Source organism: Silurus meridionalis, chromosome 12 (assembly GCF_014805685.1).
Source record: "Silurus meridionalis isolate SWU-2019-XX chromosome 12, ASM1480568v1, whole genome shotgun sequence".
NCBI classification, from domain to species: Eukaryota; Metazoa; Chordata; class Actinopteri; order Siluriformes; family Siluridae; genus Silurus; species Silurus meridionalis.
The window spans coordinates 26,607,935-26,678,442 of NC_060895.1; the positions used below are offsets into that span (position 1 = coordinate 26,607,935).

Here is a 70,508-nt window from a genome sequence, read left to right on the forward strand (position 1 = left end):
TTGAGAGCATCCTGAGCAGCTGCATCACTGCCTGGTTTGGGAATTGCACCGTCTCGGATCGCAAGACCCTACAGAGGATAGTGAGGACAGCTGAGAAGATCATCGGAGTCTCTCTCCCCTCTATCATGGACATTTACACCACACGCTGCATCCGCAAAGCACACAGCATTGTGGACGATCACACACACCCTCACACATACTTCACCCTCCTACCATCAGGAAAACGGTTCCGAGGCATTCGGGCCGTACAACAAGACTGTGTAACAGTTTCTTTCCACAAGCCATCAGGCTTCTCAACACAAAGAACTGAACAGAACTCACACACACTCACTTACACACGCGCACACACACACACACTCACTGTGTGTTACTGTTACTGAACTGTACAACCTGGACTAAACACAATCATCACTCATCTCGATCCACTCCACCACCATTTATATATTTATTATTATTTATACTCGCACCTTATATTCAGTACAATTTTTACATGCTGTTTTTGCACCTTTTATACTACAGTATAATGTTTACATGCTGTCTTTGCACCTCCTTGCTGCTTTTTTTTTTTGCACTACATTGCTCTGTTCTGTTTATACTTTCTCCTGGGTATAGTTTTTACATTCACCTCACACAGTACTGTATATGTAAGTATACAGTAGGTTTACTAGTCGGCGCTATACTTGTTTTTTGTCTTTTGTCTTGTCTTGTCTGTCTGTACTGTTCTTTTGTTTGCACTGTTTGCACCAGGCTGCACTCGATGCACTTTATGTTGTTTTGTTGTTTAGTGTAGCACCAGGGTTCCGGAGGAACGTTGTTTCATTTTTACTGTGTACTGTGTACCACTGTGTATAGTAAAAATGACAATAAAAGCCACTTAACCACTTGAAATATATAGCTGAGTATCATCAGCATAACAATGGAAGCTAATTCCATGCCTTCTAATAATATTTCCTAACGGAAGCATGTATATTGTGAAGAGCAGTGGTCCTAGAACTGAACCTTGCGGCACGCCATAATTTACTTGCATTAGCCTGGATAGCTCTCCATTTAAATTTAAATCTATGAAATGGACTACGAAAAGACATCCAATTACTCCTCCAATCCTTTAGTTCTACAAAGCCTTAAAATCTGGAAACAATTTAGAAAACATTTCGGTTTCCAGGCGGCATCAGGTCTGTCTCCTATATACAAAAAACCCTCCTTTCTACCCTCTATTTCGGACGGATCCTTTGCACTGTGGTTTAGAAGGGGCATTGTAAACATTATTGATTTTTTTCAGGAGAATACATTTGTCACATTTTCCTACCTGTCAGAAAAATTCAACCTCCCTAAAACTATTTTATTCTCCAAATTTGTGATTTTGTAAGGAACACATCCTCTCATTTCCCGCACCCACCTCCTAAACAAGAGATTGATCAAGTTTTAGAAACAAAACTTTGTAAGGGTGCTGTCTCTAATATTTATAAAACTATTTTTTCATTCATTGTCCAGTCAGGCTCTTCATCACTTTCTAAAATAAAGAGTAACTGGGAAATAGGACCTCAATTATAATTTCACGGATGAGGAATGGTCCAAGGCCCTTGGTCGTGTGCATACCTCCTCTATATCTCCCCGTCATTCATTAATACAGTTTAAATTGTTGCATAGAGTGTATTGTACAAAGACCAAACTATCTAAGATTAACCCTGGTTTGGATCCAACTTGTGATCTGTGTCGGCAGGCTCCGGCTACTCTTTATCATAATTTTTGGCTTTGCCCGGCCTTGACCTCTTTCTGGACATAAATTTTTAAATCAATCTCTGAATACTTATTTTAGATATTAAACCGTGTCCCCTAATGGCATTATTTGGACTCAACCCCACATATCCCTCCTTGTCATCCTTACAGTCAAACATGCTCGCCTTTTGTTTTATAGTAGCAAAGAGACTTATATTACTGAATTGGAAGAATCCTCACCCACCCAGTTCTTCTCATTAGATACATGATCTGTCGCAATTTATTCAAATAGAAAAGATCAGATTTACATTACTTGGTGTTACGGAAAAGTTTTACACCACCTGGCAACCATTCTTATTGTATTTAAGAGAAAGAGGAATGGGAAAAAAATAAAATCCTGTTCTCTTTGTTTAGCCTTTTTGAGCTCTTCCCCTTGCCCCTGACTTCTTGGTAGATGTAGAAAGGAAAAAGGAGAACGTATATCTTTGAGAGTGTTAATGTACTTAGGTGCAAATCTTTTATTTTTATTTTTTTTTATTTTTTTTTTCTTTCTCCTGTTCATGATGCTCACATTCATGATTGTGATTGTATGTATACCTTAGGAAGAGAGAGACAAATTTTTTTGTTGTTGGACTAAATTAACCACTGTTCCATTGTCTCTCTCGCCTAAGTGTCTTTCTGTTTGAGTGCATCAATAAAAAAAGATTTGGACTAAAAACTTAATTCTCTCCACTGCACTGGTGGGAGCGTCCACACAGATAAACACTAAAACCTTTGGATTAAAAGAAAGAAGCGAGGTAGGGGACAGGGGAAGAAGCAGGCAAAGAAAGACGTCCATGTTCGTCAAAATTTATTAAAGATTTGTTCTGTGCATCCAGGCAGTGGGCCGAGGGCACAGACGTGTGTGATAAAGAGAAAAGTGAAAAAATCCACACACACAATAATAAAACTCGAACCAGAGTTGCAACCCCCGGCTCCGCCGCCAGATGGTGCCACCGCGCCGTCTGTCAGCGAGAGCCACAGAGGCCCGCTCTCTGCTCGCGTGGAGAGTTGGCGCGCATGCGCAGTTCGTCATTGGGTGTATTCCATACAGCGGGGATATCGCCTGCAATTTGCCGTGAGACCACCGCTTTTCAGCGGCGTGATTTGGTCGACAGCAGAGGGCGAATCTGCTCAGGTTTTGGAGGACGAAATAACCTCCTTACTGAGCAAAGGGGTAATTCGATCGGTGCTGCGAGAGGACAAACACCTCAGAAAGTACAAGTTCAAGATGCTCACTTTGAAAGCTTTGTACAGTGTTATTCGTCCCAGAGACTGGTTTACGTCAGTGGATCTGAAGGACGCGCCAATCATGGTGTTTTTATATTTCGCTGAACAATCAAACACGACACGTAATTTGTCTGGCTTTTTTGGGTGGTAAATGCCATGATGGGGTATATACCATTTTTCTCCGTCTGTTCCATCATCATTCACAATTTCTACATCACCTCTTTTAATGATGTCATCCATGTAAGCAATGTAGTCTGACTTATATTTCTCCTCCTTACAGAATTTTCTGCTCAAATGCTTGAGTCTGACAATGGCAAGCTCTCTGTTGTCAGGTAAGAATGGTCTTTGTTTAAATGGAAGGGGCATTTCGTAATGTCCTTGAGAATTTTTCTTTATGCCTTCCCTGAGTTTGTCTAAGAACATAATGTCTTCTTGTGAGACTGCTTTGTTATCCATGGCAACATCCTTAAAATCTGATTCAAGAACATGAATTGCCTCTAAAGGTGTTAAAGTTGGCAGCTCTTTTGTCGTCATTCTGTGACAAAGACTGATTGTGGAATCACGGAATCCTGTGGTAGAGTAGCCTATAATACTCCATCCTAGGTCAGTTAGAATGGCGTAAGGCTCATCATCTTTACCCAGTATGACTTTCCTGGGAGCTAGTACTCTAGGACAGTTATAGCCAATAAGCAGGCCTACTTCACAACTGAGAAGAGGTGGTAGTTTGTTTGTGATTGGCTTTAGATGATTCCAGTTCTTTGCTGTTTCGTTTGTTGGTATGTGATCACGATTTATAGGAATACACTCTTTTGTATACGTAGGAGGAAGATCGATATGCACTGAAGAATTGTACCCTCTCACACGAAGATCGGATACCCTCTTGCTTTTTATGACAATGTTGTCTCCTAGCATGGTGGTAAGCTTGAGTTTTACTGGGTGAGTATCTACTTGTAGTTCATTACTCACTGCTTCATCAATAAAACTGGTGTCACTTTGAGTGTCTAATAAAGCATAAACAAGCTGCTCTTTAGATGGATTGTTACAGGATGACACCCATACCGGTACAATCATTGTAGTGACTGACTGACCTTCACTCGTGACATTAAGGGACATGGCATTAGTAGCTTCTCTTTCCTGTGCATTTACATCTCTCACCATGGGCAGTGGTCTTTCTCTGTTTGCATTAGTCTCATAATTGTAATCATGAAGACATGTGGGATGCCGCAATTTACATACATCACATGTATGGCGACGACGACACTCCTTTGCACAATGTCCTGGTTTTATACAGCTGTAACACAGTTTGTTGTCTTTGACATAGACCCTTCTGTCTTTCAAAGGGAATCTCCATGAATTTTGGGCATTTGCAAAGTCGATGACTATCATCCTGACACAACATGCATGAAGTTCTTGACTGTCCTTTAGCTGCTAAGGTTTTGTCATTATTTACAGAGGACTGGGTATGGAAGACAACTGCTTTATTTCTTCTCGTTTCTTTTGATATTCCCTTTTCCGAAGGCAGCTCACATGAATGAAGAGCATGTAGAGAAGTGATGGGATTACACACAATTTCTGCCTCAGTAGACATAAACTCAGTAAAGTCTTTAAAGCTTGGAAAATCTTTACCTTCCATGAGAGACACTGTAATCTGACGGTTCCACCTGGAAGCTATCCAGTCAGGAAGTTTTTGTACCAACTTTTGGTTTTCCTCACAGTCGTTTAATATTTCCAGGCCTTTGACATGAGGTACAGCTTGAAAACAGGCATTTAGGAAATCTGAAAATGTCCTTAATCCTTCTGCATCTTTCGACTGTATTTTAGGCCATTTTGAAAGCCTCTCCCTGAAAGCTCTTTGAATTACGAAGGGCTGGCCGAATCTTTGATTTAGTTTGTTCCACGCTTCCTTGTAAGCCGCCTCATCACTTCGATAGCAAGTGCCCTCAAGATATTTGTGTGCTGGTCCACTCACATATTTTTTTAAATAATAGAGTTTATCAGCTGTGGAGATGCCTTTTTTATCTATGAGTGACATAAATGAGGATTTCCATTCCACAAACTGGATTGGGTCTCCATTAAACACTGTAGGCTCAGGTATGGGAAGTCTATTGATTGCTATGCTGTCCTGAACTGCTTGTGCGAGCTGAGTCACTTCACTGAGATGTGCTGATTGAACAACATTCTTTTGTTGATGTGTCACAGAAGAAATTAAGTTCTCTTTCAAACATTCGCTCGGTATCCCACTATGGGGAATCGCCTCGAGCGTGACCAATCCTGGAAGCATCAATCACACCACGTCTGTCGGCTGACAGACCAATCACGACAGTGATGTGGGAGTCCCGCCTCCCTATATACACCGCTGCTGGCGGTCCCTGCCTCATTCTCATTCTCTTCCCCATGAAGATCCTTTTAGGAAGCTATCCTCAGCAGATCCTCTGGGGGCGGTCGTTTAACTGCTCACAGACAGGCCTTTAAGGTACGTCTCCGAGCGCAGCTGCTTCTTGGGGAGAATATCCACTGTCAAAGCGGATATTCCCTTCTGCTATTTTTTCTTTTCACATCGCGTCAAGCGAGTATTTATTTTGTTCGAGACCCGTTTCTCGAGAAGCACGTTGTGGTGATCTCGTTGGTTTTTCCTTTTTTTCCGGTGATTGCACCTCCGTTATGGCGGCTGCGAGCTCATCCGGGTGCACGGCGGGGAAAGTCCAATCCCGACCGTGTGCATGCGGGTTCACGCTCGAAAAAGACTCTCATCCCCTGTGCATCGTGTGCTTAGGAGTTCGGCACGCTCAAACCGTGCTCGCTAACCCCGAGTGCTTCCCGCACTGCGCTCTTTTTCCCGTCAAGGGTTCGAGAGCGCCGTCTGCGAGTCGCAGCCGCGAATAAGGGAGACCCGTGTCTCTCTCCGCTGCCCGCGGAGAGGGACGAGGCTGCTTCGCAAGCACAGTGCAGCTGGGGAGAGTTTATGGACGAGGTTTCTCCTGTCCTTCCTTCTCTCTTCGAATCACACTTTTTGCTGGATAACAAGGGTGTGGAAGAGGAAGATGATGAGGTCGCTCATTTTTTGGAAGAGGATTTGGAGGACGATGAGGAGGATGCTATCCTCCCTCCTGATCTTCTCTCCAGGCCTGGAAGTGCTACGGGCCCTTCCCCCATGCCAGGTGAGCTGGACCTCGTGGAGGTGTGTTGGAGAGCGGCCAAAAAACTTTCCATCGAATGGCCGTCTCAGCAGGTGCATCCCGACGCTGAGAGGGATTTATATGACGGGAAGAGGCTGCCATCGCGCACTTCCCCAGTTAAGCAGCTGATTCCTGCTGTACCAGCGTGTGTCACAGAAATGCGTCGTTTTTGGGACAAACCTTTCTCGCATAGAGTGCCCGTTAAGGGTTTCTCTAGACTGGAGGTGCACGATATGGAGGCTTTGGGGATGTACAACCCCCCCCGTAGAGCTGTCGGTGGCTAGCCACCTCCACCCACATCGACGAGCTGCTCTATCCTTCTCCTCCCCTTCTCTGCCAGGACGTACAGAAAGGCTGTCCGCCTCCCTTTTTCAGAAGATCTACCGCTCCTCGGCCCTGGCAGTTAGAGCTCTGAATGCCACCTCAATGCTCACGGCTTACCAGGCAGAGCTCATGGAAGAGATGGGGAGGCAGATTGATGCTGGGTCACCAGATTCTACCTTGTGGGAAGAAATCTGCCATTGCAGATCTCAACCTGCGTTCCTCTAGGGGAGTGGTCCAGAGCTGCGGCCGCAGCATGGGCCTCGCTGTGGTAGGTGAAAGGGCCCTGTGGTTGGGTTTGATGGGCTTATCGGAGAGGGAGAAGGTGGAGTTCCTTGATGCCCGACAGAGCCAAAAGCCCTTTTCGGGCTGCGGTGGCGAATATGCGCCAGCAATGCGACCTTCGCAAGAAGGATGGTGAAGCGTTTGAGGCATGCCTCCCAAGAAAGCCTCCTGCTCGCCCTCCCCAACCCGCACGTTCATATTTCGCCCCTGCATCCAGAGAGAGACAGCCTGGTTTCAGGGCTCCTAGGCAACCCCCACCCCAGCAGTCAATGCGCGGGGAGGCTCGCCAGAAACAGCCCCAGCCCAGGAAAAAGACCTCTTTTGCAGAGGCAGCTGCTAGGCATCGCCCAGCGGACCCTCAGGGAGGGAAGAAAAGGCAGGCGACCTAGCCTGTGGTCTGATTTTGGGTCAAAAGAGAGGTGGCAGCACTCTCAGAGTTTCTGTAGCACCCCTCGACTCATATCAGGAGTCTTGTCCTCCCCCTCCAGCGAAAAGGCGTTGGGGAGCGTTTCAAAGACTGTGTTCGATTTAACAAAATTTCTCCGGTTGGAGTGTTGGCACCAGTTCCCCAGTGCCCGGAAAGTTACTTTTCCTCTCCGCCCGGGTTATGCAAGAGAGAGCAGAATGTTCCATGTTCGTCCAAATTTATTAAAGATTTGTTCTGTGCATCCAGGCAGTGGGCCGAGGGCACAGACGTGTGTGACAAAAAGAAAAGTAAAAAAATCCACACACACAATAAAAAAAACTCGAACCAGAGTTGCAACTCCCGGCTCCGCTGCCAGATGGTGCCACCGCGCCGTCTGTCAGCGAGAGCCGCAGAGGCCCGCTCTCTGCTCGCGCGGAGAGTTGGCGCGCATGCGCAGTTCGTCATTGGGTGTATTCCACAATACAGCGGGGATATCGCCTGCAATTTGCTGTGAGACCACCGCTTTTCAGCGGCGTAAAGCCTCTTGCGCAGGGATCTCCTCTCGCAAGCGCGCGGAGAGATTTTTCACCCGGCACCGGACAGAGTAGCTCTCTGGGCCTGGCTCGTGAGAGGATGAATCTCAGCGTCGCTGGTTTGCCTCCGAGGGTGATTGAGACGATTCAGAATGAGAGAGCAGCTTCGACGCGCTCTGCATATGATAGGAAGTGGAGTGTGTTTGAACTATGGTGTGCTCAGAGACATATCATCCCTTTTCACTGTTCTGTGGCAGATGTGTTGTGCTTTTTGCAAGAACTTTTGGATAAGGGCAGGGCTTTTTCAACCGTTAAGGTTTATCTCGCCGCTGTTTCTGCATGCCACGTAGGGATTGACGGTAATACTATCGTTCATTACCCGCCGTGTGCAGGATTATGAAGGAGCGCGCCTGAGCACGCTTCTCAAAGCCGCTGGTTCCGCCATGGGATCTGTCAGTGGTCCTGAGCGCGCTCTCTCAGTCTCCTTTTGAGCCGATTTTGAGGGAGTATTGATTTGAAGCTCCTGTCGCTGAAGGTCGCTTTGTTATTGGCTCTTTCTACCATGAGCGGGTTAGTGAACTTCATGCTTTGTCAGTTCATAACTTCTGTATGCGGTTTGCTTGGATTTCTCATGAGTGGCTCTCAAGACTAATCCGGCATTTATCCCGAAGGTGAGCGAGTCAGCTTTCGCCTGCAGGCAGGTGGATTTGGTGGCTTTTCATCCGCCTCCTTTTTCCTCAGCGGAGGAGGAGCGGCTTCACTGTCTGTGTCCTGTCCGTGCGTTACGTCACTATGTTGACAGGACGAAGGGTTTGAGACGGAGTAATCAGCTGTTTGTTTCATGGGTCGATTCCCGTAAGGGAAGTCCCGTTTCCCGACAGCGCCTGTCCCATTGGCTCGTGGAGGCTATTATAATGTATTAACCTCTCAACCCTCCGGAAGGACTGAGGGCTCATAGTACCCGAGGCTTGGCCACTTCGTGGGCGCTTTTTAAGGGTGTTTCGATTCAGGACATCTGTGTGGCAGCATGCTGGGCTTCGCCGCACACTTTTGTCCGTTTTTATAGGCTGGATGTCACGGAGCCTTCGCTGGCTCATTCCGTCCTGAGTGTGTAATATATATTTGTCTATATAGATGTGTTTTTGGTCATGTATACGTGTATGCGTAAGGGAATGACAACGGGTGATGGAAACATCGTGGTTCGGATGTTTGTCTTTTCTCTCGCTTTTCCACTCTCTTCAGTGAGAGGGATTGTCCCCAGAGATTGGGATTTTTTATCACATCACTGAGTTGGTTGACACCTGCTTCGGACAGCATATCTGCAATACGGGAGTTGTCTATATCCCATAGTGAGATACCGAGCGAATGTTTGAAAGAGAACTTTAGGTTACTTACGTATGTGAGAATGAGGCAGGGACCACCAGCAGCGGTGTATATAGGGAGGCGGGACTCCCGCATCACTGTCGTGATTGGTCTGTCAGCCGACAGACGTGGTGTGATTGATGCTTCCAGGATTGGTCACGCCCGAGGCGATTCCCCATAGTGAGATACCGAGCGAATGTTATCAGAGAACCGGGGTTACATAAGTAACCTAAAGTTTCTCTGACTTTCATGTTCACTCAGAATCGACTGACTATTCATTCAACTATTCATGTTTAACTTCATCATATGAATTTACTTTGGCACGAGCAACCTCTAAATCCTTTTCCATTCGTAATTGTTCTATCTCAAACTTATGAGTTTCTACCTCTTTCCTAAGTTGATCTTCCAGACATCTTATTTTTTCCTTTTGTTGTCTTTCAATTTGCATTATTTTATATTCAGCCTCCTTAGCAACCAGCTCTGCTACAGCATCTGCTCGTTTGTCTGTTGAACAAGATGATCCAGAGTGGCTGCTGATGTCTTCTGAAGCAGTCGAGCCGTATATAGAGCGAGCGTAACTATGTGCTAAAAGTTCACGAAGACGCCAATCTTTCCAACACAACGTTAATGATATCCTTTGTAACAGCCTCACATGCATCAATTTTACGTCTTAATTCAGCAGCAGGTGTAATATGCTCCCTTATTTCACTGGAGATTTTCATGATGCAGTTCCTTTTATTCTCCAGAGAGTCTGCCGTTTCTGCTAACTGTTTTTCTGAAATGTCTGATTTTAAGTCACGTCTTGCTTTGCGGGCTTCTAATTTCCATTCTTCATACATAGTGATTAATCTTTTCTCTTTCTTACAGCATTCCTCCTTTCTATAAGCAAGCATTTTTTCTGTGGGAACATGATGACGTTCTGAACGTCGAGGGAGCTCTGTACTGTCTTGCACTTGACTTTGCCGTTCAGATTCATTTTTATCTTTACCTCCGTCTACAGCCTGTTCTCCTTTACCTTCCATTTCTCTTTGAGATGGGCCTTTAGACTGTTGTTTTTCTGTGTCCGTTTCCATAATAAGCTCACTTTTTCATGCCTCTTGAACTCTGTTGACCGTCACGCCGATTCCGAGTGCTGTGTTCCATTTACCGTCGTCTCTCGAGAAGCACGTGCAGCGGCCGCGTAAACAGCGAGGGTGAAGCTCTTACTGTAGCGGACCCCAACCTAATAACGACTAAACTTTACTGATAGTCTCAAAGACGTTTTATGAAACCTTGGCAACTTCAGTAGATCACCGTAAGAGCTTATGCCCTTTAGGGGGTGCTAATCAAAATATACAACTATACCTGTAACAAAGCTGATGAACCGTGCGATTATGCATACATACAGCCGTAATCCGTGACCGTAATGCCTTGCGCGCTGCCGCTCTTCAAAATATGTACAAAGTCCCGTATATGTACAAAAAGGTAAAAAATATAATATAACGTCAAAACTCAGAACCTGCCAAAATATTATTTAACAAATTAAATCAAACAAAGAAAACATTCAGATATGTCTGCTACAGCAACCATTCATAGTGCTTCTCTTAATGTTAGTCAGAGATTAGGATTCAGTTTTAAATCATTTGAAGTGCTCGTTCTTAAAATTGTACTTTCAGACATGCATAGAAAACTCGCTCTGGTCACCGTTTACAGACCCCCAGGGCCCTATGCTGATTTTCTTCAAGAGTTTGCTTGTTTTCTTTATCAGAACTCTTGATCAATTTTGATAAAGTTCTGCTTGTAGGAGATTTTAATATTCATGTAGATGATATAAACGATGCTCTAGGATTATCATTTGTCGACTTATTAAACTCTTTTGGGGTTAAACAAAACGTCAACGGACCAACTCATCGCTTTAACCACACACTAGACTTAATAATATCCCACGGAGCAGACATCACTGATATAGATATCTTACCTCAGAGTGATGACATCACAGACCATAATCTTATACTGTACACACTACCGGTAGAGCAGATTAGCCGTGTTTCACCACGCTATCGACTTGATAGGACTATTGTTCCGACCACTAAGGACAGATTCATAAATAACCTGCCTGATTTATCTCAGTTTCTCACTAAACCCATAACTGCTAATTATGGGTTATTGCGTATAAAGACAGTATGCTCAGCTACAGACAGGCGCTAAATGCTGCTAGATCTGATCACCTGAGCAAACTCAGAAAATAACAAAAACAATCCCAGGTTCCTTTTCAGTACAGTAGCTAAACTAACTACAAATCAGGGATCTGAAAAATGTGTTCCATCACAGTTCAGTAGTGAGGACATTATGATTTTCTTCACTAAAAAAAATAGATAACATTAGAAAAACAATTGTGGCAGTTCAACCTCTGAGACCATCTCCTGACATTATCTCGCCCACAACTCCACAACTCCACTGTTTTACATGTGCAGGACAGGAAGAGCTGTATGATGTTATTATCAAAGCTAAATCAACAACATGTCAGTTAGATCCCATTCCAACTAATCTACTAAAGAAAGTGTTATATACAGCTGGTGAACCTCTTCTGAATATTATTAACTCCTCACTATCGTTAGGTCACGTCCCTAAATCCCTCAAGTTAGCAGTTATTAAGCCCCTCATTAAAAAACCTAATCTGGATCCAAACACACTGTCGAATTACAGACCCATTTCAAATCTCCCATTTATGTCTAAGATTTTAGAAAAGATTGTCGCTGCCCAGTTCTGTTCCCACTTGCAAGAGAACAATATCTTTGAAGGGTTTCAGTCAGGTTTTAGGCCCCATCACAGCACAGAAACGGCCCTAGTTAAAATCACTAATGACCTGTTTTTAGCTTCAGACCAAGGCTTCATCTCGCTGTTAGTTTTACTAGATCTTAGTGCTGCGTTCGACACTATAGATCATGATCTTCTCCTAGATCACTTACAGAATTACATCGGCATTCAGGGACAGGCATTAAGCTGGTTTAAATCCTACCTGTCCGATCGTTACCATTTCGTAGATTTAAATGGAGAGCTATCCGGGCTAATGCTAGTGAACTATGGCGTGCCACAGGGTTCAGTTCTAGGACCCCTGCTCTTCACAATATACATGCTTCTGTTAGGAAATATTATTAGAAGGCATGTAATTAGCTTCCATTGTTATGCTGATGATACTCAGCTATATATCTCATCTAAACCAGGCGATACAGCTCAATTAACTCGGATAACTGAGTGTGTCAAGGAAATAAGAGATCGGATGACCCATAACTTTCTACTTTTAAATTTTGATAAGACAGAGATTTTGCTCATTAGCCCAAAAACTAGTATACAGAAGCTCCAGCATCTCAACCTGCATTTAGACGGATGTTCTGTAATCACTAGTTCAACAGTAAAAGACCTGGGAGTTATTTTAGACAGCAACTTGTCTTTTAAAAATCATATCAACCAAGTTACAAAAACAGCCTTCTTTCACCTTAGAAATATTTCTAAGTTAAGAAACATGTTATCTATATCCGATGCATAGAAGCTCGTCCATGCGTTCATGACCTCCAGAATAGACTACTGTAATGCATTACTAGGTGGATGTCCTGCATCATTAATAAACAAGCTTCAGTTAGTTCAGAATGCAGCAGCAAGAGTTCTTACTAGGTCAAGAAAATATGATCACATAACCCCAATCTTATCGTCCCTACATTGGCTTCCTGTTAAGTTTAGAATAGACTACAAACTACTGCTACTCACTTATAAAGCACTAAATGGTTTATCTCCATGTATCTCTTCAGTCTTTTAACACGCTACAATCCGTCACGCTCCCTGAGATCTCAAAACTCTGGGCTTCTAGTAGTTTCTAGAATAGCAAAGTCCACTAAAGGTGGTAGATCATTCTTACATTTAGCTCCTAAACTCTGGAATAGTCTTCCTGACAGTGTTCGGGGTTCAGACAAGAAGTAGAAGTAGATGCCGAACTCGCAAACATCCTGAACCATCTAGAGACGTACCAGTGCCAATTGGATCTCACTGCATGTGTGGAGTTTTGACATTGGACCTCCTGGAGTGTTTAAAGGCTCTGGCATGGAGAAGCTGTTGCTGGATCTGTGATGATCACAAATGTTGAGCTCAGTAGCTCCCACTTTTATACCAAAGACTGTAGAAAGAACATTTACTTATAATCTTATACTCCAGTACTCATGTTAGTTCTCACTCTCCGGTGTTCTGTATTGTTGAAAGATTTATGATCAAACTCTTGATGTCACCCAAATGAGGATGGGTTCCCCTTTTGAGTCTGGTTCCTCTCAAGGTTTCTTCCTCATAACATCTAAGGGAGTTTTTCCTTGCCACAGTCGCCACGGCTTGCTCATCAGGGATAAATGCACACCATTTACCTTCACTGTTGATTTCTGTAAAGCTGCTTCGAGACAATGTCTGTTGTGAAAAGTGCTATAGAAATAAACTTGACTTGACTTGACTTAAAGTCTGGGTTGTCCTTAAATACTGGCAGGAGCGGGAAAAACGGCAAGATGGACGCGGAACCAGAAGTGCTCACCGCGGAACCGGGAGTGCGCACAGTGTGCCCGGGAGATCCTGACAAAACCAGCTTAATGCCTGTCCCTGAATGCCGATGTAATTCTGTAAGCGATCCAGGAGAAGATCATGATCTATTGTCAGGAATCCACCTGCCACGCTCCCTTTGGCGGCTGTCATGCTGCCGCTATCTCTGCCGCTCCCGGCTTTAATTACACACACCTGGGACTCGTTAATCACTTATCCCCAGCACCTACATATACCCTGCACTCACACTCACTCACTCACTGTCCGTTATTGTATGTATACGCATGTGTAAACCTATGCGTTTCTTCCCATCGGACTCTGCACTCTCTCTACGGCTGTGCTATCTCCCAAGCGCACCCCAGATTACTCCTTTTTCTCGTGCATTCGTTCCGGCACTGTGTGGACCTCGCCCCTCCAGGGCATACCACGGATGTTTCTCACTGGGTTTTTTAGGACTGCCGTGTGTGTATATGTGTATATGTGTGTCGCTCCCTTCATTAAACCAAAGCGAACTGTACTCCGTCTTCCGCCTCCGTTCATTCACCGCATGACATCTATAGTGTCGAACGCAGCACTAAGATCTAGTAAAACTAACAGCGAGATGAAGCCTTGGTCTGAAGCTAAAAACAGGTCATTAGTGATTTTAAATAGAACAGTTTCTGTGCTATGATGGAGCCTGAAACCTGACTGAAACTCTTCAAAGATATTGTTCTCTTGTAAGTGGGAACAGAACTGCGCAGAGAAAATCTTTTCTAAAATTTTAGACATAAATGGGAGATTTGAAATTAGTCTGTAATTCGATAGCGTGTTTGAATCTAAATGAGGTTTCTTAATGAGGGGCTTAATAACTGCTAACTTGAGGGATTTAGGGACGTGACCTAAAGATAGTGAGGAGTTAATAATATTGAGAAGAGGCTCACCAGCTGTATATAACACTTCCTTCAGTAGTTTAGATGGAATGGTATCTAACTGACATGTTGTTGATTTAGCTTTGGTAATAAGATCAACCAGCTCTTCCTGTCCTGTACATGTAAAACATTGTAGCTGTGGAGTTTTAGGTGAGATAATGTCAGGAGATTGCACTAGGTGAGATAATGTCAGGTTTAGCGCCTGTCTGTAGTCTGTTTTTTTATCTATTTTCTCTCCAGATTATGGGCTGTTCTCTTGAGGGCATGCGTGTGACTAATAAATGAAGGTGCAGGTGTTTTTTCTCTCACCTTTTTTAACCGGATGGGGCAACGGTGTCTGATGTGCTAGTGAGGATAAGGTCTATGTTGTTCGTGATTTCATCAAGATTATTAGCACATAGGTTTAGTGAGAAGGGGGTTTATACAGGGATCTCCAGCTGCCTTGTGGGGAAGAGCCCGGTGGCAGCAGATCCGACCACCTCGACTCCTTTACAACGGAGTTCTGATGTGTGACCTTCACACTAAACAAGTGTTCTTGATTCATGCAGTAGCATGGCTGTGTAGCGTCTGGGTAGGATCATTTAGACGTCAAACCCCCACACCAAAAAGACAAAAAAACACAGTAGGTAGTCCATAATGATCTATGGAGTCACCTTCCGATCTACAGGTTACTCCATAGATCGATAAGATAAGATAAGATAAGATAAGATAAGATAAGATAAGATAAGATAAACCTTTATTTGTCCCACAGTGGGGAAATTTCTATGTTACAGCAGCAAGACAAAGAAATAAAAATAGATGCAAATATATAAAAAAGAATATACAAAAAAATAAAAACAGAGAAATAAAAACAAATAATAATAATAATAATTACAAACAAAGAAATGAAAATAAATGCAAATATATGAAAAAGAGAATATACACATACTATAATAACAGTATATACACAGTACAATGTATAAATACAAATTGGGGGAGAAAAAAAAAGTACGCATTTCAGGTAATATTTCAAGGTGGTATTGCACGTAATTGCGGGTAATATTGCGCATAATATTGTACCTGATTTATGTAATATTGCACACAGATAATGTTATTGCACAGCTTAAAAAGTAATAACAGTGTTGTATTTTGGTGACTGGTTTTACTGGGAACAGCTTTGGTTGTAAAGTCTAATAGCAGCAGGGAGAAAAGACCTTCTGTAACGCTCCTTCAGACACTTAGGATGTATTAGTCTGTCACTAAAAGAGCTGCTCAGCGATGTAATGGTTACATACAGGGGGTGAGAGGCGTTCTGCAGTAATGATAGTTTTGTTACCATCCTCCTTTCTCCCACCTCCTGTACAGTGTCCAGGGGAATCCCCAGGACTGAGCTGGCCTTCCTGATCAGCTTGTCTAGTCTCTTCCTGTCTGCAGTAGATATGCTGCTGCCCCAGCAGACCACTCCATAGAATATGGCTGAGGCCATCACAGAGTCAAAAAAGGTCTTCAGTAGCTCTCCTTGCACTCCAAAAGACCTTAGTCTCCTCAGCAGAAAGAGTCTGCTCTGCCCTTTCTTGTAAATTGCCTCAGTGTTGTTTGTCCAGTCCAGTTTGTTGTTTAGGTAAACACCCAGGTATTTGTAAGAGTCCACTCTCACAATGTCCCTTCCCTGAATCTTCACTGGTGATAGAGTTTGTTTGTGCCTACGGAAATCCACCACCAGTTCTTTCGTTTTCCCCGCATTTATCTGGAGGCAGCTCTGCTGGCACCAGTCCACAAAGTTAAGTCCTCTGTACTCTCTGTGATCATCATTCGTAATCAGACCGACGATGGCAGAGTCATCAGAGAACTTCTGTAGGTGACAGGTTGCTGAGCTGAACATGAAGTCTGCAGTGTAGACGGTGAAGAGAAACGGGGCTAGAACCGTTCCCTGCGGGGCTCCAGTGTTGCAGACAATCATGTCAGACTCACAGTCACGAGTCCTTACATACTGTGGTCGGTCTGTGAGGTAGTCCAGTATCCAGGCAGACAGATGATAGTCCACTCCCATGTACACCATCTTATCCCTCAGGAGCGCAGGTTGGATGGTGTTAAAAGCACTAGAGAAGTCAAAAAACATGACTCTCACAGTGCTCCCAGCCTTTTCCAGGTGTGAAATAGCCCGATTTAGGAGAAAGATGACTCCCTTATGGACTACCTACTGTGCTGTGTGTTTCCATGTTTCAGGCTCCGCTTCGCTGGAAGCACTCAGTTAAGTGTATCTTACATTTACATTTACATTTACATTTGCGGCATTTAGCAGACGCCCTTATCCAGAGTGACGTACAAAAGTGCTTTGAGTCACTAGCAATGAATAAATCTACACTGGACACAATATTACAAACTTAATATAAATATAACTTTTGAATTCTACAAGGCAAACTTGGAAAGTGCTAATTTAAGTGTTTCAGGAAGAAGTAGGTCTTCAGTCGTTGCTTGAGGTAGTCAGAGACGAGAGGAAATTCATTCCACCACCTCGGTGCCAGAACAGAGAAGAGCCTTGAAGTATACTTACCTCTCATTCTGAGAGAAGGTGGTACCAGTCGAGCAGTGCTGGAGGATCTCAGACAGCGTGGTGCAGTGCAAGATGTGATGAGGTCACTGAGGTGAGATGGTGCTGGACCATTTTCATCTTTGTACAGTATGTGAACATCAGTGTTTTGAATCTGATACTTGCAGCTGCTGGAAGCCAGTGAAGGAGCAGCATTGGGGTGGTGTGGGAGAACTTGGGCAGATTGAGCACAAGTCATGAAGCTGCATTTTGGATAATTTGCAGTGGACAAATAGCATTTAGGGAAAGACCTACCAGCAGAGAGCTGCAGTAGTCCAGTCTCGAAATCACAAGAGACTGAACAAGCACCTGGGCAGCCTGTGAGGACAGAAATGGTCAAATCCTTCTGATGTTGTAGAGAAGAAATTGACAGGAACGAGCCACATTAGCCACATGTGGGAAGAAGGACAGTTCATTGTCCATAGTTACCCCGAGGTTACGAGCAGTGGCTGAAGGGGAGCAGAGAGTTTTTTATAAGTGTAAGTTTGTCCCTGAACAAGACGGTGGAGACTGTGGTGAAGGAAAAACCTCCCTGAGCTGCAGAAGGAAGAAACCTTGAGAGGAACCAGACTCAAGAGGGAACCTCATCCTCATCTGGGTGCCACCGAATGTCCATTTATTACAGATAAACGATGTTGAGGTGCAGTGATGGAGATCAGAGCAAACTGTAGTCCTGAGTCACTGTAGCAGACTGTTGATATTAACTACAGTCCAAATCCTCAAAGCTCCTGTTCTTACTCTGGAATTTCATGCACCCACTTAAGGCGTTGATGAGAAACCGTCCCAAGCTGCACAGAGTCGCCTCCAATCGAAGAGAACACTATCCAGAGGCAGACCAGGACGAAGTGGGAAGAGGGGCAGGAACAGTGATCACTGGAACCTCAGGAGCATATTTAACTTGACAGAGAGAGAGAGAGAGAGAGAGAGAGAGAGAGAGAGAGAGAAGAGGGTGACAGGAAGAGAAGGATATGGATTGTTATGTGTCTTTATTGTTGTATGAAAGTTAATGTCACTGTGCAGTTTGGACTCTGGTAAGACTCACTGTAGCAGCAGAACTAAAAGGGAGAAGCAGAAGGAAACACAGACATGAGGATCTCTGGGATAAAAGACGACCCACCACACCACCATCAACAAACCTGAGTGAACGTGTGAGAGTGAGGAGACGACAACATCCAAATATCCCAGTTCACCAAACACGCCATATCCATGATCCCTCCAGATCTGCTCCTTTACCTCACAAACACCTACTGACTAAAGACTCCACTAAATAAATATGTGTTCAGCCTCGACTTGAACACTGAGACTGTGATGACCAGCAGTTCTGTTCTGCTGGGGTTGAGGTCATCACCGAGCTCAGCTACACTGTCCTCCTATCTTGCAGTTTGAAGTCCACCAGTGACTCTTATACATGCAGGCTGAGTATCACTGCTGCCCCCTGCCTGCTCTTCCACAGCACTGACCCCAGCACTGGTCTCTGGAACAGCCTCAGCAGCAGCAGCTTAAGCAGTAGCCACGCCCCCTGCATTTACTGCATTCGTCTCACAGCACGCCCCGCACTGGAGTGAGACCGGGTGGGCAGCCGCCCAGCCGCCCAGCCTACATGCTGCTCTTATGTGTCCTCCCAGCATAAACCAGAGAGAGAGAGAGAGAGAGAGAGAGAGAGATTAACTGAGACACACATTAAAGAGACTGAGACACACATTAAACTGCCACAGTACTGCATGTTACTGAAGATAAAAATTTAATGTAAAAAAAAAAGAATATCCTACCAGCTGTAGACATCTATCTATCTATCTATCTATCTATCTATCTATCTATCTATCTATCTATCTATCTATCTATCTATCTATCTATCTATCTATCTGTCTATCTATCTATCTTATTATTATTATTATTATTATTAGTGTGTGTGCGCGTGTGTGCGTGCGGGGGGGGGGGCGGTCCTGCAGCTTCTGCGGTCACAGGGTGTAACTCCAACTCATGTACTGATCTGAGTTCAGTTCATTTTACTCTGAGCTCCTCCTGCTGTGTGTGTGTGTGTGTGTGTGTGTGTGTGTGTGTGTGTGTGTGTGTGTGTGTGTGTGTGAAGAAAGTGCTTTAAAATCTGTTCATTTTGCTTTACGGCTTTATGTCTGGCTAAATCCCAAATAAGCCTTTATTCTATACATATGTGCACTTCCACTCCCTATCTAGTGCACTTTTAGTCTCTATCTAGTGCACTTTTATTCCCTATCTAGTGCACTCTTAGTCTCTATCTAGTGCACTCTTAGTCTCTATCTAGTGCACTTTTAGTCTCTATCCTCTATCTAGTGCACTTTTAGTCTCTATCTAGTGCACTTTTAGTCTCTATCCTCTATCTAGTGCACTCTTAGTCTCTATCTAGTGCACTCTTAGTCTCTATCCTCTATCTAGTGCACTCTCAGTCTCTATCTAGTGCACTCTTAGTCTCTATCTAGTGCACTCTTAGTCTCTATCTAGTGCACTCTTAGTCTCTATCCTCTATCTAGTGCACTTTTAGTCTCTATCTAGTGCACTCTCAGTCTCTATCTAGTGCACTCTTAGTCTCTATCTAGTGCACTCTTAGTCTCTATCCTCTATCTAGTGCACTTTTGGTCTCTATCTAGTGCACTCTCAGTCTCTATCTAGTGCACTCTTAGTCTCTATCTAGTGCACTCTCAGTCTCTATCTAGTGCACTTTTAGTCTCTATCTAGTGCACTCTCAGTCTCTATCTAGTGCACTTTTAGTCTCTATCTAGTGCACTCTTAGTCTCTATCTAGTGCACTTTTAGTCTCTAACTAGTACACTCTCAGTCTCTATCTAGTGCACTTTTAGTCTCTATCTAGTGCACTCTTAGTCTCTATCCTCTATCTAGTGCACTTTTAGTCTCTATCTAGTGCACTCTCAGTCTCTATCTAGTGCACTCTTAGTCTCTATCTAGTGCACTCTCAGTCTCTATCTAGTGCACTTTTAGTCTCTATCTAGTGCACTTTTAGTCTCTATCTAGTGCACTCTTAGTCTCTATCTAGTGCACTTTTAGTCTCTAACTAGTGCACTCTCAGTCTCTATCTAGTGCACTTTTTTCCCTATCTAGTGCACTTTTAGTCTCTATCTAGTGCACTTTGTTTCCTGTAGGGGCGGTTTAGTCACCGCCACAAAGAAATGCATTTTTCTATCACAATCATATGAACCTTTTCGAGGTTAAATCTTAACTGCATCTGTCCTTCTTATAAACGTGCACTACATAGGTTACGGTATCTGTTGTAGTTGATGCTCTGTATAGTGCACTAGGTTGAAGACAGGCTGTAATTTGGGACGCGGCCCGGCGTTTTGCATTGCAGTGTGAAAATGGCGGAGCGCGCGGCAGGCGGAACACCGAGGGCTAGCTCTAAGGTACATATTATTATTTTCTCAATTTAAGCACTCAGGGTTAGGGCTTTAATAACACACACACACCATACTGTTCTAATTGTGTCAGCTGCAGCTAACACACATCCCGCTAGCACTAGTCTGTTAGCTACAGCCGAACATGATGTTATGCTGCTGGTTAGCGTGCTAATTTTCTTTTCTAATTACACATTGCACTTTAAATAAACCACAACTGGCTGAATATCCCTGAATAGTTTCTGTATATAAATTATAAAATAAAAGGCACAGTCTGGTTTAAATATTATTTATATAGTTATATACAACTGTACCCGGTATTGGTTAGCATGCTAACTCTGTACCCGGTATCTGGTTAGCATGCTAACGCTAACTGCGTGTTGCAGTGTTGCTAACATTCAGCAATTGTATTCAGATGCATCTCCATTTAATTCTCATGAAATATTCATTAAGTAGCTTAAATATAAAAGCCTCTTTATTGAGTGAAATAATGTAAGTAACTGCGACTATAATGTGTTAGAGATGTTTATTTGAAAAAGATGTGTATTATACACCATGTTAACGGCCATTCGTTCACGTGAGGAAGTGACGTATTTGGACCGTGGACATTTCCGGTCAGTTAACGCTCCCATTCAGAACATTAGTGGGAGATACACGGGATATTGCGACAGTTTATTTACTCTTGCGATTAAACCTGTTCAGATTAGGCCCATGTTCACGCGCTCTCAGACCGGGAACTCACCGGGAGATGAACACAGTGGAATACAGTGCAGTTAGAACACTGACGAGGCGCTCAGAAGATCACAACAGTGTGTTTATTAAACACTGGGAGGTGAAACTCGTACATTTACCACAGCAGAGTAAAAAGTGCAAATTAAATACTCTCTAACTCACATCTCCCACACACACTGTTCTTTTCTCCCATTCCAAATCACTGTTATCCTGGTTTTATCTCCAGATTTTATTTAAAGTTGTAATTCATTATTTAATACCTTCAATTTCACTCCCTACAATTTAGTAGAATTTAGTTAGCGATGAGTTATTATTAACATTGACATTCAGATTTACCTGGAGATGCAGTGCACACTTATTACCTCCCTGGCTACCATAGCAACGACCCAAGCCGATATTAGCCAGGATCTAGAACTGGTCCACTCTCTCCATCGTCACACTTTTTCTCTGCACATATTTTTCTTTTTCTTTTCGCCCTACGTCACTTTAACTCTGGACTCGCACAGCACAGTGCACTTTATACTTTATACCACACCATACCGCACAAGGTCACTTTAAGGACAATCACATCAACCGTCTTAAATTTTTACTGGTTTCATAAGCATCCATGTATATACACTTTTTTCTCATATATATTTTATATAGTTTATACTCTTTATTTATCTGTCTTCATTTTTCTTGGATTATTTTTCTCCCCATCCTATTCCCTCATGCCAGACCGTCGTAAAAAACATTTCACTGCATGTCGTATTCTGTATGTATCTAACAAATAAAATAAAACTTGATTTGATTTGATTTTAATACACACCTGGATACGATACTACAGGCAAATGTTCTGAGTAGAATTATCGATTAAATAATGGATATTATCAATTATTTTAGTAATTGATTATTCTACCGATTATTCCAACGTTATTCCTAAATGAGCAAGTAATTTGTTTCCTTTTTTAGATAAATTAACATTGTTATTGCTAAAATTGCCTACAAGAATATCTGTGAAAACTAAACTCATTTAGTGCATTTAATTGCCACATTACATCAAAATCTAAATACAAATATATAAAAATACATTTCAGATTACTCCAAAAAATAAAAAGAAACGCACCATACGCTGTTTTCTTTATATTTTAGTTTTAAATTATCCTAAACTTTGGGAACTTTGTCGTTTAGTTTGGCTTGTTTGCACAGTGTCTCACACACACACACACACACACACACACACACAAACTGCTCAACTCAAATTTACAGTGTGTTTGTTTCTGCAGGCTTTATTGGAAAGTAAACTGAAGGCCTTCAGCATCGGAAAAATGGCTGTGGCTAAAAGAACACTAAGTAAAAAGGAACAGGACGAGCTGAAGAAGAAGGTGTGTGTGTGTGTTTGTGTGTTAGTGTGTAAGTATGTGAGAGGGTGTATGTGTGTGTTATTGTGAGGGTGTTTTAATGCGTGTTAGTGTGTGTGAGTATTAGTGTGAGGGTGTTTTAACGTGTTAGTGTGAGTGTTTTAATGTGTGTTAGTGTGTTAAAGTGTGTGTGTGTGTGTGTGTGTGTGTGTGTTAATGTGTGTTGAACAGGAGGATGAGAAAGCAGCTGCAGAAATCTATGAGGAATTCCTGGCTGCGTTTGAGGGTGGTGAAGGACGAGTGAAAACTTTTGTCAGAGGAGGAATTGCCAACGCTGCTAAAGGTAAACACACACACATTTGTCGATAAGTAAATGTTCATAATTTTATTATGAATTTGAAATAAATGTTTTTATCCTGAGGGCATGTCAACACTAAAAAATTGTATTTGAAAATATTTTCTCTCCGTTTTGTTCACACTGTTTTTGTGTCACCATGTGGACTTGAGGATTTGTGTTTTTTAAAGTATGGGTAAAAATGTGTGTGTGTGTGTGTGTGTGTGTGTGTGTGTGTGTGAATAACAAAACACTGTATAGTAAGTTTTAATGCTCTATATTTAAAGAAGAAGCTGCGACTGATGATAAAAGAGGAAAACTCTACAAACCCAAATCCAAGATTTTGGAAGCAAAAACATTTTTGCCGCTGGAGACTCCACCACAATTCCTCGCTCTAGACAAACGCAGCGTGAGTTTCTTCAGCTTTTCACTTTACCACTTTCAATTCACCTTCACTTTGTAGTTGTTCATATGTTGTTTCTAAACTGTTAGGTGAAGAAAATGGAGAAAGAGAAGAAAAAGAGCAACCTGGAGTTATTTAAAGAAGAGCTGAAACAGTAAGTGTTTGTGTTTGTGTGTGAGAGACACAAAATGTTGTTTTGCTGATACCGTTGTGTTTTTGTGTGTAGGATCCAAGAGGAGCGAGATGAACGTCACAGGATGAAAGGACGTGTCAGTAGATTTGAGCCTCTTCCAAACACAGAAGGGAGACGATCCTGTAAGTTTTTTTTTTTTGTGTGTGTGTAGTGGAGGAAGGTGTGTGTGTGTGTGTGTGTGTGTAGTGGAGGAAGGTGTGTGTGTGTGTGTGTGTGTATGTGTGTGTGTGTGTGTGTGTGTGTGTGTGTGTGTGTGTGTATATATATATATATATATATACACCACGGTGAGTTGATGATCAGTTTGTGTTTTAGTTTTAGATGAATCTGCTCCAGGCTCACATGATGTTGGTGATCCTACAACCACGAATCTGTACCTGGGCAACATAAACCCTCAGGTGTGTTTCTGTTTAATATTATTACCTTCCTCCACTACACACACACACACACACACACACACACACACACACACACACCTTCCTCCACTACACACACACACACACCTTCCTCCACTACACACACACACACACACACACACACACACACCTTCCTCCACTACACACACACACACACACACACACCTTCCTCCACTACACACACACACACACACACACACACACACACACACACACACACACACACCTTCCTCCACACACACACACACACACACACACACACTTCCTCCACTACACACACACACACACACACACACACACCTTCCTCCACACACACACACACACACACACACACCTTCCTCACTACACACACACACACACACACACACACACACACACACACACCTTCCTCCACTACACACACACACACACACACACACACACACACACACCTTCCTCCACTACACACACACACACACACACACTACACACACACACACCTTCCTCCACTACACACACACACACACACACACACACACACACACCTTCCTCCACTACACACACACACACACACACACACACACACACCTTCCTCCACTACACACACACACACACACACACACCTTCCTCCACTACACACACACACACACCTTCCTCCACACACACACACACACACACTACACACACACACACACACACACACACACACACACACCTTCCTCACTACACACACACACACACACACCTTCCTCCACTACACACACACACACCTTCCTCCACACACACACACACACACACACACACACCTTCCTCCACTACACACACACACACACACACACACACACCTTCCTCACTACACACACACACACACACACACACACACACACACACACACCTTCCTCCACTACACACACACACACACACACACCTTCCTCCACTACACACACACACACACACACACACACACCTTCCTCCACTACACACACACACACACCTTCCTCCACTACACACACACACACACACACACACACACACACACACACACACACCTTCCTCCACTACACACACACACACACACACACACACACACACACACACCTTCCTCCACCCCACACACACACACACACACACACACACACACACACACACACACACACACCTTCCTCCACTACACACACACACCTTCCTCCACTACACACACACACACACACACACACACACACACACCTTCCTCCACTACACACACACACACACACACACACCTTCCTCCTCCACTACACACACACACCTTCCTCCACTACACACACACACACACACACACCTTCCTCCACTACACACACACAACACACACACACACACACACACACACACACACACACACACCTTCCACTACACACACACACACACACACCTTCCTCCACCCTACACACACACACACACCTTCCTCCACTCTCCTTCACACACACCTTCCTCCACCACACACACACACACACCTTCCTCCACCACACACACACACACACACCTTCCTCCACCCACACACACACACAACTTCCTCCACCCCACACACACACACACAACTTCCTCCACCCCACACACACACACCTTCCTCCACCCACACACACACACACACCTTCCTCCAACCCCCACACACACACACACACACACACACACACACACCTCCTCCACACACACACCTTCCTCCACCCACACACACACACCTTCCTCCACCCACACACACACCTTCCTCCACTACACACACACACACACACACACACACACACACACACACACACACACACACACACACACACACACACACACACACACACACACACACACACACACACACACACACACACACACACCTTCCTCCACTACACACACACCTTCCTACACACACACACACACACCTTCCTCCACTACACACACACACACCTTCCTCCACTACACACACACACACACACACACACACACACACACCTTCCTCCTACACACACACACACACACACACACACACACACACACTTCCTCCACCCACACACACACACACACACACACACACACACACCTTCCTCCACCCCACACACACACACACACCTTCCTCCACTACACACACACACACACCTTCCTCCACACACACACACACACACACACACACACACACACACACACACACACACACCTTCCTCCACACACACACACACACACACACCTTCCTCCACTACACACACACACCTTCCTCACACACACACACACACACACACACACCTTCCACTACACACACACACACACACACACACACACACACACACACCTTCCTCTACACACACACACACACACACACACACACACACACCTTCCTCCACCACACACACACACACACCTTCCTCCACACACACACACACACACCTTCCTCCACCCACACACACACACACCTTCCTCCACACACACACACACACACACACACACACACCTTCCTCCACCCACACACACACACACCTTCCTCCAACCCCACACACACACACCACACACACACACACACACACACACACACACACACCTTCCTCCACCCCACACACACACACCTTCCTCCACCACACACACACACACCTTCCTCCACCCACACACACACCTCCTCCACCCCCACACACACACACACCTTCCTCCACTACACACACACACACACACACACACACACACACACACACACACACACACACCTTCCTCCACACACACACACACACACACACACACACACACACACACCTTCCTCCACACACACACACACACACACACCTTCCTCCACTACACACACACCTTCCTCCACTACACACACACACACACACACACACACACACCTTCCTCCACTACACACACCTTCCTCCACACACACACACACACACACACACACACACACCTACCTACACCCCCACACACACACACACACACACACCTTCCTCCACCACACACACACACACACACACACACCTCCTCCACACACACACACCTTCCTCCACCCCACACACACACACACTTCCTCCACCCCACACACACACACCTTCCTCCACTACACACACACTTCCTCCACTACACACACACAAACACACACACCTTCCTCCACCACACACACACACACACACGCACATTCCTCCACCACACACACACACGCACACACGCACATTCCTCCACCACACACACCTTCCTCCACTACACTCACACACCTTCCTACATCGCGCGCGCACACACACACACCTTCCTCCACCCCCCACACACACACGCACACGACTCTACCACACACACACACGCACACCTTCCTCCACTACACACACACGCACATTCCTCCACCCCACACATACACACACCCACACCTTCCTCCACCACACACACACACTCACACACACCCTTCTCCACCACACACACTATATTCCACAATACACTTTGCCAAGCATAGTGATTATGCTTTTATTGGTCTCTGAGTGGTAGAATAAATGTGTGTGTTAAGTTTTAACTGTTCAGCATGGTAATGTGACCCTTAACCAGTCATGTTGCATTTTAGTTGGTTATTTTGTGTGTTTGTTATGTAGATGAACGAGGAGATGTTATGCCAGGAGTTTGGACGCTACGGGCCATTAGCGAGTGTGAAGATCATGTGGCCCAGGACTGATGAAGAGAGAGCTCGAGAGAGAAACTGTGGATTTGTGGCTTTCATGACGAGGAAAGATGCAGAACGAGCGCTTAAACATTTAAACGGTGAGAGTGCGACACGAGTTTTCAATAATCTCCACACAGGTCTGTGGGTCAATTGGTACCGGCCCGCACAGAAAGAATACATAACTTACGTTATTTCTGTTTTATTTATTATCTGGTTCTGAACAATGTTTTATTTTGGAAAATTCTTCCTCCACAAATTTTCTCCTACACGTGTGTCTATGACTCCCTCTTCATTCAGGTCATGATGCCTCGGTCACATGACTTACCTCCATCCACTACCTTCTTAAAGGAGCTCCAGCCGCTAACACATAATACATTACTGCTAAATTCAAACTCCCAAGAGAGAAAAATTGGCAAAAAAACAACACGGTGATTCACATTTATTAATATATTTAAAAATATCAGTTTTTATGCTCGTATTATTTTTTTGTTGTATTTGTCCGTCACACATTAGGGGAAAGGGGGTTTGGAGAGAAAGAAAAGAGGGGTGATGGGGAGAAGAGGGGTGATCAGGAGGAGAGAGAGAAAAGGGGTGATGGGGAGAAGAGGGGTGATGGGGGAGAAGAGGGGTGATCAGGGAGGAGAGAGAGAAAAGGGGTGATGGGGAGAAGAGGGGTGATGGGGAGAAGAGGGGTGATGGGGAGAAGAGGGGTGATCAGGGAGAGAGAGAGAGAGAGAGAGAGAAGAGGGGTGATGGGGGGGGGAGAGAAGGATGTGGATATTAAGTCTCCTTATTGTTGTATAAAAGGTAAAGACATTGTACAGTGATCAGAGTGAAAGTAGGAACAAGACTCACTGTAGCAGCAGAACTAAAAGGGAGAAGCAGAAGGAAACACAGACATGAGGATCTCTGGGATAAGAGACGACCCACCACACCACCATCAACAAACCTGAGTGAACACATTCTCATCACGTCATGTCGCTCATCACAGCATCACTTTACTTATCACTTACTAACAGGTCCTCACCACATAAAGTGGATCGTGTGCAACCAGTGCAGACAAAAAATCAGCGCAGACAGGCAACACAAGACAGTGTAGGACAAATACACAAAACTTGTATATACAGTGGTGTGAAAGTGTTTGCCCCCCTTCCTGATTTCTTAGTTTTGTGCACGTTTTCACACTTCAATGTTTCTGATCATGAATCTAATCTAAATATTAGTAAAAGAGAACACACCTGAACACAACATGCAGTTTTTAAACAAAGGTTTTTATTATTGAAGGAAAACTAAATCCAAAACTACATGGCTCTGTGTAAAAAAGTGTTTGCCCCCTAACCCTAATAACTGGTTGGGCCGCCTTCAGCAGCAACAACTGCAATCAAGCGTTTGTGAAAACTTGCACTGAGTCTGTTTCAGTGCTGTGGAGGAATTTTGGTCCCTCATCTCTGCAGATTTGTTGTGATTCAGCCACATTGGAGGGTTTTCCAGCAAGAAACCCACTTTTAAGGTCATGCCACAACATCTCAGTAGGATTCAGGTCAGTTTTTCTTCAGCCATTCAGAGGTGGACTTGCTGGTGTGTTTTGGATCAGAACCCAAGTTCGCTCCAGCTTGAGGTCAGGAACAGATGGCTGGAGATTCTCCTTCAGGATTTTTTGGTAAACAGCAGAATTCATGGTTACATTTATACACAGCAAGTCTTCCAGGTCCTGAAGCAGCAGAACAGCCATCACACTACCACCACCATATTTCACTGTTGGTATGATTTTCTTTTTCTGAAATGCGCTGTTACTTTTACACCAGACGTAATGGAACCCACACCTTCCGAAAAGTTCACTTTTGTCTCGTCAGTCCACAGAGTATTTTCCCAAAAGTCTTGGGGATCATCAAGATGTTTTCTGGCAAAACTGAGACAAGCCTTTATGTTCTTTTTGCTCAGCAGTGTTTTTTTTTTTTTGTCTTGGAACTTTGCCATGGGAAGGTTCTCGACTGTTCCATCTTTTTGTGATTTGTGAATAATGGCTCTCAATGTGGTTCTTCTGAATTTCTTTGGACCTGGGCATGACGTCTAGATTTTGAGGATCTTTTGTCTACTTCACTTTGTCAGGCAGGTCCTATTTTAGAGATTTCTTGATTGTGAACAGGTGTGGCAGTAATCAGGCCTGGGTGTGGCGAGAGAAATTCAACTCGGGTGTGATAAACCACAGTTGAACACTTTTTCACACAGAGCCATGTAGTTTTGGATTTAGTTTTCCCTCAATAATAAAAAGCTTCATTTAAAAACTGCATGTTGTGTTCACTTGTGTTCTCTTTTACTAATATTTAAATTAGTTTAATGATCAGAAACATTAAAGTGTGACAAACATGCACAAAACTAAGAAATCAGGAAGGGGGCAAACACTTTCACACCACTATGTGTACAATATAATATGGCGGTGGAAGGAATTAAGATGAGCGATGAGTGTGTGTTGAGTTGTAAAAGGTGAAGGTTTTACAGTTTAGCAACACAGGTGAGTAACACGCCTCTTCTGATGATGAGGAGGAGGAGTTGGTGTTTTATTCATTTTTCCAGCTGTTTTTTTTTTTTTTTAATGAACTGAATTAAAATTAATGTTGGTTTGTGTTACCATGTGGTTAATGTTCCTTCATACTGGAGTGTAAATGTGAGTGTGTTATCTCAGCTACATTGAGGAACACAGGTTGTGTGTGAAGTGGTACTTTAGCTGCCTGCAGTGTTCAGTGTTGAATTCTGCTTCTGTCCTTTCAGGAAAAATGATAATGAACTTTGAAATGAAGCTGGGATGGGGCAAAGGTGTGCCAATTCCCCCTCACCCCATCTATATCCCTCCATCCATGATGGAGCACACATTGCCTCCTCCACCCTCAGGTCTGCCCTTCAATGCTCAGCCCAAAGAGAGGCTGAAGAACCCCAACGCCCCCATGCCTCCCCCTCCCAAGAACAAAGATGAGTTTGAGAAGGTAACTCGCTCCACACGGATGCCACATGACCACACAGCTGTACTTAGTTCTGTCACATTAGCTATGAGAAAAAGGGTTTATAGAAAGACTGGGCTGAGTTCCTCACAGTTCCCTCAATTCTCTATGAACTTTATCAGATCATGTGACTGAGGTCCAGATCAGTATGATTAATACACAGTACATAAACACCTTCTGATTGAGAGAACATTGGATCTTTCTCCTCCCACCTGGTGTAATAATAAGTTCAGAAGGTTACTGTGAGGAATAAAACCCTGTGAAAGTGAACTTCCTGTACTGTAACTGTAGTGTAGAATAAACCCTATACACTGATACGGGTAAGTGCTGTAGAATGAACAGTCTCCCTGCTGTAATTGTAGGTGTTGATGTTATTTTCAGAGCACAATGTTGTTGGTTTTGTTGTTAGAGATGTAATTGAATAAAGATGTTTGTAGACAGTGTGGTGTAAATGTGTCAGTAGTTCAGTTATAAAGTTTTAAAACTGACCAGCGTAGACCTTTTTCTGTTGTAGGTCAATGTTACATATAGTATTATGCTTGTTTCCTTTTAACAATACTCACGTCTATTCTATGTTTATTATCTGATGTGACTTCATATCCAGACTCTGTCGCAAGCCATAGTCAAAGTGGTTATCCCAACAGAAAGGTACATGTTTCTCTTCTTCTCCAAATTCTTATCAATGTAGATTCAATCTCTGTAGATTCTACACCATTGGACATGTGAGCGCTACACACGCTGTTCAGCTGAGCAACAGAACACACGCGCACACTCGCACATACACACTCTCTCTTTCACTCGCGCACACACTCTTTCTCTCACTCGCACATACACACTCGCACACACACTCTCTCTCACTGCATACACACTCGCACATACACTCTCTCACTCGCGCATACACACTCGCGCACATACACACTCTTTTACTCACACACTCACTCTCTCTCTCACTTGCACATACACACTCGCACATACACGCTCTCTCTCACTCGCACATACACACTCTCACATATACACTCGCACGCACACACACTCTCACTCGCACATACACACACTCTCACTCGCACATTCTCACTCACACACACACTCTCTCTCACTTGCGCATACACACTCTCACTCGCACATACACACTCTCTTTACTCACACACTCACTCTCTCTTTCACTCGCACATACACACTCGCACATACACGCTCTCTCTCTCTCACCGCACATACATGCTCTCTCTTTCACTCGCACATACACACTCGCACACACACACACTCTCACTCGCATACACACTCACACACACACTCACTCACACACTCACTCTCTCTCACTGCATACACACTCGCATACACACACTCTCACTCGCATACACACTCGCACATACACACTCTCTCTCTCACTCGCACATACACACTCGCACACACACACTCTCTCACTCACACACACACACTCTCTCTCTCACTCACACATACACACTCACATACACACACTCTCACTCACACATACACATTCGCACACACTCTCTCTCACTGTACATGCACACTCTTACTCGCACATTCACACTCTCTCACTCGCACATACACACTCTCACATATACACTGCACATACACACTCTCTCTCACTTGCACATACACACTCGCTCATACACGCTCTCTCTCACTGCACACACACACTCTCACATATACACTCGCACGCACACACACTCTCTCACTCGCACATTCTCACTCAGCACACACTCTCTCTCTCACTTGCGCATACACACTCTCACTCGCACATACACACTCGCACATACACACTCACATACACACTCTCTTTACTCACACACTCACTCTCTCTCACTCGCACATACACACTCGCACATACACACTCTCTCTTTCACTCACACTCACTCTCTCTCTCACTGCACATACACACTCGCACATACACGCCTCTCTCTCTCACTGCATACATGCTCTCTCTTTCACTCGCACATACACACTCGCACACACACACACTCACTCACTCGCACATACACACTCGCGCACACACTCACTCACACACTCTCTCTCTCTCACTTGCACATACACACTCACTCACTCGCACATACACACTCGCATACACTCTCTCTCTCACTCGCACATACACACCGCACATACACACACACACTCTCTCACTCGCACACACTCTCTCTCTCACTCACATACACACACACTCTCACTCACACATACACATTCGCACACACTCTCTCTCTCACTCGTACATGCACACTCTTACTGCACATTCACACTCTCTCACTCGCACATACACTCTCACATATACACTGCACATACACACTCTCTCTCTCACTTGCACATACACACTCGCTCATACACGCTCTCTCTCACTCGCACATACACACTCTCACATATACACTGCACGCACACACACTCTCTCACTCGCACATTCTCACTCAGCACACACTCTCTCTCTCACTTGCGCATACACTCTCACTCGCGCATACACACTCGCACATACACACTCGCACATACACACTCTCTTTACTCACACACTCACTCTCTCTCTCTCGCACATACACACTCACGCACACACACTCTCTCTTTCACTGCACACTCACTCTCTCTCTCACTGCACATACACACTCGCACATACACGCTCTCTCTCTCTCACTCACATACATGCTCTCTCTTTCACTCACATACACACTCGCACATACACACACACTCACTCGCATACACACTCACACACACACACTCTCACTCGCACATACACTCGCACACACACACTCTCACTCACATACACACTCGCACATACACACTCTCTTTCACTCGCACACTCTCTCTCTCTCACTGCACATACACACTCTCTCACTCGCACACACACACTCTCTCTCACACACACTCTCTCTCTCACTCACACATACACACTGCACATACACACACTCTCACTCACACATACACATTCGCACATACACTCTCTCTCACTGCACATACACTCTCTTTCTCACTCGGACATATACACTCTCTCTCACTCGCATACACACTCTCACATATACACTCGCACACACTCTCTCTCACTGCACATACACACTCGCACATACACACTCTCTCACTCGCATACACACTGCACATACACACTCTCTCTCTCTCTCTCGCACACACTCTCTCTCTCTCTTGCGATACACACTCTCTCTCACTCGCATACACACTCGCGCACACACACACTCGCACATACACACTCTCTCTTTACTCACACACTCTCTCGCCGCCGCACATACACACTCATACACACACTCTCTCACTCGCACATACACACTCTCTTTCACTCGCACACTCACTCTCACTGCACATACACACTCGCACATACACACGCTCTCTCTCTCTCACTCGCATACACACACACTCTCTCTCACATACACTCTCTCTCTCGCATACACACTCTCTCTCTCGCACATACACACTCGCACTCTCACTCGCACATACACACTCTCTCTCTCTCTCTCACTTGCACATATACACTCTCTCTCACTGCACACTCACTCTCACTCGCACATACACACTCTCACATACACTCGCACACTGTCTCTTACTCGCACATATACACTCTCTCACTCGCACATACACACTCGCATATACACTCGCACTCTCACTCGCATACACACTCTCTCTCTCTCACTCGCATATACACTCTCTCTCTCTCACTCGCACATACACACTCTCACATATACACTCGCACACTCACTCTCACATATACACTCGCACACTCTCTCTCACACACTCTCTCACTCGCACACTCTCTCTCTTTCACTCACACTCACTCACATACACACACACTCTCTCACTCGTACATTCAAACTCACACATACACACTCTCACTCACACACTCACTCGCATACACACTCGCACATATACACTCTCTCTCACTGCACACTCACTCTCACATACACTCGCACATATACACTCACATACACACTCTCTCTCACTGCACATACACACTTTCTCTCTCTCACTTGCACATACACACTTTCTCTCTCTCACTGCACATACACTCTCTCTCTCTCTTTCTCACTCGCACATTCACACACACTCTCTCACTCGCATACACACTCTCTCACTCGTACATTCAAACTCACACATACACACACACTCTCTCACTCGTACATTCAAACTCACATACACTCTCTCTCTCACTCCATACACACACTCTCTCACTTGCACATATACACTCGCATACACTCTCTCACTTGCACATACACACTCGCACTCTCACTCGCACTCACTCTCACATACACACTCGCACATACTCTCTCTCTCACTTGCACATACACACTCGCACATACACTCGCACATACACACACTCTCACTCACACATTCACACTCTCTCTCTCACTCGCACATTCACACTCTCACTCACACATACACACTCGCACACTCTCTCTCTCACTTGCACATACACACTCGCTCATACACGCTCTCTCTCACTGCACATACACACTCTCACATATACACTCACGCACACACACTCTCTCACTCGCACATTCTCACTCAGCACACACTCTCTCTCTCACTTGCGCATACACACTCTCACTCGCGCACATACACACTCGCACATACACTCGCACATACACACTCTCTTTACTCACACACTCACTCTCTCTCGCCGCACATACACACTCGCACACACTCTCTCTTTCACTGCACACTCACTCTCTCTCACTGCACATACACACTCGCACATACACGCTCTCTCTCTCACTCCATACACACTCTCTCTTTCACTCACATACACACTCGCACACACACACACACTCACTCACATACACACTCGCGCATACACACACTCTCACTCGCACATACACACCGCACATACACACACTCTCACTCACACATACACACTGCACATACACACTCTCTTTCACTCACACTCACTCTCTCTCTCACTGCACATACACACACTCTCACTCGCACATACACACACTCTCTCTCTCACTCACACACACTCTCTCTCTCACTCACACATACACACACACACACACACACTCTCACTCACACATACACATTCGCATACACACACTCTCTCTCACTCGCACATACACACTCTCTCACTCGGACATATACACTCTCTCACTCGCACATACACACTCTCACATATACACTCTCTCACATACACTCTCTCTCACTCGCACATACACACTCGCACATACACACACTCTCTCTCACTCGCACATACACACTCGCACATACACACTCTCTCTCTCACTCACACACTCTCTCTCTCTCTTGCGATACACACTCTCTCTCTCACTCGCGCACACACTCTCTCACATATACACTCTCTCTCTCGCACACACTCTCTCTTTACTCACACACTCTCTCGCCGCTCGCACATACACACACTCGCACATACACACACTCTCTCACTCGCACATACACTCTCTCTTTCACTGCACACTCACTCACTGCACATACACACTCGCACATACACACGCTCTCTCTCTCTCACTCACATACATGCTCTCTCTTTCACTCGCACATACACACTGCACATACACACACCTCTCACTCGCACATACACACTCTCTCTCACTGGACATATACACTCTCTCTCACTCACACATACACACACTCTCTTACTCGCATACACACTCTCTCTCACTCGGACATATACACTCTCTCTCACTGCACATACACACACTCTCTTACTCGCACATACACACTCGCACATACACACTCTCTCTCTCACTGCACACACACACTCTCTTTCACTGCACACTCTCTTTCTCACTCGCACATACACACTCACACACACACACTCTCTCACTCGCCCATACACATTCTCACATATACTCTCTCACTTGCACATACACTCTCACATATACACTCACATACACACACTCTCTCTCACTTGCACATACACTCTCTCTCTCATTTGCACATATACACTCACATACACACTCTCTCTCACTCAAACTCACTCTCTCACATATACACTGCACACTCTCTCTCACTCCATACACACTCTCTCTCTCTCACTCACGCACACACTCTCTCTTTCACTCGCACATACACACTCTCACATATACACTCGCTCTCTCTCTCACTCACATACACACTTTCACATATACACTCGCACACTCACTCTCTTACATATACACTCGCACACTCTGTCTCTCTCACTCGCACATACACACTCTCTCTCACTCGCACATATACACTCTCTCTCTCACTCGCACATATACGCTCTCTCTCACTCGCACACTCACTATCTCTCACTCGCATATACACTCTCTCTCACTCGCACACTCACTCTCTCACATACACTGCACACTGTCTCTCACTCGCACATACACACTCACACATACACTCGCACACTCAATCTCTCTCACTTGCACATATACACACTCTCTCACTCACATATACACTCTCTCACTCGCACATATACACTCTCTCACTCGCACATATACACTCTCTCTCTCACTCACACACACTCTCTCTCTCTCTCTCACTCGCATACACACACTCACTCTCTCTCTCGCACATACACACTCTCTCTCTCACTCGCACATACACACTCTCTCACATACACTCTCTCTCTCTCTCACTCACTCGCACATACACACTCTCTCTCTCGCACATACACACTCTCTCTCTCGCACATACACTCTCTCTCTCGCATACACACTCACTCTCACATACACACTCTCTCTCTCTCTCTCACTTGCACATACACTCTCTCTCACTCGCACTCACTCTCACTCGCACATACACACTCTCACATATACACTGCACACTGTCTCTTACTGCACATATACACTCTCTCACTCGCACATACACACTGCATATACACTCGCACTCTCACTCGCACATACACTCTCTCTCTCTCTCACTCGCATATACTCACTCTCTCTCTCACTCGCATACACACTCTCACATATACACTGCACACTCACTCTCACATATACACTCGCACACTCTCTCTCACACACTCTCTCATTCGCAGACTGCACTCTTTCTCTCACACTCGCACATACACACACACTCTCACTCGCACATTCACACTCTCACTCACATACACACTCACACACACTCTCTCTCACTCACTCGCACATACACACTCGCACATACACACTCTCTTTCACTCGCACATACACACTCTCTCTCTCACTCGCACATTCACATTTGCTCTCTCTCACTTGCACATACACACTTTCTCTCTCTCACTCGCATACTCTCTCTCTCTCTCTCTCTTTCTCACTCGCACATTCACACACACTCTCTCACTCGCACATAAACACTCTTTCACTCTTACATTCACACTCGCACATACACACACACTCTCTCACTGTACATTCAAACTCACATACACTCTCTCTCTCTCACTCATACACACTCTCTCTCTCACTTGCACATTTACGCCGCATATACTCTCTCACTTGCACATCCACACTCGCTCTCTCTCTCTCACTCACACATACACACTCGCACATACTCTCTCTCTCACTTGCACATACACACTTGCGCACACTTGCACATGCACACACTCTCACTCACACATTCACACTCTCTCTCTCACTCGCATACACACTCTCACTCACACATTCACACTCTCTCTCTCACTTGCACAATCACACTCGCACATACACACTCACTCTCTCACATTTGCACATGCACAGTCTCGCACATTCGCAAATGCTCACTCTCATTCGCACATGCACACTCTCTCACACTTGCACATGCACACACTCTCTCTCACACTCGCACATCCACACTCTCACTGCACATGCACACTCTCTCTCACACTCGCACATGCACACTCTCTCACTCGTACATGCACACTCTTACTCGCACATTCACACTCTCTCACTCGCACATACACACTCTCTCTCTCACTTGCACATTCACACTCGCACATACACACTCACTCTCTCACATTTGCTCATGCACACTCTCTCACTCGCACATGCACACTCTCTCTCACACCGCATGCACACTCGCACATGCAAATTCTCTCTCACACCCGCACATGCACACTCGTGCATACTTGCACATGCACATTCGTGCGCACACTCGCACATGCACACTCTCGCTCACTCGCACATACACTCTCTCTCTCACTCGCACATACACACACTCGCACATACACTCTCACTCTCTCTTACTCTCTTTCACTCCCACACATACTTTTACTCTCACTCGCACATACACGCGCTCTCTGATGCTCATCTGAACCGCTGCAGTAGTGTGGGTTAAAAGCGCAGCACCCAATCCCCTGTAGTGTCAGTGACCTTTGACCTTGGCCTTGGTGAGCAGCACCAGTTGAACTGCAGCAGCAGCGAGGGACCAGGAAAACGTCACAGGACTGAGGATTGGGGAAAGTATACAGAATCACATCGGTATGATCGGCTCCAATGCTTTGTGACTGTGATTTTTCTACATTCTGACCCAAAACTATAAATCATCTTTACATGATGTTCTAGATTTAATGTCCTGTCCCTTTGTCCTGGTAACTAAACCATTAGCATGAACAGGTGACGCTAAAGGCAATGTGCAGTGAGGGAGCAGTGCTGTTAGCATATCGCCATTGTCCTCATTCTCACAGTGTGTGTGTTTACACTGCTAGTCAGTTTTAAACCTTACACACTGCACTGTTCACTATTCACTCACCACTCAATGTACAGGTGTGTGTGTGTGTGTGTGTGTGTGTGTGTGTGTGTGTGTGTGTGTGTGTGAGATAAGCAGAATGAAGTTGTTCTGAAGTAATGCATTAGGGTTAGGGCGTGTGTGGATGTGTGTGTAGGTGGATAGTGTCATGTGTGTGTTTTTCAGTGATGGATCTGAATCCATGTCTAACTGTGTTGCTTTTGTAGGAATCTGCTCTCTCTAATACACCGCATGATCGAGTTTGTGGTGCGTGAAGGTCCAATGTTTGAGGCCATGATCATGAACAGAGAAATTAGCAACCCGCTGTACAGGTGAGTTCCAGCGTTCCCTGTTTTCTCTTTACCATCCTGAGCTCTACAGCGCCACCACTCAGACTACTGCAGCAACACACAGGACTGTTTTAAATAAATTACCTGTGTGTGTGTGTGTGTGTGTGTGTGTGTGTGTGTGTGTAGGTTTTTATTCGAGAATCAGAGTCCAGCTCACGTGTATTATCGTTGGAAGTTGTACTCCATTTTGCAGGTAAGTGTTGGGGCATACACGCATGCGCACACACACACGCATGCACATGTACACATGCGTGAACCCACACACACATGCGTGCATATGTGCCCACACACGTGCACACATGCATACACATACATGCACGTGCCCACACACACACACACACACACACGTGTGCGCACGTGCACCCAGACACACACGCGCACACACACACACACACGCACACACACACACACACACACAGTCCTGAGAAATGTTTAAAGACGTTAGTGTGAGCTGAGACTGAAGTCGCTCAAATGTCTCGCACAGGGAGATTCTCCAACTAAATGGAGGACAGAGGACTTCAGGTTGTTTAAGAACGGCTCGTTCTGGCGGCCACCTCCTCTGAACCCGTACCTACATGGCACACCTCAGGAGGAGGAGAATGAGGAAGATGAAGAGGAAGAAGCCATCAAGAAAGGATCACTGAAAGACGAGTATGAAACACTCATGATGGCACAACAAATTGTCTCTTCTGTTTTTTATTATTAAGTGTAATATTGAAGACCTGCCCTGTAATTCTACTGAGTAAAGTGTGTGTGTGTGTGTGTTCGTGTGTGTTCGTGTGTGTTCGTGTGTGTTCGTGTGTGTTCGTGTGTGTTCGTGTGTGTTCGTGTGTGTGTTCGTGTGTGTGTTCGTGTGTGTGTGTTCGTGTGTTCACAGTGAGAGAGATAAACTAGAGGAGATTCTGCGAGGTCTCACCCCCAGGCGGAGTGATGTTGCTGAGGCCATGCTGTTTTGTCTGACTCATGCTGATGCTGCAGAGGAGATTGTGGAGTGTATCACTGAGTCTCTGTCCATCCTGAAAACACCACTTTCTAAAAAGGTTTCACCACTTCACCATGACATGGTGTTTATTAGTGTGGTACTGTGGTTTGATTTTTGACAAGACAGGAAGTAAAGAGATTTACTGGTGTTTAACTAATGATAAATAATATAAATAATTTCATCACAGATTGCGAGGTTATATTTGGTGTCTGATGTGCTGTATAACTCCTCAGCTAAAGTCGCTAACGCATCCTATTATCGGAAATTGTAAGTTTGTTATTAAATATATATATTTATTTTTTATCTTAGATTATAAGAAGTGTGATGATATAATTCGTTTTTTCTTTCCCAGCTTTGAGATTAAATTGTGTCAGATATTCTCGGATCTCAACGCCACCTTTAAGACGATACAGGGACATTTACAGTCAGAGAATTTTAAGGTACAATGCTGTTCTATGGAAATGTGTAAAGCAGCTGTGTGTGTATGTGTGTGTGTGTGTGAGAACCAGAGCTCCTGTAATCCCTCTGTGTTTGCTCACTGTTCTACTTGTAGAGTGTGTGTGTGTGTGTTTACAGTGAGAGAGAGAAACTAGAGGAGATTGTGTGAGTTCTCACCTGAAGCGGGATGTGTGTATTAATGGTCTTTCTCTTGATCTTCCCAGCAAAGAGTGATGTCGTGTTTCCGAGCATGGGAGGATTGGGCCGTGTATCCTGATCCCTTCCTCATCAAACTACAGAACATTTTCTTGGGACTCGTCAGTCTCGATCCGGAAAAGGAGCCAGAAGTGTCTGAGGTAAGAATTTCGCACCATAACCATGTTCTACTTCTTTTGTTTATATGCTCTACTCCACTTTCCCTCATGTTCCTGTTGAATAAAGTGTGAATCAAGTTTTAACCTGATTTACATCACAGATGTCCTGATGTCAGTATCTAAACAACCTATTAACTAAATGGAAATGAGGGTGCATCACTCTGTGTGTGTGTGTGTGTGTGTGTGTGTGTGTGTGTGTGTGTGTGTGTGTGTGTGTGTGTCAGCATCAGTCTACTGAACACTCTGAGGATTTGGATGGTGCTCCTATTGTAGAAGAAGAGTTGGATGGAGCTCCTTTAGAGGATGTTGATGGTACACCAATCGATGGAGCTCTGCTAGATGGTGCTATGCTGGAAGACCTGGATGGTGTTCCAATAAAAGGATCAGAGGAAGAACTGGATGGCCTTCCTTGTGAGTCATTCACACCTTCACTCTACCCACACCTCAGGTGCTCAGGATACGGATGTTCTAGCTGATTTCCATAATAATGAATAGCCGACTCTGCCCCTCAGCCAGGTGTTCGAGATAAATACAGGTTGTAGTGTGATGTGAGCAGTGTAATGTTTCACTCTGAACATGTGGACAGAATTAGTTGTAAATTATTGACATACATAAAAATGAAACTCTTTTGTAAAAAGAAAAAAAAAGCCTGATTTGGACTGTGTGTTCAGTGGATGGACGGAAACCTGGATTTAAAATGGCTCCATCGAAGTGGGAGGAAGTGGACGGATCTGCTCTCAAGGCTCAGGGTATTTATAAAAATTTTTCTCTTTTATCTCCTCTGTGTTCCTGTGTCTAAAGGATTCTCTCCTGATGTTTGATTCACAGCTGTAACTACATCAAAGTGGGAAGTCTTTGATTTACCTGATGAGTCTGAGAAAAGTGGTGAGAGGTAAAAATCTACACGTGTTTTTGTTTTATAATACGTATGGGGTGCATTTAAATATGAACTTTTATACACCTGATCATTTTAGGACTTAGTGACCACTTTTATCTTCTTACTTGGTTGTGAATAACCAGATCATTGTACATAACAGGCAAACACCTGAAGCTGATGTGAAGGAGAACGTAAGGAGTTTTTCTTCAGAAGCTCAGTTTCATACCCAGCCTGCTAAAGAGGAACACCAGGACTCCAGATCAGCCAAACTCTCAGAGATGAGTGAGGAGAAACGCGCTAAACTGCGGGAGATCGAGGTGAATTTACTCATCTCATGCTGTTCTGTGTGCAGTTGGCCGTCTTCTGGATGTTTAATAACTCGTCTGTTTTCAGCTCAAAGTGATGAAGTTTCAGGATGAGTTGGAATCTGGAAAACGGCCTAAAAAATCCAGCCAGAGCATTCAGGAGCAGGTGGAGCTGTACAGGGACAAACTGCTGCAGAGGGTCAGTCACATGTTCTCTCTCTTTCTCTCTGTGTGTGTGTGTGTGTGTGTGTGTGTGTGTGTGTGTGTGTGTGTGTGTGTGTGTGTGTGTGTGTGTGTGTGTGTGTGTGTGAGAGAGAGAGAGAATACAGCATTAATGTACTATTTAGGTTTGATGTACAACTAGTGTAATTTCATTCTGCAGCTTTTTCAGCAGAGTGCACGCACGCAAACACACAAACGTTTGTCTTTCCTAGTTGTTTTTATCAGAGTTTGGTATCAATCTGAGTGTGTTAAGAATTCATAGTAAATCTTTATTGGCCAATCAACAGTAAGTATTGCAAACTCCGCCTAACAGCCAGTCCAAGTCCAGAGCAGGACCTTTAGACATGCTCAAGTCCCTCTGTTTTCTAACTTTTAGGAAAAAGAAAAGGAAGTGGAGAAAGATAAAGAGAAGGAAAAAGAAAAAAAGGACAAAGACAAATCTGATGTAATTCATAAAGAGAAGGAAAAAGAGGATTCATCGTCTAACAGAAAAGAAAAGTAAGTTACACACGCCGCAGTGTCGCAGTGAATCAGAGTCTGAAACTGAAAAGTGACTTAAATAAAATCCCTGTGTTGTGATTGGTTAGGAAGCGCAGACACAGTCCGTCTCCCAGTCCGAGTCGCAGCAGCAGCGTTCGCCGTGTCCGATCTCCATCACCGCGCTCCGAGCGCTCCGACCGATCTTACACCAAGGACAGCTCCCGCTCCACCTACAGAGACTCGCCCAGAGACAGCAGTCGAAAATCCTCCAAACGGTCTGCTCCCTCTCTCTCTCTCTCTCTCTCTCTCTCGCTCTCTCTCTCTCGCTCGCTCGCTCGCTCGCTCGCTCGCTCGATATTCCCCTCCACCCATCTGCTTCTTTCTGTCTTTTTTTTACATTATTACCTTCAAATTCTTCTGTCTGCGCCTGTTCTTATTTTGTCTCTTTTCCTTCATCTGTGTTTCTCTCTTTTTCTGTGCTGGTGTATTATTTTCTCATCTGTATATCTGCTCATTATTTACAGACCGTTAACTCTGTATGTAATCATGTTTTCTCTTTCTCTCTTTTCCAGATCCCCCTCCCCCTCTGCCACGCCCAAACGATCTCGCAGGTCAAGGTCCCGAACACCCAAAAAATCCTCGAAGAAATCCCGTTCTCGTTCCCGCTCTCCGCACCGCTCTCACAAAAAATCTAAAAAGAGCAAACACTGAGAAATCTCTTTGTGTCTTTTGTGCCTCAGTTTCATCTCATCAGTGTGTGTAGGAAGCGTCCATGTTACTCCTCTTCCTCCGTGAGGTTTTATTCCACATGCACGCCTGCAGTTCCGTGAGATCAGAGCTCTTCACTGGGGTTTAATCCAGATCTGCTCTGCTCAAGTGCTCTCAGAACAATGTGGTATTTTTGCTCGTGGTTTTTAGTCCCTGCAAAAAAGATGTAAATTAAAATAGTGTATGTTTCAGTTGTATAGATGTTTTGATTTTCAATAAAGACACAGCGTATGTGAACTTTTCTTTCTGAGACATGAAACTTTTTGTATTTTAAATAGAAGATTTGTTTTTACATTTTATATCTTATCACATTTTCTGTGATGTTACAGTGGACACTAAAGTGGTTTCCATTATAGTAATGGCATTATGTAGTGTATTGCAGGTGATCCACAGCGAAGATAATTCCATAAGTCTGTTCACCAGAAAGCTCACATGCTCCTGATTTTCTTTTACCCAAAGGAACAGTTTGGGCAAAACTGAAATGTCTTCAGAAAACAACACTTACATATTGAATTCATTCTGAACTGGTGGTTATAAACACACACTACATGTTCACTGCATTTTACACTGTAGCTTCAGTTTACACATCTTTGCTGAGTCTCCACATCTGGAGTAAAGAGGAACACGTGACTTTTTGCTGAACTTTTTATTTGTTGAGTGTTTTAAAGGAAATTATCTTGTGATTTCAACTAACAATGTTGATGACTTAAAGCCTGCTGTAGACACCCTGATGTGGTTAAAGTGAAATCTTTAGCAGTGTTAAAGTAAAAGGTTTACACTGTTCTGGTGTATCGCGCGTTCTCTTGTCTGGGGTTCCAGATATGTTAGCATTCCAGATGTTAGTTTACATTCCTGAAGCTCTCTTTCTCTTTAATTGGGGTCTGGGTTAAACCATTATTATCATCATTATTATCATTATTATTATTATTATTATTATGAGCAGTGAACCCAGTCAGTGCTGGATTATGATGTGAAGGGTTGTGGGTTTCATTTTGTAATGAAGGAATCGTGGATATTCTGCTTTTCTTTTGACTGTTGTTACTGAACTGAAGAATTACTCGTGATGTTTGTAAATGCGGATTATAATTTTCACTTTTTTATCGCAATAGATTCGTTACTGAATGATTACATTGCAATATATTTACTATAATTATAATTTACTGTATATGTTCCGTGTAATAGTGTCAGCGAACCCGGAAGTCGCGCGTTTTCTCGCGATACTTGGCAGCGCACCAAGCGGAAGTGGAGCAGTGTTTGTTGTGTTGGAGCAGAAACGGTCGGAGATGAAGTCCGTCTGCTTTTTTCTGACTTTGAGTTTTTCAGTGTTTTTCTGTTGCTCTGCTTCGGCTTTCGATGGAGTTCTGGGCAGCACGTCTTCGTGTCACAGAAGCTGCCGGATGACTTACAGCCTGCACACTTACCCGCGGGTGAGTTAGCATGTGCAGCTAACAGGTGGATTAGCGCAGCTGTTTTCCTGCTTTTCTAATCAGTTTATATTTCAGCTCTGAGTAATCGGTAATAAAAGTCTCTATATGACTGTGTGCTGTTGTGTTTGGAATGACGCCTGCTGGATGTGTTGCAGGAAGCTGAGCTGTTCGCCTGTCAGAGAGGATGCAGACTTTTCTCCATTTGCCAGTTTGTGGGTGACGGTGAAAACCTGAACCAGACCAAATCCGAGTGTGATTCTGGTAAACACCAAGCCCCTTTATTTCAGTGGTTTGATCCACATGTCCCAAGTGTTTACACTCGAACCGGTTTCTTTCTACAGCGTGTCATGAAGCGTATGATGGAGTAGATGAAGAGTTCGCCTGCAGTCTCGGCTGCCAGAACCAACTTCCATTCGCTGAGCAGCGACAAGAGCAGGTTCAGAACTATACTGCAGGAACATGTGCCTACATCACACATTATAATACATCATTTAATATCAGGATAATCACAGTAGGAAGTGAAACAGTGATCAGTTTAATAATGAAGAATTAAAGTGAACACAGTGAGGAACAAAAGCTGAACTACTCTGTTCAAGTTCATCATCATAAAACACGTTTCGTTTCCTCACATCCATTTTTTTGTGCTTTTGTTTGAAGTTGTTGGCCATGATGCCCCGAATCCACCTGCTTTACCCCCTCACCCTGGTAAGAGGGTTCTGGGAGGACATGATGAACCAAGCCCATGAATTCATCACCACATCCTGGACCTTTTACTTGCAGGCAGATGATGGCAAAGTTGTTGTTTTCCAGGTGAAATTTCATTTTTTTTCTGTCATTCCAAACACTGTATCTCAGATACTTCTCCAAAAACAACATATAATAAATAAAACATGCTGATCCTCCTCTATTCAGTTTAGTCTTTAATAAGGAAAATTGTCCCAAATATAAATTGATCACGTAAACATATAGGGACTAATTGCTGATTTTTATAAGTTGATCTATACGGAGCGTTTCAGTGGCAACATTGGCAAAAAAAAGAAACCTCCCTGAGATGGTATAAGGAAGAAAATCATTTTATCCAGCTGATGTAGAGATTAACGTATTTTCCGGACTATAAGCTGCTACTTTTTTCCCACGCTTTTAACTCCGTGGCTTAAACAACGAAGCGGCTAATTTTTGGATTTTTCCTGTGTTTTTCCCGGTTTCACAAACTTCAAACCAAAAAACTGAACCCCATAACGTTAGACCAATGAAATTGCTGAACGGGTTCAGGTGAACCAATGAAACTCTTAATATTAAATCAGATGCGCTCCCACTGAATCGGGCCGCACCACATCATAAATATGGATGATGTTCCTCTGACGTTTGACCTGCCGCTCACTCGGACTGTCTACAGGAAATGCGAATCATTCGTCACGCTGAAAACAACCGGGCATGAAAACACACTTCACCTGTGTTCTGAGCTGCACGGCATCGGGAGAAAAGATTCACCGATGGTAATTTTTAAACACACGACGATGCCAAAAGATAAACTCTCGAGAGAAATAGTTGTGAAAGGAAGGAGGAAGACAGTGAACAATGATTTTCTTGGTAGGCTGCTGTTTAGATACAAGCCGTGTAACAGACACTGTCTTTCATTAAAGCCTGTGTAAAGTTCATTAGTTTCAGTGTAGACACGGCTCATTTATGTTCAAAATTAAAATCTTTCTAAAATTCAGTGGGTGTGGCTTATATTTGGGTGCACTTTATAGTCCGGAAATTACGGTATACACACTTGTAAATTACTGCTACAGCCACACAACAAAACTGATTCTTTATAAACACATGCAATATATGTGTGTTTTATAAGTGAAGCCACTTCCCCTCGGGTCTCTGTGAATAGTGTGTGAATACTGTGATTGGCTGGAAGTTTCCAGTGTGAGTTCAGATTGTTGAACAAACAGGTAGTTTGCAGTCAGTTGAATCATCGTTGTAACTCCTGTAACACCTCACACCTGGATTATCACCTACTAAGTGTTTTCTTGTTGTATAATAACTTTAGAATGATCATTGTGTGCTTATAACTGTTTAAAAACACTTATTTACACGATGAACCTCATAACCCAAAACAACAAAATAAATAAAACATGATCATGATTTATTTAATTGCTTTCAAAAGCCCACTGTCTCTTTACAACATTAATCAAAATATAATCTCGTATTTGTATAGGAAATTATGATCAGTAAATTGTGGTCCTCTTCATTTTTTTCCAGACTGGACCACAGGTTCAGTTTGTGTCTCAGATTGACCAGCAGAGGGAGGAGCTGAAGGAGGAACCTCAGAATCCAGGTATGAATGTCCTTACCCATAATCCCCCCTCCCTGTCTCTTCTGTATTTATACCTTTTCTGATGGAAATGACAAAATTTGGGAGGGTAATGAGATTATAAACACCTGTATTTCTGAGTTTACAGTAATGTGAATATCACACAGAAGATGAAGCTGCATGTTGTTTCACTTTTGCAGATTTTGGGATTATTGAGCCGGTTTACAGAGAATACAGCAGCTTTAGTCAGGAGAGACTCGGCGTTGTAGCCCAGGATCAAAGTGTCTCACAGGACGACTACAACCTCCTCAACTGTCTCTCCAGGTGTGTGTGTGTGTGTGTGTGTGTGTGTGAGAGAATGTGAGAGAACAGGACAAGTCTATAGGACATGATTTCCTATAAATGTGGGAAAAATAGAATGTCACAGAGGAAAACACCTACATTGATCTTGGTCTAAACAGGTGTAACGAATTTAGCTCAAAAAGGGAAATACCTATAAGTAATTATAACAGGTTATAATTAATCATAAATATTTAGATTAGAATTAACAGTAATAGAATTAATGTTACAATTATTGCATCTGTTTGTCCACCAAACAGACAGCATCATCTTTCCTTAATTCTACAGCAGGGTTATCCCACCCGGCCGAGAAAGACACGACCCCCCCTTTACACCGTACAAGTAATTTTGCATGTAGCAACATCAAAAGTATGCAGTGAAAATGTGAGCAGACATACTGGAGCCGAGTTTAGAGCATGAACCATCTTATCATTTGAATGCCCCTTTGAAGTCAACTAGAAGTGGTCTTTTTATTGTCTTTGTGTCATTGAGGGAAGATACTTAGACGCAAGACCCCCCTAATATAACTGCAGACTGTGAGGCCCAGTCGGTGATTGATATGCAGATGTTAAAGGTTAAAGGTGGTGTCGGGGAACTGCGTCCAGCTAATCAACAAAATGATCCTACCCAGACCTTACACAGGTGAAGGTGGTGTTTTTATGGTGTTTGATAGACACATGGTTGTTCCTTTTGCTTTTATTAAATAAACTCGGTAATGTAACTATGAAAATTTATTTGGACCCAATAAATCTATACATGTCCAGATGTTCCACTTTATTTTCAATGAAAAATGCTCTTTTAGCGTGAACAGCCGTCAATGCTGAATTTGTTGTTTAAATTCATAAATTAATGTTATAAAGTTAAGGGTTTTTTTGTGTGCGCGCGCACACGCTTGTTTAGGAGCCCGTGGATACCTGGTTGGATTTTGACCACTACTCTGGTTCTGTCGGTTCTTGTTCTAATTTGGATCTGCTGTGCTACGATGGCCACTGCTGCAGATCAATACGTCCCTGCTGAGGTACATAACCCTAATTCCCTAAAACCTCTGACTCGTGATAATTAATGCTGCACACATATAGCATGCAGCAAAGACAACCTCACACACACAACACTTACACAACGACTCTTACACAACACTGATCATAAATGTTGCACAATATCATAAATAAATCACCTTGCAGTGCTCATAGTCAGTAGGGTTATTGTAGGGTTAGAGTTTAGGGGAGGTTTAAGAGTTAGGGTTTAAGGCAGGGTAGGGGTTTAGAGTAGGGGTAGGGGTTAGGGTAGGGGTTTAGAGTAGGGGTAGGGGTTTGGAGTAGGGTTTAGGGGTTAGGGTAGGGGTTTAGAGTAGGGGGTTTGGAGTAGGGTTTAGGGTTAGGGCAGGGGTAGGGTTTTAGTGTAGGGGTAGGGTTTAGGGTAGGGTTTTAGGGAAGGGAAGGGTTAGGATTTAAGGGAGGGTAGGGGTTAGGGTAGGGTTTAGAGTAGGGGTAGGGTTAGGGCAGGGTTTAGAGTAGGGGTGGGGTTAGGATTTAAGGCAGGTAGGGTTTAGAGTAGGGTTATGGGTTGGGATTAGGGCAGGGTAGGGTTTAGAGTAGGGGTAGGGATTAGGGCAGGGTAGGGTTTAGAGTAGGGGTAGGGTTTGGGGTTAGGGCAGGGTAGGGTTTAGAGTAGGGTTATGGGTTAGGGATTAGGGCAGGGTAGGGTTTAGAGTAGGGGTAGGGATTAGGGCAGGGTAGGGTTTAGAGTAGGGTTAGGGATTAGGGCAGGGTGGGGTTTAGAGCAGGGTTATGGGTTAGGGATTAGGGCAGGGTTTAGAGTAGAGATAGGGTTAGGGGTTAGGGCAGGGTAGGGTTTAGAGTGTAGGGATTAGGGCAGGGTGGGTTTAGAGTAGGGGTAGGGTTAGGGTAGGGTTTAGAGTAGGAGTAGGGATTAGGGCAGGGCAGGGTTTAGAGTAGGAGTAGGGATTAGGGCAGGGCAGGGTTTAGAGTAGGGGTAGGGCTAGGGGTTAGAGTAGGGGTGGGTATAGGATTTAAGATGGGGTAGGGTTTAGAGTAGGGTTAGGGTTAGGGTAGGGTTTAGAGTAGGAGTAGGGATTAGGGCAGGGCAGGGTTTAGAGTAGGAGTAGGGATTAGGGCAGGGCAGGGTTTAGAGTAGGGGTGAGGGATTAGGGCAGGGTTTAGAGTAGGGGTGGGTATAGGATTTAAGATGGGGTAGGGTTTAGAGTAGGGTTTAGGGTAGGAGTTTAGAGTAGGGTTTAGGTGTTAGGGTAGAGTTTAGAGTAGGGGTAGGTATTAGGGCAGGGTTTAGAGTAGGGGTGGGGTTAGTATTTAAGGGGTTAGGGTAGGGTTTAGAGTAGGGGTAGAGGTTAGGGCAGGGTGGGGTTTAGAGTAGGGGTAGAGTTAGTGATTAGGGCAGGGTTGGGTTTAGAGTAGGGGTAGAGTTAGTGATTAGGACAGGGTAGGGTTTAGACTAGGGTTGGGATTAGGGCAGGGTAGGGTTTAGAGTAGGGTTAGGGATTAGGGCAGGGTAGGGTTTAGAGTAGGGGTAGGGTTAGGGATTAGGGCAGGGTGGGGTTTAGAGTAGGGGTGAGGGATTAGGGCAGGGTAGGTATAGGGTTAGGGGTTAGGGCAGGGAAGGGTTTAGAGTAGGGGTAGGGATTAGGGCAGGGTGGGGTTTAGAGTAGGGATAGGGTTGGGGTTAGAGTAGGGGTAGGGATTAGGGCAGGGTGGGGTTTAGAGTAGGGTTAGGGGTTAGGGTGGGATAGGGTTAGGGCAGGGCAGGGTTTAGAGTAGGGGTTAGGGCAGGGTAGGGTTTAGAGTAGGGGTTAGGGATTAGGGTGGGGTTTAGAGCAGGGGTGAGGGATTAGGGCAAGGTTGGGTTTAGAGTAGGGATTGGGTTAGGGCAGGGTGGGGTTTAGAGTAGGGGTAGGAATTAGGGCAGGGTAGGGGTTAGAGTAGGGGTTAGGGCAGGGTGGGGTTTAGAGTAGGGATTAGGGCAGGGTAGGGTTTAGAGTAGGGGTTAGGGGTTAGGGTGGGATAGGGTTAGGGCAGGGCAGGGTTTAGAGTAGGGGTTAGGGCAGGGTAGGGTTTAGAGTAGGGGTTAGGGATTAGGGTGGGGTTTAGAGCAGGGGTGAGGGATTAGGGCAGGGTTGGGTTTAGGTAGGGATTGGGTTAGGGCAGGGTAGGGTTTAGAGTAGGGGTAGGTATTAGGGCAGGGTAGGGGTTAGAGTAGGGGTTAGGGCAGGGTAGGGTTTAGAGTGTAGGGATTAGGGCAGGGTAGGGTTTAGAGTGGGGTTAGGGCAGGGTGGGGTTTAGAGTAGGGGTTAAGGATTAGGGTAGGGTTTAGAGTAGGGGTAGGGATTAGGGCAGGGTTGGGTTTAGAGTAGGGATTGGGTTAGGGCAGGGTAGGGTTTAGAGTAGGGGTAGAGGTTAGGGCAGGGTAGGGTTTAGAGTAGGGGTTAGGGATTAGGGCAGGGTGGGGTTTAGATTAGGGGTAGGGATTAGGGCAGGGTAGGGATAGGGTTAGGGGTTAGGGTAGGGTTTGGAGTAGGGGTTAGGGATTAGGGCAGGGTAGGGTTTAGATTAGGGGTAGGGATTAGGGCAGGGGTAGGAATAGGGTTAGGGGTTAGGGCAGGGTAGGGTTTAGAGTGGGGGTAGGTATTAGGGCAGGGTAGGGTTTGGAGTAGGGGTTAGGGCAGGGTAGGGTTTAGGTCAGGGTAGGGTTTAGAGTAGGGGTAGGGATTAGGGCAGGGTAGGGTTTAGAGTAGGGGTAGGGATTAGGGCAGGGTAGGGTTTAGAGTCAGGGTAGGGGTTAGGGTTAGGGTTGGTCCAACACAGCAGCCCGCATTAACTTGTCTTTTAACGTCAAAACCTCAACACCATAAATAATCTCTCAGTAATATTGATTTTATAATTTTTTTTTTTTAAATTTTCACAGTACACTGTGTATTTGTTTTATCTATATAGAAACTGAGTATTTATGGAGACCTGGAGTACATGAAGGAGAAGAACCTGAAGCCATACCCACAATCCTCTCTGTTGATTGTCAGTTCTTTGGTAAAGGAGGATGAGGCTGAAGCTCTTCCCCCTAAACTCAGTGTGGATCTGACTCGTGTTTAATTACATTTTGGTCAGAAGTACAAGTAAATTGTTAGGGTTTAGGGGGATTGGATTAAAGTCAGGGTGTGCTTCATGTCTTCATTTTACACTTTCTTTAGAGTTAGTGGGAACTATTTCTTCAGCACATTATGCTTTTAAGAGAGAGAGAGAGAGAGAGAGAGTGTGTGTGTTTGTGTGTGTGTGTGTTGAAGATGTAAAAATAGCCATGCGGGTCGTGCACTGCTTTAAGTTTTATGATTGCATTGTTTCCTTCATGATGTTTAGTTCTGGTACAGGGGGGCTGTTATTTATAGATTCAGGGTTTAACATTAGTTTTTTCCACATAGTTTAGTCTTTTCCACATCTCAAATCTGTCCAAGTCTGTAAAAAGAGTAGGACGTGTGTATAGAGAACAGTGTTTGATATCAGCATTTCTGTCACACTTCTTTATGAAACAAAATTAGAAAATGACACTTGGTTTGTGGAAAAGTGCAAAAAAAAAAAGAAGCATTTCATCGATGTGGTGTTAGATTCTGTAATGACTTTCACTAAAATCCAAACACATTCACATATAATCATCAGTCACACAAATAAAATGGTGATTTATTAAGGTTGGGTTTATTTTTTTTTAAATGATTCCAATAAACACAATTAAATGGGAAAAATACAATGTTTGTGTTATTGTATTTTGTTTGTATGTGTGTGTGTGTGTGTGTGTGTGTGTGTGTATGTAAATGCACATGTATATATCAGAATGTATGAATCAGAATAGGTATAATCTGACAGATATAGATACAGATATATATAAATAGGTAAAAGTAAGTTCTCACAACTCTGCATGTTTCAGGCTATGAGCTGGTGAAATGTTCTTTTTGTGACCTTTTGTGAGTGTTTGTGAAGGAATTTGTAGATGTTAAATTGAATCCTGTGAAAGAAGAGTCACCTCTGACTCCATCATTAGAAATATTAAAACAAATATTTGTCTTTTATTTATTTATGTAAAGCTGCTTTGGGACAAATTCCTCTGTGAAAATCTTAAATTATTATATAATAAGGATTTTTTTTCAATATTATGTATAATTTAAATTACATTACCCTGGTCTCTCCCATATATATTTATACAATTTTTGCCATATATATTTGTTTGAAAAATCTGAGGTATTTAATTCAGTTTTGCTAAATATGTTCATCCAGTGTAGAATTCTTTTTAGTTTTTAGGTGGCGTTTGTTCCTTTCTGGAGAAAAAACTGATTTTTCCCTCTTGTCCCGCTCTAAAGTCTATGTTTTGAGTGTGGATTCAAATTAATTGTTTTACATCACAACGTCTCTTCAGAACATTCACAGAACCTCATCTGGAACCTGTTTAGATGGTTTTCTTTTTATTAATTATGTTTATAATAGAACAGAGATGTGTTAAACCGGTCCCTTCTTTTGTTCCCTTGTTTTGTGCTTGTATTTACTGTTTGCCAGGCACGAGAGAAAGTCCAGTGTGAACTCCTTGTCACACTTCCAAATCCTGGCAGGTTGAATACCCTTCAGGGTGAAACCTACACACGGGACAAAATTGTTAACTAAATATTTTGTTAATTTATAGTTTAATTATTTTAACACGTTACAATCAGTCACGCTCCCTGAGATCTCAAAACTCTGGGCTTCAAGTAGTTCCCCGAATAGCCAAGTCCACTAAAGGTGGTAGAGCATTTTCTATAGAATGAATGAATAAATAAATAAATAAATAAATAAATAAATATATATATATATATATATATATATATATATATATTTTTTTTTTTTTTTTTCTCTATAGAATATATATATATATATATATAATATATTCTATAGCACTTTTTACAACACACATCGTCTCAAAGCAGCTTTACAGAAATCAACAGTGAAGGTGAACGGTGTGTGTTTATCCCTGATGAGCAGCCGTGGTGACTGTGGCAAGGAAAATCTCCCTTAGATGTAATGAGGAAGAAATCTTGAGAGGAACCAGATTTAAAAGGGGAACCCATCCTCATTTGGGTGACATCAAGAGTTTGATCATAAATCTTTCAACAATACAGAACACTGGAGAGTGAGAACTAACATGAGCACTGAAGTATAAGATTATAAGTAATGATCTTTTTACAGTCTTAATGCTTATAAAACTAGGAGCTACTGAGCTCAACATTTGTGATCATCACAGATCCAGCACCAGCTTCTCCAATTGGCACTGGTACGTCTCTAGATGGTTCTGGATATTTGCGAGTTCTGCATCTACTCCTTCAAAGGTCCATAATCTTCATTAGGTGGGACGTGACTGGAGCTGGCCAACCCTCAGGGTGTCTCGGGATGGGGAGAGAAAGAGAAGCAGTGGAGAGGAATTAGAGTAGCTGCTGTTCATGATATTAACAGCACAAGTTGATAATGTGCATGTGATCAGATGTTCTGGAGCACAAGGTTATGATATGTGATGTGTGTTATGTGTAGGCTTTGCTAAAAAGATATGTTTTTAATCTGCACTTAAACTGGGTGAGTGTGTCTGAACCCCGAACACCGTCAGGAAGACTATTCCAGAGTTTGGGAGCTAAATGTGAAAATGCTCTACCACCTTTAGTGGACTTTGCTATTCTAGGAACTACTTGAAGCCCAGAGTTTTGAGATCTTAGGGAGCGTGACTGATTGTAGCGTGTTAAAATAATTAAACTATAAATTAACAAAATATTAAGTTAGGGGTACCATCATATTTGTCCAGTCCTGTTCCATGAGTTTATTTTTTAAAATAATTCCGTTGAAGCATGGTTGAAAAGCAATGTGTGACTTTCATTGGTTAACAATCATAGAATTTTTATTAGGGCCCAAGCACCGAGGAGCAGGCCAGAATGGCTTGCACCAGAGGTGCGAAGCCCTATTGTTTTCCTTAGAATTTATTATTATTATTATTTTATTTATTTATTTATTTTTTTTTTTTTTACACACATTGGTCATTAGAGGTCCCTTAACATACTCAAAAACTCTTGAAATTTGGCACACACGTCAGAGTCCTTTGTCACTAGGGCCTTAGAAAGGCTGGTATACAGGCGTGGCAGGGGGGCTCTGTAGCGCCCCCTGTAATTAAAAAACAAACATTCGTGCACAGATCGGGCAATTATGTTCGCACATGTACGAGAGTTGGTACGCATATAGACCTCATTGAGCCGAACAACTTTCGCCCTCTAAACTATGAGCTACGCCCAACAGGAAGTCAGCCATTTTGGTTTGTTTTATAAGTGCATGCGGTGAACTTTTAAATACTCCTCCTAGGGAATTCATGCGATTGACATCAAACGTGGCGAACATGATGGCGAGACATTGGACTTGCTAAATTGCGAAGGATTTTGATATCTCGAACGCTGCTGCCATGGCGAGGCGACAAATTTATGGCGGTCGGAGAACAGGAAGTGTTTAATATCTAAAGCAAAAAATGTGTTATTCGGACGACAAGCGGTGTGTATGTTCGGCCAAGGATTCCGATCGCATCGATGTGCCTATTGTGAATCTCGGACATAGCGCCACCAACAGGCGCCAGGAAGTGTGTCAGTCACAAAAGGTGGATTTTTTGACAGTTGCATGTGGTGAACTTTTAAATACTCCTTCCAGGATATTTATGCGATTGACACCAAACGTGGTCAACATGATGCTGAGACATTGTAGATGATAAATTGCGAAGGATTTTGATATCTTGAACACCGTTCCCATGGCAACGCCTCAAACTTTACTTTTATTTTAGGCATATTTAAGCATTTGGCATGCACTTTGTGTGCCTTAACATGCTCGAAAACACCGTAGATTTGGCACAGACGTCAAAGTCGTCTGCCATTAGGACCGTTCAAAGGCTGGAACATAGGCGTGGCAATAGGGCTCTGTAGCGCCCCCTGTAATGCAAAAACAAATATCGGTGCACAGATGGGGCAAACATGTACACACATGTAAGAGAGTTGGTATGCATATAGATCTCATCGACCAACAACTTTCACAATCAAACCTATTAGCTCCGCCCAACAGGAAGTCGGACATTTTGGATGGTTTCATAAGTGCATGTGGTGAACTTTTAAATACTCCTCCTAGGGAATTCATGCGATTGACATCAAACATGGTGAACATGATGCCGAGACATTGCACTTGCTAAATTGTGAAGGGATTTTTTTATATTTTGAACGGTGCTGCCATGGCGGCGACAAATTTATGGCGAATTCAGAGAAACAGGAAGTGTCTAATATCTAAAGCAAAAAATGTCTTATTCGGATGACACGCAGTGTGTATGTCCGCCAAGGATTCGATCGCATCAATGTGCCTATTGTGAATCTTGGACATAGCGCCACCAACAGGCGCCAGGAAGTGTGTCAGTCACAAAGGTGGATTTTTTGACAGTTGCATGTGGTTAACTTTTAAATACTCCTCCTAGGATATTCATGCGATGGCAAGACATTGTAGATGATAATTTGCAAAGTGATTTTTGATATCTCGAACGCTGTTCTCATGGCAACGTCAAACTTACATTTTATTTCAGGCATATTTAAGGCTTTTGGCATGCTTAAATTAACTTGAAATTTGACACATACATCACATTTGTCGGCTGTTAAGTGTGTCCAAAAATTGTCGGACAAGGGTGTGTCTCTTAAGTGGCCCACTAGCGCCCCCGTTTGTCTAAAATGTGGGGTTTCTTTTACTTACAGTCCCCAAATGGGTCAGTAACAACATAAAATAGTCCACTGATATTTACCCACTTGATGCACTTGCACCCGTGCATTGTTTTCTGGGGGCACCGTATAGCGATACACAAATGTGCGAGGCCGCCATCGCTGCTTGTAGCTATATTTAGGGCCCGAGCACCGAGGAGCAGGCCAGAATGGCCTGCACCAGAGGTGAAGCCCTATTGGTTTCCTTAGAATTTATTATTTTAGGCCCGAGCACCGAGGAGCAGGTCAGAATGGCCTGCACCAGAGGTGCAAAGCCTATTGTTTTCCTTAGAATTTATTAGGCCCGAGCACCGAGGAGCAGGCCAGAATGGCCTGCACCAGAGGTGCGAAGCCCTATTGTTTTCCTTAGAATTTTTTTTTTTTTTAATTTTTTTTTAAATTTTTTTTATTTTTTACACACATTGGTCATTAGAGGTCCCTTAACATACTCGAAAACTCTTGAAATTTGGCACACACGTCAGAGTCCTTTGTCACTAGGGCCGTACAAAGGCTGGTATACAGGCGTGGCAGGGGGGCTCTGTAGCGCCCCCTGTAATTAAAAAACAAACATTCGTGCACAGATCGGGCAATTATGTTCGCACATGTACGAGAGTTGGTACGCATATAGACCTCATTGACCTGAACAACTTTCGCCCTCTAAACTATGAGCTCCGCCCAACAGGAAGTCAGCCATTTTGGTTTGTTTTATAAGTGCATGTGGTGAACTTTTAAATACTCCTTCCAGGATATTTATGCGATTGACACCAAACGTAATCAACATGATGCCGAGACATTGTAGATGATAAATTGTGAAGGGATTTTTGATATCTCGAACACTGTTTCCATGGCAACGCGTCAAACTTTACTTTTATTTCAGGCATATTTAAGCATTTGGCATGCACTTTGTGTGCCTTAACATGCTCGAAAACACCGGAGATTTGGCACAGACATCAAAGTCGTCTGCCATTAGGACTGGTCGAAGGCTGGAACATAGGCGTGGCAATAGGGCTCTGTAGCGCCCCCTGTAATGCAAAAACAAATATTGGTGCACAGATCGGGCAAACATGTACGCACATGTACGAGAGTTGGTAGGCATATAGATCTCATCGACCCGAACAACTTTTACAATCAAACCTATTAGCTCCGCCCAACAAGAAGTCGGCCATTTTGGATGGTTTCATAAGTGCATGTGGTGAACTTTTAAATACTCCTCCTAGGGAATTCATGCGATTGACATCAAACATGGTGAACATGATGCCGAGACATTGCACTTGCTAAATTGTGAAGGGATTTTTATATATTTTGAACGGTGCTGCCATGGCGAGGCTACAAAGTTATGGCGAATTCAGAGAAACAGGAAGTGTCTAATATCTAAAGCAAAAAATGTCTTATTCGGATGACACGCAGTGTGTATGTTCGGCCAAGGATTCCGATCGCATCGATGTGCCTATTGTGAATCTTGGACATAGCGCCACCAACAGGCGCCAGGAAGTGTGTCAGTCACAAAAGGTGGATTTTTTGACAGTTGCATGTGGTGAACTTTTAAATACTCCTTCTAGGATATTCATGCGATTGCCACCAAACGTAATCAACATGATGGCGAGACATTGTAGATCATAATTTGCAAAGTGATTTTTGATATCTCGAACGCTGTTTTCATGGCAACACGTCAAACTTACATTTTATTTCAGGCATATTTAAGGCTTTTGGCGTGCTTAGATTAACTTGAAATTTGACACATACATCACATTTGTCGGCTGTTAAGTGTGTCCAAAAAGGTCGGACAAGGGTGTGTCTCTTAAGTGGCCCACTAGCGCCCCCGTTTGTCTAAAATGTGGGGTTTCTTTTACTTACAGTCCCCAAATGGGTCAGTAACAACATAAAATAGTCCACTGATATTTACCCACTTGATGCACTTGCACCCCGTGCATTGTTTTCTGGGGGGCACCGTATAGCGATACACAAATGTGCGAGGGCCCGCCATCGCTGCTTGCAGCTATATTTTATTTTTACTTTTGTCAGATTAAAGTTTTTTCTGTGACCATTGTGAGTTTTTCTTTCATTGACCGAAGAGTACCAACAATTTTGTCCACGTGTGTAGATACCTTAAGCACAGGATCTGTGCTCGCAGAAGGCACTATATAACATTACGTGCCAGAACCGATCCCTGAACAGGCTGCCGTTTGACCACTCCATGAACATGGCCCAGGTTCCACTCACCTGTGGCTGCAAAATTCTAGGATCATGATGTGGATGGCACAAAACTGTGTGATGCTGTATTGAGGACTCCACGCCATTTAGCCAGTTTACGGTGTGACTACGCTCAGCCACTTGTATGGTGTCAAGCCTCGATGGTACCTGAGCAAGGCTCTATGGGTCTTACGTTGTTAGGATGGTGTTGGATTGTGAGATCTTTCTTGACCTTGCAGCATTGATGCATTTGGTCGTAACATACTCTATGGCCTGGTATGGGACATACCCGATGCTGGCCAGTTCAATTCAATTCAATTCATTTTTATTTGTATAGCGCTTTTAACAATGAACATTGTCTCAAAGCAGCTTTACACAGATAATGTGGTGATTAAAAGTAAATATGTTCTTTGTAAGTAAGTTTGTCCCTGATGAGCAACTTTGGCAAGGAAAAACTCCCCGAGATGGCATAAGGAAGAAACCTTGAGAGGAACCAGACTCAAGAGGGAACCCATCCTCATCTGGGTTGCACCAAATGTCCATTTAAAGCAGATATACAATGTTGCGGGGTACAGTGATGATGATCAGAAGCGAACTGTATTCCTGAGTCAGTGTAGCAGACTGTTGACATTAACTACAGTCCAATCCATCCTCAAAGCACCCGTTCTACTCCGGAATTTCATGAAACCACCCAAGGCGTTGATGAGAAACCATCCCAAGCTGCACAGAGTGGCCTCCAGTCGAAGAGAACACTATCCAGAGGCAGGCCTGGACAAAGTGGGAAGATCCACGGAGGTGAAAGGGGCAGGAACAGTGGTCACTGGAGCCTCAGGAGCATGTTTAACTCGACCGAGAGAGAGAGAGAAGGATATGGATTATTAAGTGTCCTTATTCGTGTATGAAAGTTAATGTTACTGTGCAGTTTGGACTCCGGCAAGACTCGCTATGGCAGCATAACTAAAAGGGAGAACCAGAAGGTAACACAGACATAAGGGATCTCTGGGATAAGAGACAACCCACCACACCGTCAACAAACCTGAGTGAACGTGTGAATCTGAGGGGACGACAGCATACAAATATCCCAGTTCACCAAACACACTATATCCATGTTCCCTCCAGATCTGAGCCTTTACCTAAGAAAAAAATCTACTGATCAAAGGCTTGACTAAATAAATAGGTTTTCAACCGCAACTTGAACACTGAGACTGTGTCTGAGTCCCGAACACTGGTTGGAAGGCTGTTCCATAACTGTGGGGCTTTATAAGAGAAAGATCTGCCCCCTGCTGTAGTCTTCATTATTTGAGGAACCAACAGATAGCCAGCACCTTTTGATCTAAGTAGGCGTGGAGGATCATACTGGTACAGAAGTTCACTCAGATACTGCGGTGTGAGAGCGTTAAGTGCTTTGTACATCAGTAGTAGTATTTTATAATCAATGCGAGATTTAATTGGGAGCAGTGTAGATGATTAAAACAGGGGTGATGTGGTCATATTTTCTAGATCTAGTGAGGACTCTCGCTGCTGCATTCTGAACTAACTGAAGCTTATTTCTGCACTTATTTGCACATCCAGACAGTAAAGCATTACAGTAGTCTAATCTAGAAGTAACAAAAGCATGAACTAGTTTTTCTGCATCCTGTAATGACATCACTATTTCTAAGGTGAAAGAAGGCGATCCTGGTGATATTATTCATGTGAGACTCAAAGGAAAGCCTAGGGTCAATAATCACACCAAGGTCTTTGACAGCTGTACATGCTGAAAAAGAAACACCATCCAGAGATGCTACATATTCAGAAAGTTTACTTCTAGCTGCATGTGGTCCTAGTAAAAGTACTTCTGTCTTATCTGAGTTGAGCAGAAGAAAGTTATCAAGCATCCACTGTCTCATCTGACTTTGCTGAAATATACAGCTGTGTATCATCAGCATAGCAATGGAAGCAAATCCCATGTTTATGAATAATTTCACCAAGAGGCAGCAGATATAAAGAGAAAAGCAGAGGGCCTAAGACAGATCCTTGAGGAACACCAAACTTTACCTCATAGAGTGTGGAGAACTCACCATTTACATCAACAAACTGATAGCGATCAGTCAAATAAGACCTGAGCCAAGAGAGAGCTGTTCCCTTTATGCCAACAACGTTCTCAAGTCTAGTAAGTAGTATAGTGTGATCAATGGTGTCAAAAGCTGCACTAAGGTCGAGCAAAACAAGTAAAGAGACAAAACCCTGATCAGAGGCCAATAACAGGTCATTTACCACCTTAACTAGCACCGTCTCTGTGCTATGATGAGGCCGAAATCCTGACTGATACATTTCAAAAATGTTATTCATAAGTAGGTGTGAGCAGAACTGCTGTGCTACAACCTTTTCTAGAATCTTAGAGATAAAGGGGAGGTTTGATATTGGTCTGTAGTTGGACAGCTGACAGGGTGAAGGTCAGGTTTCTTAATTAGGGGGTTGATAACTGCCAGTTTGAAGGATTTTGGTACAAAACCAGTGCTAATGGAAGCGTTTATTATTTTTAAAACAGGTTCAATTACCTCTGGAGTTATCTGTTTAAAGAAACTTGTAGGCAAGGGATCGAGAATGCAGGTTGATGATTTTGATGAGGAAATTAATGAAATTAAGTCATTCTCATGAATAGGAGTGAAGCTTTGTAGTTGATTGTCTGCTATAATTACACTGCTGTCTACAGGGTTACTTGTAAAATAATTTGGATTTATATTAACCGTCTGGATTTCTTGTCTGATGTTTTCAATTTCATTATTAAAAAAGTTCATGAAATCATTACTACCTATTGATGGTGTGCATGTTAGCGCAGTGCTTTTATTCCCTGTTAATTTTGCTACCGTGCTGAATAAAAATCTAGGATTATGCTTGTTATTTTCTATGAGGGTGGAGAAATATGCTGATCAGCAGCACTAAGAGATTTTCTATAATTTAAGAGGCTCTCCTTCCATGCTATTTGAAATACTGTTAATTTAGTTTGACGCCATTTACGTTCTAATTTTCGAGTGGTCTGTTTTAAGGTGCGTGTATGATCATTATACCACTGTGCTAATTTTTTTTCCCTGATCATTTTGGTCTTAAGGGGAGCTACATTATCTAGAGTGTAACGTAACGTTGATTCTAGGAGTTCAGTGGCCCAGTCGAGCTCTGCGGTGTCAGACCGAGATCTATCTAATATCTTAATTTCTGGAAGATTATTGATAAAACGCGCTGCTGTAGCTGACGTGAAAGTATGCTTAACACGGTAACGTGGTGAGGTACTAATGCAATGACTGAGGCAGATTTTAAAAGAGATGAGATAATGGTCTGAAATAGCTTCAGACTGTGGAATTATGACTAAGTTTTTTATTTTTAATCCAAATGTTAACAACAAATCGAGAGTGTGTCACCACTATGAGTGGGTCCTATAACATTCTGATTAATTCCAACTGAATCTAGAATGGACACAACTGCTACTCTTGAGGAGTCTTCCTGATTATCAAAATGAATATTAAAGTCACCAATAATTAATGCTTTGTCTAAAGAAGTAGCTAAATTTGTGATGAAAATCTGCAAATTCTATAAGAAAATCAGAGCAGGGCCCCTGGGGGTCTATAAATAATAATTAGTGGAATTGACTGACTGGACCTGCTTTCAGACACTGAAAATTTTATGCTGGTGTAAAGAACTTCAATGTTTTACATTTGTGTTTAGTCTTTTGTGTGACGTTTAGATTATTATTATAAATAGCTGCGACTCCACCTCCTCTGCCATTTAGACGGGGTTGGTGTATGTAACTATACCTAGGAGGACTCGCTTCATTTAATGCTACATATTCATTCGGTTTAATCCATGTTTCTGTCAAACACATTATATTAAACTTCTGGTCGGTAATAATTCAGTTCACAGTTCACTCTTAGTCAGGGGTGTCAAATCTGTTGTAATTATATTTGGCCCGTGAGATCATATCAAATGTGTATTAGAGCTGGCCCGCCAGTATATAGCACATATACCGCTAATACCACAAATCCCAGAATGCGTTGTTAGTGCGTTGGCGCATCAGTCAAGACCGCTGAAAAGCTCTGCACACTCAGTGCTGAATTTATTTGCCGATTTGCCGACTATGAAGCCCAGAAATGCATATTTGAACTTCTATGTAATCAGTTTGTGGTTGACTTGGAAAGCGCACCAACCAACCTTCATATGGAGCTGATTACACTCCAGTGTAGTGACATGCTCAAGTCAAAGTTCAACTCTGTGTGTGCTGCACAGTTTACATGTTTCCTCCCCGACACACTGCACAACTCCGTGCCCAAGCTGCCCGAACACTCTCTATGCTCAGCAGCACATATCTTTGTGAGCAACTGTTCATGAAGATGAACAAAACTCCACTCAGGAGTTGTCTCACTGATGAACACCTTCACTCAATCCTGAGGATTTCCTCACCTCAGAGCCTAAACCCAGACATTGCATCTAAGAAGACACTTGCATCTAAGAAGAGATGCCAGGTATCTGGTTTGAACCAATGTGCATCAGAGTAAATCAGAGTGTAGCAAACTGAGCTTGAATTAATGTAGTCTTTATGCACTTTTTCTACTCCAAGGCATGGACTTTTAATGGTTGAAATATTGCCTTTTTTTTAATTCAAGGAAATTATTATTATTTTTGGTTATTTTGTTGTTGGTCTGTGAAAAAAGTTTTACATTAAAAAGGAATTCGAAAGGCTATAGATAGAGAGAGGGACATAATAAGAAACAAATACCACTGATGTGTGTTTTATTTCAAATTTAATTTCTAGATTTGCCACCATTTGTTCTTGTTGTTCAAACGTTCGACATTTCCGACGTTCACATGTTGTTGCTCACGTTGTTGCTCGTTGACGTTCACGTGTTATTGCTCGACATTAGGGGGGACTGGGGGGGCTGGCGTTGAATGAAACTGGTTGTTGGGCTGAGCCTGAGGGTCACGACTCGGGGGTGATATCGTAGGACACTGTTGGGTTATGTTCATCTGGGAGCTAAGCTGAACAGTGTCATCACTATCACTCTCTTGCCTGAATGCCGTATGATTTGTTTCAGGTTCTGGGGCTCTTTGTAGTGGTGATTGAAAACATCGAACAACATCTCCCCTGTATCGAGAGTGTTGTGCTCATTCTGCTGGGTGTTGGTGTAGACCACATTTTTAAACTCTGTGCTGTGGTAATAATTTTGCATGAGAAACGTTATCAATTGGTCTCACTTTCTGGTCTCAGCGCAGACCACATGTCCTTGTTCACTAGACCAGTCATGCAAAATTTGAACACATGGTTTCTGACCAAAGCTAGGTCTTTGGTGTCTAACAGCATCCGGCGTTCGTCGGGGCCCTCCTCCACCCAACACTTTCTCGCCTCAAGCCTTGATCAGCAGTTTGTTGTCAGGCGTGTAGAGTATACACATGCGAATGGCAGCAAGGACAGTTGTAGCAGTTTTCCTGGACGAAGAACACCTTGGCGGAGGTTAGATATCCAGGAAATCAAGGGCTGCCACTTGGGTTCCAGAGTCGTCCCCCTGACATGCATAATCACGCTCCTGCTCAGTCTTGCAATAGGATGGAGTTCAATCTAGGCCTGGCAAACTTTTTGACTCACGGGCCACAATAGGTTCTAGAATTTGACAGAGGGGCCGGGTCCCATATATATGACCCAGCACGGTTTTACAAAACCCACAGTTCGGTTCGTATCACGGTTTTCGGTTCTGTACGGTTCTTCTTGTTATTTGTTCTTTAAATCTTTAACACTTCAGAAATTTCCTCCAGCATTTAATATATAGCTTATTAGCTTAATTATTCACAATTTAGGATACAGTATTTACATTTTTGTAATGTAATCATGCACTAACTGAATTTGACTTGACTTGCAGCACATTATTGGGACCATCTCTGAGTAAAAGCTAGGTGAGATTTTGATACAGCAAGAGAGAAGACATTGATGATGACATACTTTTCGTTTATTTGGGAAAAAAAAAGTGTCGGTGAGAGGAAATATTAAACCGCGGCTCGAGTACATTCATCAGCTGACGAAATCCTTCACACTCAATCACGCTGCACGGTTGCATATCTTTTGCTATAAACATCCCCAATGCTTTAGTTATGGCTATTGCCCTGTCCGACTTATCACTGAGAGGCTGCTTAAATGCTGCGGACAGTAGAAGTTGTTTCCTAACCAGCTCTCTCCTGTTTGTGCTTATCGACACAATGGCGTGATGTCTTCTCAAATGAACTGTCATATTAGAAGTGTTGCCATTAGCATATTGAATTCATTTTGCACAATGCTTGCACACAGTCACAGTTCTATCTACTGATTTATTTCCGTTGTCATCGTAAGTAACATGAAATCCAAAATGTTCTCACACACCGGATTTGAACGATGCGGGCGCATCTGCCAACTCCGTGCAGCCTTCATTATCTCCTCCACTTGCCATTTCTGCAGCACTCCTTACTCAACTTTTACTCTCTATATGTATGTTCACGCAAAACTGTCTGAGGCAAAACTGAGCACGGGGCTACATTGCCAGGTCTGGACGACGTGACTGTGACTACACCACGGGGTGTTAGAGTTATGGCCACAGAATGAACAGTAATTGGGATCGACAAAGGCATTAAAAGCGTTCACCAGAGCTTCAGTTGGCCCTCAGTTACATTTGGCTTGGCAGTTAATTCAGAAGTGACTCACTGTGACCTTTTGTTGTATGGGATGGGTATGTCTTTTTGCGGGTGGTTTAGATGGGCTCTTCTTCCAAGGCTTCCAAGGGTGCTCATTGTCAAGTCAAGTTTATTTGTATAGCACTTTTCACAACAGACATTGTCTCAAAGCAGCTTTACAGAAATCAACAGTCAAGGTGAATGGTGTGCATTTATCCCTGATGAGCAAGCCATGGCGACTGTGGCAAGGAAAAACTCCCTTAGATGTAATGAGGAAAAAACCTTGAGAGGAACCAGACTCAAAAGGGGAACCCATCCTCATTTGGGTGACATCCAGAGTTTGATCATAAATCTTTCAACAATACAGAACACTGGAGAGTGAGAACCAACATGAGCACTGGAGTATAAGATTATAAGCAAATGTTCTTTCAACAGTCTTTGGTATAAAAGTAGGAGCTACTGAGCTCAACATTTGTGATCATCACAGATCCAGCATCAGCTTCTCCATGCCAGAGCCTTTAAACACTTCAGGAGGTCCAATGTCCAACTCCACACATGCAGTGGGATCCAATTGGCACTGGTACGTCTCTAGATGGTTCAGGATGTTTGCGAGGTTTGCATCTACTTCTTCAAAGTTTATAATCTTCATGAGGTGGGACGTGACTGGAGCTGGCCAAACCTCAGGAGGCCTCGAGATGGGGAGAGAAAGAGAATCAGTGGAGCGCAATTAGCGTAGCTGCTGTTCATGATATTAACAGCACAAGTTGATAATGTGCATGTGATCAGATGTTCTGGAGCACAAGGTTATGATGTGCTGTGTGTTATGTGTAGGCTTTGCTAAAAAGATATGTTTTTAATCTACACTTAAACTGGGTGAGTGTGTCTGAGCCCCGAACACTGTCAGGAAGACTATTCCAGAGTTTAGGAGCTAAATGTGAAAATGCTCTACCACCTTTAGTGGACTTTGCTATTCTAGGAACTACTAGAAGCCCAGAGTTTTGAGATCTCAGGGAGCGTGACGGATTGTAGCGTGTTAAAAGACTGGAGAGATACATAGGAGCCAATCCATTTAGTGCTTTATAAGTGAGTAGCAGTAGTTTGTAGTCTATTCGAAACTTAACTGGAAGCCAATGTAGGGACGATAAGATTGGGGTTATGTGGTCATATTTTCTTGACCTAGTAAGAACTCTTGCTGCCGCATTCTGAACTAACTGAAGCTTGTTTATTAATGGCGCAGGACATCCACCTAGTAACGCATTACAGTAGTCTATTCTGGAGGTCATAAACGCATGGACGAGCTTCTCTGCATTGGATATAGATAAAAAATTTCTTAGCTTAGAAATATTTCTAAGGTGAAAGAAGGCTGTTTTTGTAACTTGGTTGATATGATTTTTAAAAGATGAGTTGCTGTCTAAAATAACTCCCAGGTCTTTTACTGTTGAACTAGTGGTTACAGAACATCCGTCTAAATGCAGGTTGAGATGCTGGTGCTTCTGTATACTAGTTTTTGGGCCGATGAGCAAAATCTCTGTCTTATTAGAATTTAAAAGTAGAAAGTTATGGGTCATCCAATCTCTTATTTCTTTAACACACTCAGTTATCCGGGTTAATTGAGCTATATCACCTGGTTTAGATGAGATATATAGTTGGGTATCATCAGCATAACAATGGAAGCTAATTCCATGCCTTCTAATAATTTTTCCTAAGGGAAGCATGTATATTGTGAAGAGCAGGGGTCCTAGAACTGAACCTTGTGGCACGCCATAGTTCACTAGCTGTATTTGGGTAGCATAAACAAAGAGAGGTGATCAGACTGACCCAAGTGGGGGAGGGGAATGGCTTTGTATGCCCCAGGTATGTTTGTGTATACCTGGTCCAGTGTTTTGTCCCCTCTGGTAGAGCAGGAGACATTGCGGTGAAATTTTGGTAAAACAGATTTCAGGTTGGAGTGGTTGAAATCTCCAGCAACAATGATGGCTCCTTCCGGATGTGTAGACTGCTGTTTGCTGATAGCTGCATGCAGTTCCTCCATAGCTAGCTTAGCATTAGCATCTGGCGGAATGTACACTGCAGTTACAACAATGGCTGAGAATTCTCTCGGTAAATAAAAGGGTCTGCACTTAATCATCAAATACTCTAAATGAACAGAGCAATGACTTTCAGTAACAGTAGAGTCCGTGCACCATGAGTTGTTAACATAAATGCACAGACCTCCACCTCTGCGCTTACCAGAGTCCTCTGCCGTCCTGTCCGCCCGAAAAACACTGCGACCCCTGAGCTCAATGGCGCTGCTGGGAATGTTGTTGTTGAGCCATGTTTCCGTAAAAATCATGACATTACATTCCTTAATCTGTTTGTGTGATGATATCCGGAGCAGCAACTCATCCATTTTATTAGCAAGAGACCGTACATTGGCAAGGAAGACGCTTGGAATTGATGGTTGATGCAGGTTTAGCCTTAGCTTATCCCTGATGCCGCCTCGCTTCCCCCTCCTTTGTTTACGGTCTCGCCGCCGGCGCTGTGGTCTCGCCGAGTCTGTCGGCCGAGCTGGATCAGCGGTCCGCGGTGTTCGGGCGATTTCCCGAGGGAGTTCAAAGTCCGTTGAAAGTCCGTATCTGTGAGTGTTGCCAATGTCTAGTAATGCTTCTCGGCTGTATGAGATGTGTGCAAGCCTGTTTTGCATGAATAAACTTGCTGTTGATGGAGAAATTGCTACTAAATCGCAAAATCTAGAGAGACGCTGGGCCTCGCGTTGTGCACGCGCCGCCATCTTGGTATTGGGGTTAGGGTTAAGATTTAGGGTTAGGGATAGAGGTTAGGGTTAGGTTTAGGGTCAGGGCTAGAAATTAGGGTTAGGGTTAGGCTTTAGGGTTAGGCTTTAGGGTTAGGTTTTAGGGTTAGGGTTAGGTTTTAGGGTTAGGTTTTAGGGTTAGGGTTAGCGGTTAGGGTTTAGGGTTAGGAGTTAGGGTTAGGGTTTGTGTTTGGGTTAGGGTTAGGGTTAGGGTCAGGGTTAGGGTCAGGGTCAGGGTTAGGTTAGGGGAAATAGCCGCAGCTCCAGGCACCATGTCAAAATCCGAGTGGGGATTAGGGTTGGGTTTAGGGTTAGGGGTTGGTCTTAGGGTTAGGGTTAGGGGTTAGGGTTAGGGTTAGGGTTAGGGGTTAGAGTTATGGATTGGTAAGGAAACTCAGATATAGACAAGCCCGGAGACCACGTTGTGCACTGGCCTACTCCAAATCACTAAGCACTCGCATTCCATCTCCGCTGCTGGTGATAAGTGGTAGGAAGATTGCCCTTTTATCATGCGTTTTTTTTCCTTTTGTTTTTCTCGGATGAGAAGTGGACATTTTCCCATTTTCTCTTTCTCTTGCTAGTAATCCATTCCCTTTTTGTCCTTTTAAATGGAGGGTGTATTCCCTTTTTCATTTTAGCCAGTGACTTTTGATTTTGTTCATTTAAAGCAGGATATTTGCCCTTTTATAAATCCCCATGACGTCATTTAATGGTAAGTCTGTTGCAACGTTTCGGTTTATTTAGACCTTCATCAGGCTTAGACTTACCATTTTCTTTTCCTTTTTCCATTTTCCAAAACTGGCTTCACATTTTCCCATGTTGGCTTCAATCCCTTTTCACGAGATGCTCTGTTTTCCAAGTGATTGGGTCCTCGCTATTTAGCGCTTAGCCCACTAGCTTCCTGTCTCAGTTTTTTTCTTCTTCTCTTTTCTTCTTTTGTTCAGTTCCTCTTTCCATTTTCCAAACTGGCTTTACATTTTCCCATGTTGGCTTTAATCTTTTTTACACGCGATGCTCTGTTTGTCAAGTGATTGGGTATTTGCTATTTAGCACTTAGCCCACTAGCTTCCTTTCTCAGTTTTTTTTTCTTCTCTTTCCTTCTTTTGTTCAGGTAGTTGAGAAAAACAAAATTTGTCAGATGGCACCCCCAAATGGCACTGGTTAAAATGGCACCCCCAAACTCAGTGCTCATTGAACATTCCATTTTTTTAGATAATTTTTCTAATAATGGCCACTAATGCCATGAAATTTAAACTATTGGCACCCCCAGACATCACTGCTCAAAAACATTGGCACCCCCATACTCAGTGCTGTTCCAAACTCTCTCATTTTTCTAGTTTTCTCGGTCCAGCATCAGGCTTAGACTCTCCATTTCCTTTTCCTTTTTTCAAACTGGCTTTACTTTTTCCATCATTTTCTTTTCCGTTTTCCAAAACTGGCTTTACTCTTTAGGAAATATGCAGGAGTGGGTGTAGGCGCAGCAACTCGGGGTGGCACGGGCTGGGTTAGGTTAGGGGAAATAGCCTCAGCTCCAGGCACCATGTCAAAATCCGAGTGGGGATTAGGGTTGGGGTTAGGGGTTGAGGTTAGGGTTAGGTCTTAGGGTTAGGGATTTGGGGTTATAGTCAGGGGTTGGGCTTAGGGTTAGGGTTAGGGGTTGGGGTTAGGGGTTAGGGGTTAGGGTTAGGGTTAGGGTTAGGGTTAGGGTCAGGGTTAGGTTAGGGTTAGGTTAGGGTTAGGTTAGGAGAAATAGCCGCAGCTCCAGGCACGATGCCAAAATCCGAGTGGGGATTAGGGTTAGGTTAGGAAATAGCCTCAGCTCCAGGCACCATGTCAAAATCCGAGTGGGGATTAGGGTTAGGTTAGGAAATAGCCTCAGCTCCAGGCACCATGTCAAAATCCGAGTGGGGATTAGGTTTAGGGTTGGGGTTAGGGTTAGGCTTTAGGGTTAGGCTTTAGGGTTAGGCTTTAGGGTTAGGTTAGGAAATAGCCTCAGCTCCAGGCACGATGCCAAAATCCGAGTGGGGATTAGGGTTAGGATTAGGGTTAGGTTAGGGAAATAGCCGCAGCTCC

At 43.7% G+C, this 70,508-nt stretch overlaps 2 protein-coding genes across 5 annotated transcripts; both read left to right on the plus strand.

The window, feature by feature from the left end:
• The first annotated feature begins 20,339 nt into the window (after positions 1 to 20,339).
• LOC124394528 (U2 snRNP-associated SURP domain containing) lies at positions 20,340 to 44,157 on the plus strand. Of its 4 annotated transcripts, none has more exons than XM_046862803.1 (25): positions 20,340 to 20,487; positions 22,476 to 22,574; positions 22,782 to 22,893; positions 23,172 to 23,293; positions 23,377 to 23,441; positions 23,514 to 23,602; positions 23,796 to 23,878; positions 27,460 to 27,625; positions 30,297 to 30,508; positions 31,128 to 31,171; positions 39,352 to 39,456; positions 39,601 to 39,667; positions 39,959 to 40,125; positions 40,352 to 40,514; positions 40,644 to 40,723; positions 40,809 to 40,896; positions 41,119 to 41,250; positions 41,493 to 41,679; positions 41,940 to 42,017; positions 42,097 to 42,160; positions 42,306 to 42,462; positions 42,539 to 42,649; positions 43,049 to 43,170; positions 43,260 to 43,427; positions 43,725 to 44,157. In XM_046862803.1, exons 1-25 carry the CDS (start codon positions 20,443 to 20,445, stop codon positions 43,861 to 43,863), a joined length of 2,865 nt encoding a protein of 954 aa, XP_046718759.1. In that variant the 5' UTR covers positions 20,340 to 20,442; the 3' UTR covers positions 43,864 to 44,157. The 4 variants fall into 4 exon arrangements, with proteins under 4 accessions (XP_046718759.1, XP_046718760.1, XP_046718762.1 ...); XM_046862804.1 differs by having other exon boundaries at positions 23,175 to 23,293; XM_046862806.1 differs by lacking the exons at positions 20,340 to 20,487; positions 22,476 to 22,574; positions 22,782 to 22,893; ... (4 more) ...; positions 27,460 to 27,625; positions 31,128 to 31,171 and having other exon boundaries at positions 30,363 to 30,508.
• Positions 44,158 to 45,128: 971 nt separating this feature from the next.
• tmem59 (transmembrane protein 59) lies at positions 45,129 to 52,758 on the plus strand. The gene is made up of 8 exons (XM_046862808.1): positions 45,129 to 45,347; positions 45,503 to 45,608; positions 45,689 to 45,783; positions 46,005 to 46,157; positions 47,601 to 47,676; positions 47,853 to 47,976; positions 48,892 to 49,009; positions 51,957 to 52,758. The coding sequence occupies exons 1-8, from the start codon at positions 45,204 to 45,206 to the stop codon at positions 52,107 to 52,109; spliced, it is 969 nt and encodes a 322-aa protein (XP_046718764.1). The 5' UTR covers positions 45,129 to 45,203; the 3' UTR covers positions 52,110 to 52,758.
• The last annotated feature ends 17,750 nt before the right edge of the window (positions 52,759 to 70,508 follow it).

Coding starts and splice junctions, on each gene's coding strand:
- LOC124394528 (XM_046862803.1), top strand. CDS start 20,443: ATGGCGGAGCGCGCGGCAGGCGGAACACCGAGGGCTAGCTCTAAG. Junction 23,879..27,459: donor TGGGCAACATAAACCCTCAG/GTGTGTTTCTGT, acceptor TTTGTTATGTAG/ATGAACGAGGAGATGTTATG. Junction 40,897..41,118: donor TACAGTCAGAGAATTTTAAG/GTACAATGCTGT, acceptor TGATCTTCCCAG/CAAAGAGTGATGTCGTGTTT.
- tmem59 (XM_046862808.1), top strand. CDS start 45,204: ATGAAGTCCGTCTGCTTTTTTCTGACTTTGAGTTTTTCAGTGTTTTTC. Junction 45,784..46,004: donor CTGAGCAGCGACAAGAGCAG/GTTCAGAACTAT, acceptor TTTTGTTTGAAG/TTGTTGGCCATGATGCCCCG. Junction 47,677..47,852: donor GGAGGAACCTCAGAATCCAG/GTATGAATGTCC, acceptor TCACTTTTGCAG/ATTTTGGGATTATTGAGCCG.